Raw genomic sequence first — 67360 nt, 5'->3', positions numbered from 1 at the left:
CCCCACAGCATGGCGGGGCCCACGGCGCAACAGGAGCAGAGATCCAGCAGCACCAAGTGGCTGAAAAAGTAGTACATGGGGGTGTGGAGGGAGCGCTCGGCCTGGATCAGAACCGCCAGGCCCAGGTTCCCTGCCAGGCCCAGCAGGACGACGGGCAATGCCAGCGAGAAGAGCAGCAGACTTAGGTCTCGGCGGGAGGGGAAGCCCACGAGGAGGAAGTCAGTCACCACTGTCCGGTTTGGCCCAGCCATGGGGGGGCACAGATCTGTGGGGAGGGAGCGTGGGTGAGAGCCTGCCCCTCTGCCAGTGCCCTCAGCCCAGGGTGGGGATGGCACTGCTCCTAGCGTCAAGGGTCTGGTGTTCGGGGAGGGCTGGCCTGGCACAGAGATGCAGCCACCTCTGGGGCGGAGCAGTTGGGGAACAGCCACACATAACGCCACACAACAGTTTAGGCTACGAAGCAAAGAATAAGCCAACATCCAAACACTCTTTAGGGACGTTGGCAGGCGAAGGGCGTTGGTGAGGAAAGCGGGGTTCACGGCGTTCCCTTTGGAAAGAGGGGGCGGTGATTTAAACCTGCAGGCGCTACTGAGCTGCAGGGAGCTGCAAAGATGCCTGGGGCAGGGAGATGAGATAGAGGGACCTGGAGGCAGCGTGGGAATGTGGCGTGGGCCGACAGCAGGATGGGCACTCAGGACTCCTGGGTTCTATTCGCAGCTCCGCTACTGACCGGCTGGGTTACGCTGGGCAAGTTACTTCACAACTCTAGGGCTCTGCTTCCCCTGGTGCATTTAGACTGGGAGCTCTCCAGGGCAGAGCCGGTCTCTCAGTGTGGGTCTGGGCAGCACCCGGCACGATGGTGCCCTGATCTCTGTCGGGGTCTGGGCAGCACCCGGCACAACAGGGTGCCCTGCTCTTGGTTGGGGTCTGGACAGTGCCCGGCCCGACGGGGTGCCCTGATCTCTGTCAGGGTCTGGATAGTGCCTGGCACAATGGGGGGCCCTGATCTTGGTTGGGGTCTGGGCAACACCCGGTACAAGGGAGGCTCTGATCTGCAGCACTCAGTGTCACCCCCCAACCCTGATTTCATGTGCAGCCTCCAATCGGTACCATAATACACATCCCCATAAAGTGTGGAGGGACACAGTCCCCAGCCTGGCCCCTCGAAGGGATGGGGACACCTGGTGGGGGTTGGTGGCTGAGAGCCCCAAGGGCCAGGTGCAATGATTGGGGGTGCACAGTCGGAGCAGATAAGAGAGGGGGATGGTCCAGACAGCTTGGGGGGGCCCCCTGATCCTGAACACTGATCCCTCCATCCCAGACTGAGCTGGACACACACGGCCTGGGGAGGGGGGCTCGGGGAGGAGCCCCAGGCCTGGGAGAGGAGGGAAGAACTAGCAGAAGGGGCCGGGGCTGAGAGGTACCGAGGGGGACAGGGTAACAGGATGGGGGGATCCTCCGAGCAGGGCAGGGATTAGAAAGGGGGACAGCTGAAGAGAAGGAAGGAAAATTGCCTCCGGCTGAGAGAGAGAGAGAAGGACTGGGATGGGCTGGGAGCCCTTTATGGGCAAAGCATGGAGGGATTCGCCCCTGAGAACCCAGGAGTCCTGGCTCCCAGCCCCCGCTGCTCCAACCCACTAGATCCCACTCCCCTCCTGGAGCCAGGGAGAGAACCCAGGAGTCCTGGCTCCCAGTGACTGGCTGGCCAGCCCCCCAAGCAGAGATGGGCTCAGCAAGCGAGGAGGTGATGGGGGTCAGTGCGGAGAGGGCGTCTGTAAGGGACTGCGGAAGACTTTGTTACGGCCTCGCTAGGGAACTTCCGCTTTCTCGAGGCCGCCCGGTCACTGTAGGACACGAAGAACCAGCGTTAGGCCGGTTCTGTCTGCCCTGCATGGCCCTTTCCCAGTTTGCGAAAAGCCCCTGTTGGGAAGTACCTTATATATTCATGAGCTGCTTTTGTGCACTGCTTATTGGGGCTCGCTGTGTACCCCGTGGTCGGAGTCCGTCCCAGGCAAAGCTCCGGTGCGCTCGCTTGGCGTCCCCTAACCTTCGACAAAGCCAGTAACTCGCTGCTTAGCTGCGTGTGGGTCTCGTTTTCCAGAGTACCTCCGCCGGCCTGCGGTGCTTCGAACACCTTGGCCCAAAACAGTGTCCCTACCCGGGAAAGGCCCCGTGTCCGGTTCCTGCCCCAGGGCACCCGGCCTACCTGGTGAAGGGCAGGGTCTGCGTCTCTCTCGCTGCCGGTGCCCACTGCTTTCCACCCAGGCAGTGCTGGGGCTTTTATGGCCCCTTTCCCTGGCATCCACGAGTCCTCCCCTGGCACCGACTCCCAGGGCTCCTGCCTGAGCCAATCCCCACCGTGCCAGCCAGGCCCCGCAGACAGAGGGGCTGGGCAAGCGCGTCACCCCCAGCTCCTGTCTGCAGGGATTCAGACGCAGGTGGCTACTTGCATGGGAAATTGGAGGCCTGCAGAGCAGGGAGATGCTGGGCCACAGATCCCCGAGTCCAAGAGCTTCCAGTCACCCGTGTTAGAGCAGAGCCAGCCTCGGATCTTCTGCCCTGCTGCCAAGAGAGGCCGGCCCCCGGCCGGCACCAGGGGCTGGGCTCTTTGCACAGCACAGTGTGAGGGAGTCACCATCCCTGGCCCTTCCGAGGCTGGGCGCCTGTGTTTTGTTCGACCCCACTCCCCTCAGAGGAAAGAACCCAGGAGTCCTGGCTCCCAGCTCCCCTGTTCTAACCACCAGACCCCACTGCCCTCCCGGAGAACATAAGAAGATAGGAACGGCCCGACTGGGTCAGACCAAAGGTCCATCAAGCCCAGTTATCCTGCCTTCCGACAGTTGAAGGGTTCCTGTTTAGTTATTCCACCTGGAAACAGGCAGGGCACACCCTGACTGTTTTGTAGAAGCAATGCACACATTGCTCTATCCAAGGACAAGGACTAGATATGAACCATGAGAAGTTGATTAAAAGACAGTGACCGTGGGAAGCTTTCTTAGCCTGGGCTCAAGGCCTGAGAACCAGGATTGTAGTAGATAAAAGTTGCTAAACAAGTATATTAATCAACGTCATACATTCCTTTGTGTGTCTTTTTGCGGTAGAAGTATGTAATGCATAGGGGGGAGAAATATAATAAAAGGGGAAGGTGGAAAGCTGGGGGCAGCAGCCCATTTCAGCTGACCAGCCTGCTTGCTTGCATAAAGCTGTGTTCTGTCTCATCATTGAACCGCCACAGACAGTGGCCAATGGCAGGTGCCCCAGAGGGAATGAACAGAACAGGGAATCGTCAAGTGATCCATCCCCTGCGCCCATTCCCAGCTTCTGGCAAACAGAGGCTCAGGACACCATCCCTGCCCAGCCTGGCTAATAGCCATTGATGGACCTATCCTCCTTGAATCTATCTAGCTCCCTTTTGAACCCCGTTATAGTATTGGCCTTCACAACAGCCTCTGGCAAGGAGTTCCACAGGTTGACAATGTGTTGCATGAAAAAATACTTTTGTGTGTTTGTTTTAAACCTGCTACCTATTCATTTCATTTGGTGGTCACTTGTTCTTGTGTTATGAGAAGGAGTAAATAACACTTCCTTCTTCACTTTCTCCACACCCGTCATGATTTTATAGACCTCTCTCATATTCCTCCTTCGTCGCCTCTTTTCCAAGCTCAAAAGTCCCAGTCTCATTAATCTCTCCTCATACGGACGCCGTTCTATACCCCTCATCATTTTTGTTGCCCTTTTCTGAACCCTTTCTCATTTCTGTATATCTTGTTCGATCTGGGGCGGCCACATCTGCATGCAGTGTTCAAGGTGGGGGCGTCCCATGGATGTACATAGAGGTGATAGGATATTTTCTGTCTTATTCTCTCTCCCTTTCTTGATGATTCCCAACATTCTGGTCACCTTTTTGACGCCGCGGCACATGGAGTGGATGATTAAGAGAACTCTCCACAAGGACTCCCAGATCTTTCTTGAGTGGTGACAGCTAATTCAGACCCCATTATTGTATATGTAGAGTTAGGGTTACGTTTTTATGTTCTTATGTCTCATATGTAATCCGGTGCCACGCCGGTCCTGAAAATCCCTGCATGGGGCATGTCCGGGTTGGGTTCAGTGAGTGCTAGATGTGGGCTGGAAACAGGGTCTCACACTGGGTTGGGGAGGCCGAGCGGAAACCCAGCCTGCCCTAGACACCGGAGTGTGGATTTACCCGGCTGACTGGCTGCATGCCCAGCGGAGAGAAAGAAATGTACATTTACAGCCCTTGAGCTAAATGGGGAGCAGGTGGGGGGGACAATGTCCAGCCCCCAGGAATCCTTCCCGACTCTTGAGGCAAAGACAATGGACTTTGGGGGATACACAAGGCGTAAAATGACCCTGTAGGTGTCCCCTCCTTGATGGATGTAGGGGCCGGCACCCTCTGGGCCTGTCCAGTCCCCCGGCCCGGAGTGCGGGAGATGCCAGGAACTGGACGTAAGGCCGAACACTGCTTGGGCAAAGATAGAGAGACAAGGTGGGAAGGACGCGGCTCCAACAACACCGCGTACAACAACTGGCAAAGACAGGCAAGGTGGGACTGACACGGCTCCAACAATGCCATGTACAATCGGCAAAGATAGACACGGTGGGACCGACGTGATTCCAACAACACCGCGTACAACAATCGGCAAAGATAGACAGGGTGGGATGGACACAGCTCCAACAACTCTGCCGTAAACACTCGGCAAAATAGCCCCGTGCGACAATGCCGTGTCCGTCACTAGAAAAGTGCAGTTTGATGCCTTTTCCTCTGGCTCAGCATCACTTAAATCTCGGCTCTTCGTTGCCACGCTCCGCGTTGGATTTGCGAGAACCCGGTGTCATGGAGTCCCCGGGCGATGCTCTGGAACTGCTCCCCACGAAGCCAGGCAGGACTCTGGGGAAATCTCCTCTCTGGGAGCAGCCTGTCTTCAGGACACACAGCTCACCCGGCTCCACCTTCCTGGGTCTGACCTCGGAGCATTCAGCATCCTCTGCCCCTCCGGGCGCTTCCCCCCAGCGAGTCCGCCCAGGCGGGGTCTTGGGGAAGCCAGAGGGTCCTGCCCCCTAACTCCGCAGTCAGATGGGACTCTCAGCCAGCCAGGAAAACAGAAGGTTTATTTGACGACAGGAACAGGGTCTAACCCAGAGCTTGTAGGTACAGAGAACTGGACCCCTCAGCTGGGTCCATTTTGGGGGGCAGTGAGCCGGACAACCACATCTGCACTTCACTCCTCGTCCCCAGCCAGCCCCAAACTGAAACTCCCTCCAGCCCCCCAACCCCCTCCTCTGGGCTTTGTCCCTTTCCCGGGCCAGGAAGCCACCGGATTCCTTTGTTCTCCAACCCTTTAGCTCTCACCTTGCAGGGGGGAAGGGCCCAGGCCATCAGTGGCCAGGAAACAGGGTGTCGGCCATTCTCTGTGTCCAGACCCCTGCACACACCTGCCCTCTAGGGCTCTGCAACGATCATACACCCTTACCCCACCACCTAGAGACTTAAGAACTGCCTAGGGGAAACTGAGGCACCCCCACAATATGCAGAGAAAACATTAAGGACAGTCCCACTTCGTCACCCCCGGCTCTGCACTGGGACGCTGGAGTCGGGCGCAAGGCTCAGCTGAGCAAACAGGCTGTGGTGGCGCAGGACGCAGCCCGGGGACAGCTCTGGGGGTGCCGGGGGAGTGGGGGGTCACCCGCAAGGCCAGGGAAAGGCCGGCAGTGTCTCAGGGATGGGTTGCCAGGGAGGCGGACAGGCCGGCATGGCAGGGGACTGATTTCCAGCCACGCTCGCTCTTGCGGAGGCAGAAGGGTGAGGCAGTGGGTTACGGCCCTGAGCACCCTGAAGAGAACGTCCCGGCGCTGGAAGTGGTTGGAACGGAAGTGGGGGGCTCCCATCACCCCCACAGCAGCTCGTCCTCCTACCCAGCAATTTGCTCTGCCTCCCAGCCCCAAAATGAAGCTTGGCCCCCACTAGTTCTGCCCCCTCCAGCAGCCCATCAATTCTGCTCCCCAACAATTCTGCTGTTTCAAGCCCCCCACCAATTCTTCCCCCAGCAGCCCCACTGGGGGTGGAGGAGGAGCAGCTGATGGGTTGCGGTGGGAGTTTGGAGGTAATTAACAGGACGTTTGTCCCACGATCTCTCCAAGCCGGGCATTGTCCAGGGGACGGAGTTCAGAGATTCGCTCTGGGGTGCGGGCCCAGAGCTCTGCGAGATGCTTGGAGCCGTTAAGTGACTCCCAATTATGGTGCACAGAGGTTGGGATGTAACTCCAGATCAGTGTCCAATTCTAGGGGGACCGCCCCCCCAGCAATGTGTGGAGGAGACCATCCCATTCCAAAGGGATAGGAGAAGGTGCGGATGGGCCATGTCCCATCCAGAGCCCGCCTCAGAGGAGCCGAGTGTTTAAGGAGCCGTGAAGTGCAGAGACAGGACGGGGCCACTGGCCGTTAGCGTCTTACATTGTCGGTGACGGACTGAGAACAACCCTTGTGTCACACGGGGTCCAGGAACAGCTGTTGGATTTTGGACTGGATGGGAGCTGGTGCCCCCTATGGGAGGAAGGCCCCCCCATCCCAAGAGCGAGACATCTAGACAGAGGATTCTCTGGACCAGCTCCAAGCCCCAACCAGCAGCGGCTGATCTCCAGTGCTTCACAGGAAGGCAGGGGGGAAAAAGAGATTAGAAATATAGAATCATAGAAATGTTGGGCTGGAAAGGACCTTGAGATGTCATCAAATCCAGCCCCTGGCACCGTGGCAGGACCGAGTAAACCTAGACCACCCCTGACAGGTGTTTGTCCGGCCTCTTCTTAGAAACCCCCAATGACTAGAGCTCCCACAACTTCCCTTGGAAGCTGTCACGGGGTCCCCAGGCGATGCTGTGGAAATGCTCCCTGCAAAGCCAGGCAGGACTCTGGGGAAGTCTCCTCTCTGGGAGCAGCCTGTCTGCAGGGCACACAGCTCACCCGGCTCCACCTTCCTGGGTCTGACCTCGGAGCCTTCAGCCTCCTCTGCCCCTCCGTGCGCTTCCCCCAGCAAGTCCGCCCAGGCGGGGCTCATGGGGAAGCCAGAGGGTCCTGCCCCCCAACTCCGCAGTCAGACGGGACTCTCAGCCAGCCAGTAACACAGAGGTTTATTAGACGACAGGAACATGGTCTAACACAGAGCTTGTAGGTGCAGAGAATGGGACCCCTCAGCTAGGTCCATTTTGGGGGGCAGTGAGCCAGACAACCACGTCTGCCCTTCACTCCACGTCCCAGCCAGCCCCAAAGGGAAACTCCCTCCAGCCCCTCCTCTGGGCTTTGTCCCTTTCCCGGCCAGGAGGTCACCTGATTCCTTTGTTCTCCAACCCTTTAGCTCTCACCTCGCAGGGGGAAGGGCCCAGGCCATCAGTGGCCAGGAAACAGGGTGTCGGCCATTCTCTGTGTCCAGACCCCTGCACACACCTGCCCTCTAGGGCTCTGCAACCATCATACACCCTTATCCCACCACCTAGATACTTAAGAACTGCCTAGGGGAAACTGAGGCACTCCCACACTCTTCAGAGGAAACATTAAGAACAGTCCCACTTCATCACAGAAGCTGGTTCCGGAATTTAAATACCCTCAGCGTTAGAAAGCTTTTCCTAACCTCTAACCTAAACCTCCCTGGCTGCAGATTAAGCCCTTTATATCTTGTCCTGCCTTCAGCAACCATGGAGAACAACTGATTCCCCAGCCTCGTTATAACAGCCGGAACAAATGTGCCCTGTGCTTTTAACCATTCCTCCTAGGTCAGGTTTTCTAAACCTTTCCTCATTCCTGTTGCTCTCCTCTGGACTCTCTCCAGTTTGATCACGTCTGTCTTGAAGTGCAGTGCCCAGAACTGGACACAGGACTCCAGCTGAGACCTCACCAGTGCTCGCAACCCCTCCCAGCGTGGGGTCAGCTGTACTTTTCATAAGTGCATCCTTCACTCCATTATCCAAGTCATTAATGAAAATATTGACTAGTCCCAGACCCAGGGCTGACCCCTGCAGGACCCCACTAGATACAACCTCCCGGTTTGACCATGAACCGTGATAGCTACTCCTTGACTATGATCTTTTGACCAGTTGTACACCCACCTTTTAGCAATTTCATCTAGACGAAAGTATTCCTTCCTGACCACTGCAGGTGACCGACTGAAGCCCTGAGGCATGAGGTTGGATTCTAGTCACTGTTATAATACCGAGCTCCAAGTGTTACAGGCTTGCCGAGGGAAATGCAGGTAATTCTCTTCTCTGCAAGGCCCAGGAAGGGGTGAAGAGGGGATTCATAGAGTCCGAGGCGAGACAGGAGGGAGGTTCTGAAATAACCTTCCACTTGGAAAACAGCCTAACTGGTGTTAACGGGGCCTGTAATTTATGAAGGAGATTGATCACCTGGAGAAGGTTCAGAGAAGAGCCATGGAAATGACTGAAGGATTGGAAAACCTGCCTGATAGTGAGAGATTTAAGGAGCACAAGCTATTTAGTTTAACAATGAGAAGGTTAAAGGGCGATTTGATCCCAGTCGAGAAGTACCGCCATGGGGAACAAACATTTAATAACGGGCTCCAGCAGAGGACGGTCTAACCTGATCCAGTGGCTGGGAGTTGAAGCCAGACATGGCGGCCGCGATAGCAGGGACTGGAGTCTGTGACTCAGGAGGGGGCCTGTAGGAAAGCCCCAGAGACCACAAGATTGGGGGTGAAGTTCATGAGAGTCACAACGCAGTGAGTGCACTGAGTATTTCCCAGGGACCCTCTCATGCCCTGCTGCTACACAGGAGGTCCGGAAAACCTCCCTTAGAGGATTCCAGTCTGCTTAGTTCATCCAAGAGCCAGCGAAGAGGGGACTTGGTACCAGTTTGGAAACATGCTCGCAGCCCTTTGCCTGCATCTGGAGACTGCCTGCACCCCTGGGCCCCCCCAGCAGCACAGGGGAAAGGCAGAGTGAGCAGGGGCTTGGGGAAAGGTCAGGCGATGGGAAAACTCTCCTGTGAAGAGAGAAGGGAAAGATCAGGGTTGTTTAAAGCGTAAGAGGGAGCATAACACGACAACAATGGGACAGAGAAAAGAGGTTGGGGGATTCTGTTTTCCCTGTCGCATGGCATAGGAACAAGGGGACAGCCCATGAAATTACAGTGGGAAATTCACACACAGGAACTGTGGAACTCATAGCCACAGGATGGTGTTGAGGCTAAAACCTAGCAAGTTTCAAAAAGGGACTGGACATTTCATAGGGAAAAGGAGCCTCCAGAGTTAGATTCACTCAGACTAATTAAACATTGTGGAAGGGATATTAAACCTCATGCTTCAGGGTTGTAAGAAACTTCTCACTATGAGCGGTCAGGAGGGAATTTTCATGGAGGCAGATCCCCACCTGCTCCTGCAGGTTCTTATATCTGCCTCCGCAGCATGCGGCACCGGCCTGGGTCGGGGATGGATTCTGAACCAGATGGAGTTTGCTCTGACCCAGTCTGACCATTTCTATACCCGGCCCCTTCTGTCAACTCACAGAGAAGCAACATCGGTCATGAGAAATTTTCAATGGCCAACAAAGGGCCCTGATTTGCCTCCTCCAACCCAACCTGTCCCTCAAAAAATTTCCTCCAGCACAAATCAGAAATTTCCCACCCGATGGAATACCCCCACGCTCCCCAGGTGGAAAACTATTTATTTTTTCAACAAAATGGGAACTGTCCCATCTTTACGGAAAATCCCGGGCTTTCCCTCAGAAAAAAACAACATATTTCTCAGTTTGGGGCCGGCAAAACCCTAAACTTTTAGGCCAAAATCATAAAAAAGCACCTTTGGATTCTCAGGGGTTCGTGCTTTCTTTGCAGAGGCTAATAATTGTGGAGTTGCCCAGATGAGCACACAGCTCCTTTATTGAATTGCAGGAAGGGAGGTTTAGGTTAGACACTTTCGAACTGTCAGGGTGACGAAGCATGGGAAGAAATGACCAAGGGAGATGGTGGAACAGGTGAGAGAAACCCCTGTCAGGGATGGTCTAGCTAATATTTCGTCCTCCCTCAGGAGACTGGATAGATCGAGGGCCCTTCCAGTCCTACAGTTCAGTGATTCTAATCGTAAGGTGAAAGCAGGACAGAGAAAACACCTTAAAACCACAAAACACGTTCAAAGCAGCTTCCCAGAGATCGCCCCAGGGCCCTGCTCGGAGGCTGTCCTGCAACCGTTTCAAGCTCACCACAGACGCGGAGCACAAATACGACTCGAGCAGCAGGGCGGAGCTTCAAAAGGCCGGGGCTGGTTTTATTTTGCAGAACCGGAATTTGCACTCCTGTCCCCTTTGAGCGGGGTGGCCCGCCTGAGCCTGAGAAGGAGCCAGAACTTACCAATGGACATTGCCAAAGAGCCACCGTAACACGTCAGCAGCCCCCCGTCAGCTCCCCCACCCCGTTCCCAGCGCGGCCTGCCCACCGCCAGCCCCGCCGATCAGCGCCTTCCCCTCCCTCCCCGCACCTCCCGATCAGCTGTTTCGTGGCGTGCAGGAGGCTCTGCGGGGGAGGGGGAGGAGCGAGGGCACGGCAGGCTCAGGGGAGGGGGCAGGAAGGGGTGGAGTGGGGGCAGGGCCTGGGGCAGAGCCAGGGGTTGAGCAGTGAGCCCCCCCCTGCCCCCCGGAGTCGGTGCCTAGACAAGGAGCCGCGTATTAACCTCTGAAGAGCCGCACGTGGCTCCGGAGCGACAGGTTGGCCACCCCTGCCTCAGAGAGTCCCCAAGACACTGCTTGGCCATAAGGCTGGTCTTGTCTGGTGCACTGGTGACCCTCTTGTCCATCTGGTTCATGGTGACCCTCGAGGGCAGTAGTTCTCAACCAGGGGGACATGTGCCCCGGTATACGCCGAGGTCTTCCAGGGGGTCCATCAACTCATCTACATAGTCGCCTAATTTACAACAGGCTACATAGAAAGCACAAGCGAAGTCATCACAGTCTAAAATTTCATACAGGCAATGACTTGTGTACACAGCTCGATCTGCTACCCACTGAAATGTGAGTACAATCTTTCTGTTCCGATCGGTTTATTTTATCCTTCCACGGTCCAAAGGAGGAAGTCAGCCATTTCCCAGTAACCGCGCGCTGGGACGCTTTTGGTTTGTCTGATTTCGGAAGCAAGTCAGGTGAAAGGTGGCGGTGGGCAAGACAAATCAGGCCGCTGAAAGGGGTACCGTTGTCTGGAAAGGCTGAGAGCCAAATCTAGAGCTCTTCCCTCATTTAATGTCCAGCGCGGATCTTTTAGAAGAACATGCCGTCTCGGCTGAAAAATTGTCCATGGTGGCGAATCCACCACGCCCGTCGGTAGATTGTGCCCGTCGTTAACTACGCTCCCCGGTACAAATTTATGCCTTTGTTTCCAGGCTGATTTTGTCGAGCTTCAGCTTCCGGCCGAACGTATCATATCCCCTTACAAAGGTGTCACGTCATCCCGGGTCCCGGTAACGCAGAACCTTGGCGATGAAGGCAAAGGACCCCAAAGAGAATTCAACTTCATTCAATGCAGTCACCCAAGGGTATAGCAGGAAATAGCCCCCCTCTGTCGATGGAAAGCCTGGGGAATAATGCTCCGTTTTTCATGGCTATTTGTCAGGGGCTATTTTGTCAGTAGGAAATGCTCTTGGTTGGAGCCCGTCACACCGTGGAGACGCGGCCTCCCCAGGAAATCAGTGCTCCTGGGGAAGGGGGCGAGACAAACAGAGCTCCGGGTGCCAGGAGAGCTCCCATCCCGGCATGCGTGGGGAAGGACGCAGAGCGGAGACGGCGCTCCATGCTGGACACAGGGGTGTGCTGAGCGGGGACCCACCGGCACGCGGAGTCCTGCCCCAGGCACCGTCAAAGTACCTGACTAGACGGGACGATGCAGGAGGGTGGAGATGGAGGGGCCAGAGCTGGGTGAGGGACTGACAGCAGCTATTACGGGTGGGGAACGTCTTTCTGTTCAGGGGCCAGAGCCCAGGGGGAGGGAGGGAGGGGCAGGCGGATGCAGAGGACATGGGGGGGTTTCCGGCTGTCCTGCTCCCCCATCTGTCCCGGTCCCCACTCCCCAGCTCCCCCGCCTGCCCCGCATCCAGCCTGCACTGCAATCCCAGACTCTCCCCTGCAGGTCCCCCCACGCGTATACACTGATACGCAGCCTCACCTCAGACAAGGACGCCTGGCGCCCGCCTTCCCCCGGCGTCTGCAGGGGAACAGCTGCCCCTCCATGATAATGAACCCCAGAACCCGGGGGCGGCAGAGCTGCCCTTAATTAGTCCCCGGGAGACCGCGACTGGGAAAACAGTCATTAATGCCCAACCAGCCTCCCCAAGGTCCACGGGACTTCTGTCATCTGAGGGGGTCTCCCCACGGACCATCTCACGGCAGCCAGTCACCAAGTCCGCTGAATCACTCCCCTCTCTCTGCTATCCAGTCCCTGGATGCTGGCAACTCACAGAAATTCCACTTCCCCCAGAAAGGTGCAGCATGCCTCAGTTTACCAGTTTTCCCATAACTCCCCCAGCTCCTGGACACCACCCGTGAGCACTTCTAATAAGACCAACGATGGCTCATTGAAGACGAAACAAGGATTCCACGAGCAAGAAGAGGGAACAGATACAAAACAAAACGAGAATCCTAGAACACGAGTCCATCCTTCTCAATAGTTACTGCCCTAGCTAATACAGTCGATTTCCCCCTTTCCCCTGAAGGTCAAGCAGTTAGATTCTGGTTCTTGTGGACCCGGCCGGCCCGTTCACCAAAGCTCCCTCGCCAGGGGGTTTTCCTCAGGGACTGGAGCCTTTTCCGACACTCTGTGACACTGACCACAAACTTTTGTTGTTATTCGTAGCCAGGACTAGCTCCCACCCGCGGTGATGTCCCTTGTCCCTGCAGTTTTGACTGTGTGGATGCAGTTAACCTGTGGAACTCACCGCCAAGGGATGTTGTGGAAGCCAAGAGAAGAACCGGGCTTGAAGCAGAACAAAAGACGTCCATGCAAGATAGGTCCAGTGATGGCTATTAGCCAAGATGGTCAGGGATGCGACTGTCAATATTAATCCATTACGCTCTAGATATAACCTGCACGTATGTCTCACAGTGCTTATGTGTCTTAACCACGTCAGAGCTTCCTGCCAGGATCAGGACCAGCTTTGGAACAGTCTCTCGGGGGAAGCCCTTCCATGTCCCAGACCACAAAGGAGGAGGGTCTCACTCTTCCTTTAGGGCAGGCCCATGGCTCCACCGCCTCACACCTTCCAGCCCCATGTCCTCATGCTGGGGGTCTTGGCTTAGCTCTCCCACAGAGAGCACCAATCCATGAGTCGCTGGAGCAGGCATTGTCTGTCTAGCCCAGGGGTTCTTCAACCTTTTTTAATATGCAGACACCTACAAAATTTCAAATGGAGGTGTGGACCCATTTGGAAATCTTAGACATGGCCTGCGAACCACCAGAGGTCTGCAGACCACCGGTTGAAAACCACTATTCTAGGCGCCTCGTTGGACCAAGTTGGTTTCAACCAGTTCCTTAGGGAATGTCTACACTGCAGGGAAAGCCCAGGGCTCAAAGTCAAGAGCAAACCTCACCCCTTTCTGTCTACACACAAATGGCGCTAACCCAGCGTGACAGTCTGTACTCTGATGTTCATTCTTTTTTCAAGACTATGATAAATTTTGTACCAAGTATGCTTTGTGCCGGTATCATTCAAAAACTCATAATCTAGTGAACATTATTGTCCTGGTAAAATATGCATGGCAACATTGTATGTAAAGTTGTACGATTCCACTATATGCCATGCTGAGCTGTGTTCCAAGTTTAGAAAAGCAGGCGCAAACCGGATCCTCAGAAACAAAAGGCAGACTGACGTCTCAGCCAGGTGTCAACGTAATCAAATGGACTATCGCCTGGTTAAGCGGCTATTCTTTGGCGGGAAGAAAGGCATGAGTGAGAAATTTAAAAGAACTGCTGGAAGTTCCTATCCCAGAGACAGGCTGTCCGCTTAATCCCAGCTGGAGATGATCCTCAAAGAGGAAAAGGATAAAATTAAGGAACGGAGGCCAAAAATTCTCTTGCCCTTCATCTCTACTCACGGCATTGAGTTAAAAGACACTGGACTGGGGCGTGATCCTGGCTGAAAGATGCAGCCAGGAAGCCTGCAAAAGATCACGTGGTGAGAGAGACCCTTTCGCTTTAAGTTCACGTCGCTTGTTAAGTTCGGGATTTCTTTGCGTTTTTACCTTTTATTTTTTTGTAACCAATACTGATTTTTATGCCTCATTACTTGTAATCAGCTTAAAATCCATCATTCTGGAGTTAATAAACATTTTTTCTCTAGACCTGTGTGTGTTTGGGTGGAAGTGTCTGGGGGACTCCTCGTGCAGCTCGTTTTCTGTTAATGAAATGACGGTCTTTCGATGTGCTGGTGTTCTCCAAGAGGGGGCTGGGCAGTGAAAGACATACAGTGTTAGGGACTAGGAATTTGCCGGCGTCGCTCTGCAGCGTAATTCCCTGGTGGCTGGCAGTATCGCTGGGGAGGGGGATTTACACATTGGAGGCTGCGTGTGAGCAGACCAGGAGCGGTGGCTCTCACAGGGAAGCGGTGTGAAAGGCACCGCAGGGTGGAGAACTGAGGGGACACCGCTGTCCATCAGCCCAGAGTCCCAGGATTCCACGGGAGGTGAGTCAAGCCGGGAGACAGGGTTCAAGCCCCATTGATGTGTGGTGTAGATGCAGCCCTGCTGGGAAATCCGCCAAAAGCAGCCCACGATCCCAACTTCCTTTGTTGGCCTGTTGAGTCTGGGGGATGGTCAAGTGTCCCCACCCTGCACCATGAACACAGGGCGAACGCAGCTACATTTGGGGAGGGGGCTGGGATAAGGGTGGTTGGACGCAGGCCGGCATAAGGTAGTGTGAACACTGGAACTGCAGCCTGGGACCCGGGATTCCACAACTCCTGGGCTTACCACTGAGTGTAGACGCTCAAGCCCTGGGTTAACAAACCCAGCATCTGCTCACTCCAGTTCTACTACCCTAGGCTAACCCTGCCGGGTAGACAGACCCGTCAGAGCTCTGATCAGTCCACCCACGCAGCCCGGCAACATGAACACACCAGACTGGCTCTTCGTCTGTCCTGAAAGCAAACTGGATCCTGTCTCCACACACACACACAGGGTAGCATTGCACAGAACAGGGGAAACTGAGGCACACATAAGCATCCTACAAAAAAATTACAAAAATTCCCACTTCGTCACAATCTCATATGTCTTCCCCCACCCCCACCCCAAACCCCACAGCCTTGGTGAGCACTCCCTTGCTCAGCTCTGGCTCGCCCCAGGTCAGGGAGGCGGCCATGGAGGGTTTTTCACCATCCCCTGGAGCCTGCTGAGACGATTGGGGCATATCTCTGCTGGCCAATTGCCTTCCATCCTCGAACCTTGTTGGCCACACCAGCTCTCTGTTTCTCAACAGTTCAGTCTCCTAAGTTGGTCTAACAAGGAGTAGGTGATTTCTCAACTTCTCCCCGTGATGCCACGGCATTTCTGCCCTTCAGTACGGAGCAAATCAGCCATTTCACGCCCCTGTACCTGGTGAACGAATGCACCTCGTACAGAAGCACCCAGGGCTGCCAGTTTGGGTTGTTGGACACTCCTGGAAGTTTCAGTCCACGGCGTAATCTTAATTCTTGGAGACACCAGGACAATCCTAGAGGGGAAGCCCCTAGCCCCTGGATGTGCAGCTCGCCTCCCTTAGTGGCGACAGGTGGCATCCATCACTGATTTAAGTGCGGCCTATAAACCAGCTCGGAAGAATTCGATTTTTAATGGGTCAGTGTGTCGAAATCGCCGCCCTCGCCCAAAGTGCTAGTAACAATTTATCGTTCCCGAGCGAAAGTCACAGCTCAGCAACGCAAGAAACAAACGCTGCCGGGGAACGTCCCAGCGGGTGGTTGACGGACAGTTATATGTTGTGACATGGAGCCTGTGTGGTTGCATGAGTCTTTATGGATCTCAATGTCTACGCGAATTAAATACTTATTCCCTGAGCCCCTCGAGTGGCTGGCACACGCCTCCCCGCCACCCCCCCGAAGTTGCCGTAACTGAAAATTTGAAAATCAGTCAAAAAAGTTTTAAATGCTTTAAACGCCCTAATTTTGTGCAACTGGGGAAATGCAACTTGATAAAAATAAACATCAAGCGAAACTATGGAACAGACGCTGGTTTCTCTCCCTCACTCAACGGGGGACGAAGTGAATCCTCCGACAAAATCCACTCACAGAAGTCAGAGGAACGGCTCACAAATCTCAGCATGGGCTGCTGCGCGGGCTTTCCGGATGTTAATTCCACTCAAACCGCTGCAAGTCACCTGTTTTCCCCGTCCCTCCGCGGCAAATCAGGCCCTCGCCGAGCCGGGAGGGTCCAGTTGCCACTTTGCTGCACACCGCAGAGCACGGCAACGCCGCTTGCTTCCAGCCGGGGGCATCTGCCTCGTTGGAATCATTTTTAATCAACGTCACCGCTTGGGAAAGGAGCCGGGGCTGGGTTTGGCCCAGCCACCGGGGAAATTTCCGAACTGATCTTCGCTGCCTTTTCCGGATGCTGGCTGGCAACAAACGAAGCTGAATTCTGGATTAACAGCTTCCCACGCCAGCACAGACCCTTGTGAGCATCGCCTGATCCCCTGTACTACCCGGGCCAGGGACCTGCCCCCAAGTCATTGCTAGAGCCGATCTCTGAGGGAAAAAACTTCCCAGCTTGATTTAAAAATGGTCAGGGCTGGAGAATCCATCGCGTCCCTTGGGAATTTGGCCTGATGGTTAATTCCTCTCACTGGTAAAGATTTACATCTTAGTTCCAGCCGGAATTTGTCTAGCTTCGGTTTCAAGCCATCGGATCGCGTTAGACTTTCTAGGGAGCCCGTTATTAAATATTTGTCCCCCACGTGGGGTATGTACAGCTGAGATCCAGTCACCCCTTCGCCGTCTTTGTTCAGCTCAATAGCTGGAGCTGCTGGTGTCTCTCGCGCTCAGGCAGGGTTTCTAGCCCTTCAAATCATTCGCGTGGCTCTTCTCTGACCCCTCCCGGATTGATCTTGAATTGCAGGCACGCAGCGGGGACAGAGGGCGGATTCCCCTGGCAGTGGCAACAGGAAAGGAACATTCCCACCCTCACAGACCGGCCTGTCTCCCCCCAGCTTGGTGTGGGGGTGGCATGGGGCGGGTGCCCATTGCCAGCTCATGCCCCAGGCGTGGCAGGTGGGAGGGCAAGGGTGGGGAACGACAATCCAGGGACATCTCCCCATTTCGCAGTGGAGACAGGTGGAAGACTTACCCAAGGTCACCCAGAGCCAGGGAGAGAACCCAGGAGTCCTGGCTCCCAGCCCTCTCTCCCTGCTCTAACCCACCAGACCCCACTCCCTTCCCAGAGCTGGGGAGAGAACCCAGGAGTCCTGGCTCCCTGCCCCGTCCTGCTCTAACCCCCTAGCCCCCACTCCCTTCCCAAACCCTGGTCATGTCTACGTGGCTACACTAACGCAGGTGAGGTTGCTTGGAGGTATGTCATCCCCTTGCAGAACAGGGAGTTGAGCAAAATCCAAACAGCTGACAACCAGGCAATGCAAACAGATTGTAAAAGGAGGTGAGCGTGTACGTTTCAGCCACTGTGACGCTGGCAGACTTAAGGCACACGTGTTAACAGGGTGTGCCGAAAGAGGGCAGAGTTAAGGTGACAGGGGCAACCTTTAACTGTGCATTTCCCAGCTTGCAGAGATTTGTGTTATGCTCCACGCAGCTGTCCTGCAAGGGCATGACCAACCCCCAACCAACCCTGACTCTGTGCTAACATCGGGGTTTTGCCATCGGCTCTCCTGCCTTGTGGAACAGGGAAAGACACGCTGCTGGTCGGAATTAGTGGTGTAGCCCAACCTATTACCTTTGGGGAACTTTTTCATTCCCCTTACGTGATTTATTACAACTACAGCTTCTTTCGCTTCTGGGCCGCTGATCCTTGGTGGTTGGTCACACACGAGAGAGAGAGACCGGCTTTTTTTAGCGCTCGTCAGTATCATTAACCGTACAGCACCGCAGCGAGAGCTCTTCGGCCCCGACTAGCGGCACAAGCACCTGCCCCTACGATCCGTGAAAACAAAGCTCGCCTGTGGAGCACGAGCCAGTCGAGCCCGCTACAGGAAAGCGGCCGGCCCCAAAGCCCAGGGCACGTTGCCAGCTCTTTTCTACCCTGCCGTCACACACCCGGCGCTTGGCTTCAGGACCCTTTGGGGACTCTTTATATTCTCACCCTCGCCCTCCTGCGGGTTCCAAGCTAAGAAGCGTCTCAAACCCGCCAGCACCATACTCCGCAGCGTCCCCACAAAGCCATGATTGGGCAGATCCCACAGAAGCCCCAGTAAAGGAAGTTATTGATGCATTGGTCGCCGTCGACAGACCGGATACTGGGGTAAATGGGCCTTTGGCCTGACCCAGTCTGGCCGTTCTTGTATCTCGCACCCACGCGCCTGCATCAACCTCAGTCTGAAGGGGAGACAAGGCCTCGGCCCCCAAACACCTTTATCTTGGTTGGGGCCTTGTGCTTAACTTACCCATAAGTTAATTGAAGGATGAGCTCCCGGCTCTCCATCTCAATGAGGGCCACAATTCACCCAGGCATGACGCCCTCTCAGTTTAACAGCACCTGGCAGCAGATGGAAACCAGTTTTGGGTTGGGGGGGGGGCTGTAACTCAAGAACCCCTGAGTCTAACGACCCCAAATTTGGCTCTCCAACACCCCTGTGAGCCACACCAAATTTCAAGTCAAGCCGAGTAATCATTTGGCTTCTAGAGGGTGTGGAAACCCGCTAGCCCCTTTCCGGCCCGGGCCCAGCCACCGTGTTAAAAACGAGCACAAAACCAATGCACCAAGAAACTTTGGGGGAAACGGCTCTTTCGGGGCAGGCGAGATCACCGGCGCCCGGCGCGCAACCGCTCCCAAACCAGGGTCACTGGCCCGGCCCCGGGCCCTCCTGAGGGGCCCCACATTTCAAAGGGCTCCGCCGAAAATGGCAGATTTCGGCGGCCTTGGGAACAGGCGGCCTTTAACCAGGAGTCCCTGACGCAACCTGAATTACCGCGGGGGGGGGGGGGGGGCAGCGGCTGATGGGAACAGACACACCTGGGCAGCTGCAGGGTGTGTGGGGGGAAGGAGGCCTGGACTCCCTGCCCCAGAGCAGGGATGAAAGGGGGGGCCCCGCAGCAGCTGCTCTGACCCCCTCGGACTCCCACTTCTCCTGGTCCTGCTGGCCGCGGCGCCCCCCCAGCTGCCGGGGTGTCGTCGTTCCCCGGTGCCAGCTGGTGTGGATCCTCTGGCAGTACGGGCTGGAGGGCTTCGCCAGGAGATGGGGGGCCGATTATTAGTGGAGAGTCCCAGCCCCCTCACCATCCCATGACCCCCCCCTTCCCCTCATCTACCCACGGCTGGCGGGGCCGGTTCCCCAAAGGGCTCCCACGCAGAGAATTAAAGGGCCGACTCACTCCCAGCCAGCTGCTTGGGGGGGACCCAGAGCCCTCTCCCCCTGCCCCGTGGCCCCCTCTGCTATACAAGAGACGGAGGCCACCCCACCTGGCTCAGCGGCCAGGGTGGCTCCCCCGTTTGAAATCCCTTCTCTGCAGCAGGCGTGGGGGGAACGACCCTGGATTTCCTGCATGCCAGCCGCGTACTCTAACCACTAGGCACAAGGCTGCCCCCAGCGCACGCGCTCCCGGCTCAATCTAGACCTGGGGAGGTGGAGTGAAGGGCGGGGGCCCAGGGGAGTTAGGCGCCTCCAGGATTAGGCAGCTGCTGAGCAGGGGTGCAGTGGATCTAGCCCGTAGTGGGGGTCGGCTGGGAAGGGGCCTCACCCTCCCCGCCCGCCGGGGTCTGCCTGGTGCAGCACGGCCTATGGGCTCTTCCAGATCAACAGCGTGTCCTGGGGGCAGGACGGGCAGGCGCCAGGGGCCACCAAGGGCTGTGGAATCCCCTGCAGCAGTAAGAGGGGCAGAGGGGTGGGGGCCCGGGTGGGGGCCCACCCAGCACGGCCATGCCACCCCTTCCAGCCCTTGCTTCTAGCCAGCCGCTCATCTGTCCTGGCTCCCAACCCCCCCTGTTCTAACCACTAGACCCCACTCCCCTTCCAGAGCAGGGAGAACCCAGGAGTCCTGTCTCCCAGCCCACCGCCCCAAACCAATACACCCCTCCCAGTCGCCCCAACATTGGTCCCATGCCACCCCCCCCTCTCTGCCATGCCTGCCCTCTCCACCAGGGCCAGCCGCAACCATCCAGCTGGCCACAGGCAGGGCCAGGGCACTGGCCCGCTGGCCCCTTCTTCCCCCAACTCGCTCTCTGCTCTTCTCCGGGAGGGTCGAGTGGCTGATTCACTGCAGGGGGAAGCACTGGAGGTTGCATGGCAGGGGATGCTAGTGTCCAGAGCCAGCCACAGGGGCAGCTGGGCGGGGGAGATATGGGATGGAGGGATAGACGGGGGCGGCAGCTGAGGGTAGATATTGGGGTGCACCAGGATAGGAGGATAGATAAGTACAGGAAGGGATGGCAGATGGAGGGGGTAGGGCCAGGAAGCAGGAAAAGGGGTGGGGCTGGCAGAGGGGCAGTGGCCGGGGGGGGCTGGCAGAGGGGCAGGGCATGGCAGGTGGGCTGGGAGACTCGCATGGGGATGGGATATTGGCTCAAGGGGGCTAGACAGCAAAGGCCCTGAAGGATCCCAAGGCCCCACCGCAAAAGCCACCCTGGGGGCCGGATGATCCCAGCCCCATCTTGGCCTCACAGGGGCTGTGCCACCCCCCCCCCAAATAAACACTGAACCCCTGAACCAAGAGTGCCGGCCAAACAAGGACACGGCCGGGGCACCACATCCAGGGAAAGGGGCATTTGAATCAGAGGGGGGCTGGGAGCCAGGTCTCCTGGGTTCTCTCCCCGGTTCTGGGAAGGGAGTGGGGTCTGGTGGTTAGAGTTGGGGAGGAGGGGGGAAGGAAGAAGAGACTGGGAGCCAGGATGCCTGGGTTCTCTCCTGGGCTGTCACTGGCTGCCTGATCATGGGGCAGTCCCATCCACGCACCTGCCTCAGTTTCCCCATAGGGCTTGTACTCCTCCTACCCTGCCCCTCGCCCAACCTATAGCCGCTATGCTCAGTTTTAGGACCCCTCTGATGGGTGCCAGGAAGGACACCAGGGTAGATGGCCCCCCTCCCCACCCAGGGGTAATGCTTTCGTGCCCCCGGAGGGGGTGCCGTTGCCCCCCCCCCCCCAAGGGAAGCAGAGGCAGGACCCAGCCCTCATCTACTCATTAAAACTTTTAATACATAAAAAAAATAGAGACAAGTTTCTGGGGGGGGGGTGAATTTTTTTTCGCATTTTTTCTTTCTGTGCGGGGGGGCGGGAAGAGGAGGAACAGAACTAACCCTGACAGGGGGTGGGGGGCGGGGATCTGTGCTTCACACCCTGCCCCCCCGGCCACTGGGGGGGGAGGGGGAGACGTCCCCCACCAAGGATGCAGCTATGGCTTCGGCAGAAACTCCCTGAAATTAGCACTAGCCTCGGACTGCCAGGGGGGAAGGGGGGGGGGGGAGCATGGGGCCAGCTCTACCCCCCCCTCAGAGCAACCAATGTCCTCTAACCTCCCCCCCCCCCGGGGGCTGTCCCCTCTCACCTGCAGCAGAAAAATCGCCACCAACAAAGAATTCAAGTTTTAAAACAGGAACCTAAACTGGGGACGGGGAAGAAAGAAAGGGGATCGACCCCCCCCATGCTGGAGATGAAGCAATCACTTGGGGGGAGAGAAGCCAGCATGCGTCTGCCCCCCACAAAGGGTGGGGGAAGACCCAGGCCAATGGGGGGCGGGGGGCGGTTTTAAAGCAATTAAGATGACATCTGAAATCCATGCCCCCCAAGTCACTGCAGAAGGGGTCGGGGGGCTCAGGAGGAAGGAGCCCTCTGCCCCGTCTGGGGGGGGCACAGAAGAAATCGACGTAGGGGACAGAGCTCCTCATTGGCTAGAGCCGCTCATGTGACCACAGTGGGGGGGGGGGAAGGAGGGAAATGTCCCTTCAGCCCTCCCCCGGCTGGGGTGGGCGGGGGGAGACCGGACAAACAAACAACGAAAAGAAACTGGTGCTGAGCCCCCCCCCACCCCCCCCGGCCGTGCCCACCTCTGACCCTCTCCCCCCCACCCGGCAGGGTCCAGCCGATTCCAGTGTCAAAAATAGAAGCTCTGGGGGCGCGGGGGCGCCTAGGGGCCGGCGCTGCCCGAGGGCCAGGGGTTCAGGCGGCACTGGGGGCAGGAGCCCGAGTAGACCAGCACGTCGCAGGCCTGGGAGCGCTGCCCGGCGTGCCAGCCGGCCGGCCAGCCGGGGCAGAGGCGATAGGCCTCCAGGTCGCAGATCAGCTCCACCACCTCGTCCACCGTGGTGAGGCGGGCGGGGTGGCTGGCGTAGACCTCGTGCTCGGGGGGCACGGGCAGCTGGCGCGCCACCACCTGGAAGAAGAGGCCGGGGCGGATGTGGATGACGGTGGCGGCCATGGTGGAGCGGGCCGAGCGCTGGACCAGCCGCAGGTCGGGCCCCCCCAGGGGCGGCTGCACCTCCCAGTGGGCCGGCAGCGGGATCTCCTGCAGCTCGGCCAGGAACTCCCGCAGCACCGGGTCCAGGGGCGCCCGCCCCGCCAGCGCCCCCAGGCTGTAGATCTCCATGATCTGCGGGCACAGGGGGGACGGAGGGGTGAGGGGGGGCTGCCGGGTGCCACCCCGGGGCCCCCAGCGCCAGACACCCCCAGAACTGCCCCCATGCACCCCTCAACACTGCCCCCTGTCCCCCAGGGCCAGAAACTCCCAGAACTGCCCCCATGCCCCCCACAACACTGCCCCCTGCCCTCCAGCGCCACACCCCCCCAGAACTGCCCCCATGCATCCCTCAACACTGCCCCCTGCCCCCAAGGCCAGAAACCCCCAGAACTGCCCCCATGCACCCAACAACACTGCCCCCTGCCCTCCAGCGCCACACACCCCCAGAACTGCCCCCATGCACCCCTCAACACTGCCCCCTGTCCCCCAGGGCCAGAAACTCCCAGAACTGCCCCCTCCCCCAATACTGCTTGTCTCCCCAGCACCAGCCCCCCAACACTGCCAACATGCCCCCAATACCGCCCCTGCCCCCCAATGCCAGCCCCCCCACCCCCAACAACCCCAGCACAGGCCCCCACTCACCCACTCTCTCATGGCCCTCAGGGAACAGGCCCCCACCCAGCACCCTTCCTTCCCATCACATGCCTGCACCCAGCACCCCCACTCACCACCGGGGTGCGCTCCTCCTCCTCCTCGTCCTTCTCAGCTGGGTCCAGAACCACCACTTCCCTGGCCAGCCCCCGGCCCTCCATCCGCAGGGGCACCCCTGCTTGCACCTGCAAGGAAGATGGGTGAGCATTGGGGGCACCCCAAATCCTGCCCAGGGCAGCTCCCAGGGAAACATGGGCTGGGAGCTAGGACTGGGTTCTCTCTCCGGCTCTGGGAGGGGAGTGGGGGCTAGTGGCTAGAGCGGGGGAGTCCTGGCTCCTCTCTCTGGGTCTGGGAGGGGAGTGGGGGCTAGTGGTCAGAGCAGGGGGGGGGCTGGGAGCCCAGACTCCTGGGTTCTATCCTCAGCACTGGGAGGGAAGAGGGCTCTCGGGAGCTGGGGTGGCTCTTACCGGTGCAAGGTCCCATCCAGGCTCCTGCTTCACCAGGGGCGGGGCGGAGATGAGCAGGGTGGGGGCCGGCTCCTGCTGGGGGAAGAGAGGACTGAGCCCACAGATTCAGCGGGGGGCGCCGGGGGGATGCAGGCCCAGGTTCCAGCCCTCACCACCCCAGCATGGGGCAGGCCACCAGGACCCCTGGGTCACCCCAAGGGGAGGGACTGGCCCCAAGCTGGGCGCCACTTGAAGGGGACACCCAGGCCCCCGGGGGAATGGGGGACGGCCCGGCTGCCCCCTCTCACCTCCAGGCGGCCAGGGGGCGGGGGTGTGGCCGGCTCCTCCTTCACGTGCTGCAGCAGGAGGGGGAAGCTCTGGGGGGCGTCGCGGAGCAGGACAAAGTCCCTGCCCGGCCGGTCCTTCAGCAGCACCAGCTGCCCGGGCGCCTCAGTGACCCCTTTCTCCGCCAGGAACCGCAGCTCCCCGCCCGGCGGGCGCTCCTTCTCCTGCGGGACAGAGCACAGCGTCAGGGGGCAGCACAGAGCCCCCCACGGACAGCCACCCCCCACGCCACTGCAGAGCCAGGGAGAGAACCCAGGAGTCCTGACTCCCAGCCTTCCCCGCTCTAACATTAGATGCCACTCCCCTCCCAGAGCCAGGGAGAGAAGCCAGGAGTCCTGACTCCCAGCCCCCGCACTACCCCCCTGCTCTAACCACCAGACCCCCCACTCCTCTCCAAGAGCCAGGGAGAGAACCCAGGAGTCCCAGCTCCCAGCCCCTCTGCTCTAACCACTAGACCCCACTCCACTCCCAGAGCCGGGGAGAGAACCCAGGAGTCCTGGTTCCCAGCCCACCCACCCCTCCCAAACCCACTGGACCCCACTCCCTTTCCCAAGTCAGGGAGAGAACCCAGGAGTCCTGGGTTCCCCTCCCGCAAGGCTGAGCGGTAACCGGGCCGGAAAGACGAGCGGGAAAGGCGGAGCGGAGGAAGAAAGAGAGAAGCGCGAGTCTCTTTGCCCCAGAGGGAGCGCCGCGCGGGGGGCTCCCACAGCCAGGGCGGGCAGGGCAGGGCAGGGGGGCGGGCCGCCAGGGGGGCGGGGCAGGGGGAGGTAGTTACCTGCGGCAGGGCACTGCCCCGAACCCAGCGCTGCTGGCCGCTCCCCTTGACCCGCCGCCCCACCTGCTTGATCCGGGCCGGCTGGCGGCTGCGGCCGATCCTGCGCCTCCAGGCCTTCCGGGGGGCCAGCGCCCCCGCCCCCTCCTCCGCCTGCCCGCGGCTCCACACCGCCGGCAGCAGCCGCTTCTGGGGAAGGGAAAGAGAGGGAGAGACAGAGCCGGAGCCGGGCAGGCAGCGAGCGGGAGAGAGAGAGAGAGAGAGAGAGAGAGAAAAGAAAGAGAGAGAGAGAGAGAGACAGGGAGAGCGAGAGTCGGCCCGGTCCTGCCCATTGCCACGGCCTCTGGGCCCCTGCACTCCTGCCCCTCCCCCGGAGCCCGCTGCCTCCTCCCCAGCCAGCGACAAAGGCCACGCACCCCGGCCTGCACACGCGCACACACCTCTCCCCCGGCTGGGAGGGCCCCTCCCCCCTGCCCTGGAAAGCGGGGTGCAGGGGGGGAGTTCGGCTGCACAGGGAGGGTGCAGAAGGTGCGGCGGGACGCAGACACCTGGTCATGATGTTGGCATCAAGGGTCCAGATTTACAGAAAGGCAGAGAAAAAGAACCCAGGAGTCCTGGCTCCCAGCCCTCCTGCTCTAACCACTAGACCCCGCTCCCCTCCCAGAGCTGGGGAGAGAACCCAGGCGTCCAGTTTCACAAGCCCCTTCTGGACAGTGGCTCTGACTTCGACTCCGTCCCAGGCCCAGACGAACGGCCCTGACAACGGCAGGTGAAGAACCCACCGGCCGCTAAGACCCGCACCCAACTCCCATTGACATCCCAGGGAGCTCGGCGCCTAAGCCCCCGGCAACTCTGGGTCCCAAGCACCCTCCCGGGAGGCAAACGAATCCACCAGGGACAAAGCCACGCTCTGCCGGGCCCAGAACCCGCTCCCCGCCGGTGGGGCGGCTGCCGAACTCCGCGCCACAAGACGAGAGGGCTGGAGGCGGGCAGCACGAAGTGCCGGGGACCTCAGGGCCGGGAGGGCAGCCGCTGCCCTGATGTGGGGCACAGAGCCTGGGCGAGGGGAGGGGCGTGCCCCACATCAACGGGCTCTGGCTCCCCTCCCCGGGGCCTGCTCCAACGCCCACAGCCGGACAGGACGGGAGCCCAGCCCAGAGCCCACAAGAGCCACGCCAGCCGGGGCGAGCCCCCTCAGGTCCCTTCCAGCTCAGCGCTCGCCCCGCGGCCCTGCCCCCCGGAGCAGCCAGGCCCCGCAAGCCGGGCGGGCGGGGCACCCACCATTGCGAAGAGTAGGCACTGTCTCCAGCGGCACTTCTGGCGCTTGAGGTTCTCCCCGCCAAACTTGGGCTTGTCCCGGCAGAAGTCGCAGCGGCCGCAGTCGGCTTTCAGCAGACAGGCCTCGCACTCGCCGCACTTGCGATTCCGCCGGCTCTTGGAGCAGAGCTGCCGGGCGGGGAGAGAGGCGCCGGGTCAGAGCGCGGGGGGGGCTGGCCGCGCACAGGCCCCCTCCCCGCCCCCGGGACACCGCCGGCCTGCCAAAGGGGGCGCACGGCGTGGGTTGGGGGGCACTGAGGGGGCCCTGGGCATGCAGAGCGAGGACCGGCCGATCCCCAGGCGGGGGGCCCGGCCCGGCCCCCCGGACTCAGAGCGAGGGCCGGCCGATCCCCAGGCGGGGGGCCCGGTGCGGCCCCCCGGACTCAGAGCGAGGGCCGGCCGATCCCCAGGCGGGGGGCCCGGCTCGGCCCCCCGGACTCAGAGCGAGGGCCGGCCGATCCCCAGGCGGGGGGCCCGGCCCGGCCCCCCGGACTCAGAGCGACGGCCGGCCGGCCCCAGGCGCCTGGCCCGGCCCGGCCCCCCGGACTCAGAGCGAGGGCCGGCCCGGCCCCCCGGACTCAGAGCGAGGGCCGGCCGACCCCAGGCGAGGGGCCCGGCCCGGCCCCCCGGACTCAGAGCGAGGGCCGGCCGACCCCAGGCGAGGGGCCCGGCCCGGCCCGGCCCCCCGGACTCAGAGCGAGGGCCGGCCGACCCCAGGCGAGGGGCCCGGCCCGGCCCGGCCCCCCGGACTCAGAGCGAGGGCCGGCCGACCCCAGGCGAGGGGCCCGGCCCGGCCCGGCCCCCCGGACTCAGAGCGAGGGCCGGCCGACCCCAGGCGAGGGGCCCGGCCCGGCCCCCCGGACTCAGAGCGAGGGCCGGCCGACCCCAGGCGAGGGGCCCGGCCCGGCCCCCCGGACTCAGAGCGAGGGCCGGCCGATCCCCAGGCGGGGGGCCCGGCCCCCCGGACTCAGAGCGAGGGCCGGCCGATCCCCAGGCGGGGGGCCCGGCTCGGCCCCCCGGACTCAGAGCGAGGGCCGGCCGACCCCAGGCGAGGGGCCCGGCCCCCCGGACTCAGAGCGAGGGCCGGCCGACCCCAGGCGAGGGGCCCGGCCCGGCCCGGCCCCCCGGACTCAGAGCGAGGGCCGGCCGACCCCAGGCGAGGGGCCCGGCCCCCCGGACTCAGAGCGAGGGCCGGCCGACCCCAGGCGAGGGGCCCGGCCCCCCGGACTCAGAGCGAGGGCCGGCCGACCCCAGGCGAGGGGCCCGGCCCCCCGGACTCAGAGCGAGGGCCGGCCGACCCCAGGCGAGGGGCCCGGCCCCCCGGACTCAGAGCGAGGGCCGGCCGACCCCAGGCGAGGGGCCCGGCCCCCCGGACTCAGAGCGAGGGCCGGCCGACCCCAGGCGAGGGGCCCGGCCCCCCGGACTCAGAGCGAGGGCCGGCCGACCCCAGGCGAGGGGCCCGGCCCCCCGGACTCAGAGCGAGGGCCGGCCGACCCCAGGCGAGGGGCCCGGCCCCCCGGACTCAGAGCGAGGGCCGGCCGACCCCAGGCGAGGGGCCCGGCCCCCCGGACTTAGACAGCGTGACCTCGTGGGTCTCGCTTCTGCCTTCGGGTATCTAGCGCCTCCTTCCCACGCAAGGCACACGTTAGAGACGACTCATCTCCCGCTTCCAACTCCGCTCCCCGAATCCAGCCCCGACCCGTCACCGGGGGCTGGGGCGCCGACTCCCCGGCAGAGCCTCGCGGGGTGGAGACGTGCTGACTCAGCGAGCCAGCCCCTCACTTCTTTTGTTCAGCTCAACAGCTGGTGCTCCAGGCCTCCCTCCCTGTGACCCCTCCCCGATCGACCCCCTTCCTCCTCGAACAGGCCACAGGATCGCAGCAGGGGCTGCCCCATGGCCGGATCCAGAGGCAAAATCCCTCTCCGCTCCTACCCGAGCTTGGCTCCCGGGACCCAGCGTCGCCAGGAGCTCCCCGTCAGCTGAGCAGAGCCCCAGGACAGCCCCCGCCGGACCGAGGGATCCGCGCCCGCGCAGGAGTTTAAGAAGAGGCCGCACGAGCCCCTGACACGGAGAATCTAGGTCCATTTGGTCCCATCTCAGCGCCGGGGCTGGACCCGCCGACGTCCCTTCCCGCCCTAGTATTCGAGGCGGCCTGGGACATCGGGACAGACCCGCCCAGCTCTCCCAGGAGGCCCAAGGGAACCGGAGTCGGGGTGGCCCAGGAAGCGAGCGAGGCGGGGCCCTGGCAGGTGGACAAGGGGCGCTGTGCCCGGCGTCAGGGAAACGCAAGCAGATCCAGCCCAGCAGGCCTGCCTCCCCGGGACAGCGGGGCACCAGGGCAGGGCCGGGTGACAACAGGGCGGCGCTCCGCGGCCCACGGCCAAGCCCCACGGAGAGGGAGGGGCACGGTGGGCATGAGACGCAGGCGAGACACTCCCTGAAACAGAGCAGTGCGCGGGCTGGGTGGGGAGCCCTGGGGGAAGTGTCAGCCACAGAACCACCAGCCAGGCTTTTCCTAGCCAGGGATGGAACCCAGGAGTCCTGGCTCCCAGCTCTAACCACTACACCCCACTGCCCACCCGGAGACATGGAGAGAACCCACGAGTTCTGACTCCCAGAGCCCCCCGTGCAGTCACCCCGCTAGGTATCTCTACAGCTCTGGCCTGGCCGTGCCGCAGCGCCCCCTGCTGGACCCCACCCCACGCCACAGAGAGTATCACTCACCACACTGCTCCGGGCCCTGACACTCGGGTGTTTCGGCGGCCGGCCCGGCTTCTTCTTCTCCTTCACTTTACCCAGCTGTTTCTGGGGTGGCGGAGAGAGGAGAGGGGTTACCCCCGGCCCCAGAGCCGATGCAGCCCTGCCCCACTCCAATCCCTCCTCCCCAAGCGCCGCCCTGCTGCCCAGCCCCCTGCCCCACAGAGCCCTGCAACACAGGCTGGGTGAACCCAGATTTACAGCTTAGGGGGCAACTGACACCGGCTTATGGGAATGAGGGGGCTCGGGGCCAGCCAGACTCTACAGTTCTATGCAGTAGGCCCAGCTCTAACCACTGGACTCCACTCCCCTCGGAGCTGGGGAGAACCCAGGAGTCCTGGCTCCCAGCCCCCTGCTCTAACCCACCAGTCCCCACTCCCCTCCCAGAGCTGGGGAGAGAACCCAGGAGTCCTGGCTCCCAGCCCCCCAGCTCTAATCCCTCAACCACACTCCCCTCACTGTCTCAGCCCCGGCCTTTGCCCCACCCCAGCCCATGGGGCTCCCACTGTGCCGGGCAGTTCTGAGCTGGTTCCGGCCCCGTCTCTCACTCACCCTGCGCCGGGAGCCCGAAAGGCCACCGGGGTCTCGCTCCAGCGACGGCTTCCATTTCTGGAGGGAGCAAAGGGAAGACAGGGTGAGGGGCCGGGGGAGGGGTGGAAGGATCACCCGGACGCCGGAGTCCCGTCTGCAGAACACATGCAAGGCCTGGAAGGAGAGGAGGGGAACAGCGGCCAGGATGTCTGGGGCCCTCCTCCTCTGGAGTCTGGTCTGTGGAGGACCACCCGGACACCTGGGTCACTCCTCCTCTCCCAGAATTCAGGGTGGGGGAGGGTGACCCGGACACCTGGGTCCATCACCCAACCTGAGCTGGGTGGGTACTAGAGGATGGGGCTGGATCGCCGCTCCCTGGCTTGTCACCCATCCGGCTGCACTGGCTGCCAGGAGTCCCCTGTGTCACCACCACGGCCCAGCTCAGGCCCCCTTGGCAGGACAGGAAGGGGCACACAGCTACCCCACGGCGGAGAGGGGCCAGCTGGCAGCTCCAGGGGCCACAGAGCTCGCCCAGCCCCTGGCCCTGCCCAGCCCCTATGGGGCCCAGATGAGCTCAGGCCCCATAGTGCTAGGACGGGGGACAAGGCTGGACACTGAACATTGGGGTTCCTGTTCCCCCCTTTCCCTCCCCCGATGGAATGCAGAGTGCCCCCAGCACGGCAGACACAGCCTGGGTCACCCCTACTGCCAAGGGGAAAGGACCAGCCAGAGACCTCACAGCGAGGAGAGAACCCAGGAGTCCTGGCTCCCTGCCCCCCTTGCTCTAACCACTAGACCCTCTCCCCTCACAGAGCTGGGGAGAGAACCCAGGAGTCCTGGCATGGCGGGGGAGGAGTGCCAAAGTCCCTGCCCAGAGCAGGACCTGTGTCCCCCCTTCCTCCATCTCTAGGGTTAACTCTGCGTGCACCAGGCCCTTCCAAAGCAGACTCTAGGAGTGGGGAACATTGTGGGGCTGGGAGCCAGGACTCCTGGGTTCTCTGCCTGGCTCTGGGGGGCAGGGGCTGGGAACAAGGACACCGGGGTTCTCTTGGGAGGGGGAGGGGGGTTGGCACCGCACTCACTGTGGCTGCGGCAGCAGGGGTTAACCTCTTACGGCACCGAGGTTTAGGGGCCAGGCCGTCCTGGCGGAGACAGAGAAGGAAGAGAAGAGACGCTCGCAGGACGCGGCAGCGCGGACAGGCTGGCAGGAGGACAGAGCCAGAGCAGAGCCGCCACGGGCCCCCCGCTCCATGGGGGCCCCGCAGGCCGAGGCAAGCGGAGAACCAGATACCCAATCCCGCCCCGTCCCCTGCTCTAACCACTAGCCCCCTCTCCCCTCCCAGAGCTGGGAGAGAACCCAGGAGTCCTGGCTCCCAGCCCTTGCTGCTCTAACCACTAGCCCCCGCTCCCCTCCCAGAGCCGGGAGAGAACCCAGGAGTCCTGGCTCCCAGCCCTTGCTGCTCTAACCACTAGCCCCCGCTCCCCTCCCAGAGCCGGGAGAGAACCCAGGAGTCCTGGCTCCCAGCCCTTGCTGCTCTAACCACTAGCCCCCGCTCCCCTCCCAGAGCTGGGAGAGAACCCAGGAGTCCTGGCTCCCAGCCCTTGCTGCTCTAACCATTAGACCCCGCTCCCCTCCCAGAGCCAGGAGAGAACCCAGGGGTCCTGACTCCCAGCCCCGCCCCCAACCCCTGCGGGGGCGGCTCAGTCTCCCAGAAGCGCTCCCTGCCGCTCGCACCCACTCACAGCGCTGGGCCCAGCCGCTGGCAGCCTCCTGCGGCGCCTCCCTTGGGCGAGCTGGGGCTTGGCGGGGGGCCCGTCCTGAGGGCAGGGAAGCGACAAGGAAAGAAAGAACGAAGAAGGGACAGGAAGGAGTGAGAGAGAGATGCACAGTCACCCAGACCACGGCGCTGCCATTACATTCCACCCCCGGCCACAGCCAGGAGAGAACCCAGGAGTCCTGGCTCCCAGCCCGCCCTGCTCTAATCACTGGACTGGGGCAGCGAGCTCCCCAGGGGGCAGGGATCCCCATGCAGACGGAGGGGGGTTTGAGCCCCGCACTGCAGCAGCGGCCGACTGCCCCTGCCAGCGTCAGGCGGGGCCAAGGGGCGGTTTCGGGAGGGCCCGTCCTGCCGCCCGCCGGGCAGACAGAGGGTGAGAGGCCGTTAGCTGCGACAGGGCGGGGCGGCGTGGCCAGGCCAGACCCCACAACCAGGCCCCAGCCGCGCCTCCCCTCACCACACATGGCCCACAGGGCACGTTGGGAAATGATGCCTCCACCCCAATGGGAAACAAGGGGACCTGCCCCATCATGCCACTGGCAGGGCATGCTGGGAAACCATGCCTCCCCCGCATCACAGGTGGCAGGGCATGCTGGGAAACCATGCCCGCCCCCCACCACCGCCCAGGCCACAGGGGATGCTGGGAAGCTGTGCAGCGGGGTCTCCAAAGAGCAGGGTGGGTACTTACGACGGTCAGTTTCCGGGGGCCGTACCCTGCCTTCTTCGCCACCACCGATTTCTGTTCCACACCAGAAGATCATTAGCCCCAGCTGCGGTACTAGGGGGTGCCACGCTGCGGGCGCTCTCCCCTGGGAGTTGGGGCCGGGCACTGGGGGGCGCCGTGCTGGGGGGAAGGGGGGCTGGGCGGGGGACGATCTCCCCTGGGAGTCGGGGCCGGGCACTGGGGGGCTGTGCTGGGGGGGGGGGGGGGCTGGGCAGGGTACAATCTGCCCTGGGATTCGGTGCCGAGCGCTGGGGGTATGAGGGGCTGTGCTGGGGGAGGGGGGCTGGGCAGGGGATGATCTCCCCTGGCAGTCGGGGCCGGGCGCTGAGGGGCGCCGTGCTGGGGGGACAGGGGGGTGGGCGGGGGACGATCTCCCCTGGCAGTCGGGGCCGGGCGCTGGGGGGCGCTGTGCTGGGGGAGGGGGGGCTGGGCAGGGGACAATCTCCCCTGCAGTCGGGGACGGGCGCTGGGGGGACGGGGGGCTGGGCGGGGGACGATCTCCCCTGGCAGTCGGGGCCGGGCGCTGGGGGGTGCCGTGCTGGGCGGACGGGGGGGTGGGCGGGGGACAATCTCCCCTGGCAGTCGGGGCCGGGCGCTGGGGGGGGCGCCGTGCTGGGGGGAGGGGGGGCTGGGCAGGGGACAATCTCCCCTGCAGTCGGGGCCGGGCGCTGGGGGGGGCGCCGTGCTGGGGGGACGGGGGGCTGGGCAGGGGACAATCTCCCCTGCAGTCGGGGCCGGGCGCTGGGGGGATGGGGGGCTGTGCTGGGGGAGGGGGGGCTGGGCAGGGTACAACCTCCCCTGGCAGTCGGGGCCGGGCGCTGAGGGGCGCCGTGCTGGGGGGACGGGGGGGTGGGCGGGGGACGATCTCCCCTGGCAGTCGGGGCCGGGCGCTGGGGGGCGCTGTGCTGGGGGAGGGGGGGCTGGGCAGGGGACAATCTCCCCTGCAGTCGGGGACGGGCGCTGGGGGGACGGGGGGCTGGGCGGGGGACGATCTCCCCTGGCAGTCGGGGCCGGGCGCTGGGGGGTGCCGTGCTGGGCGGACGGGGGGGTGGGCGGGGGACAATCTCCCCTGGCAGTCGGGGCCGGGCGCTGGGGGGGGCGCCGTGCTGGGGGGAGGGGGGGCTGGGCAGGGGACAATCTCCCCTGCAGTCGGGGCCGGGCGCTGGGGGGGGCGCCGTGCTGGGGGGACGGGGGGCTGGGCAGGGGACAATCTCCCCTGCAGTCGGGGCCGGGCGCTGGGGGGATGGGGGGCTGTGCTGGGGGAGGGGGGGCTGGGCAGGGTACAACCTCCCCTGGCAGTCGGGGCCGGGCGCTGAGGGGCACCGTGCTGGGGGGACGGGGGGGTGGGCGGGGGACGATCTCCCCTGGCAGTCGGGGCCGGGCGCTGGGGGGCGCTGTGCTGGGGGAGGGGGGGCTGGGCAGGGGACAATCTCCCCTGCAGTCGGGGACGGGCGCTGGGGGGATGGGGGGCTGGGTGGGGGACGATCTCCCCTGGCAGTCGGGGCCGGGCGCTGGGGGGTGCCGTGCTGGGCGGACGGGGGGGTGGGCGGGGGACAATCTCCCCTGGCAGTCGGGGCCGGGCGCTGGGGGGATGGGGGGCTGTGCTGGGGGAGGGGGGGCTGGGCAGGGGACAATCTCCCCTGCAGTCGGGGCCGGGCGCTGGGGGGGGCGCCGTGCTGGGGGGACGGGGGGCTGGGCAGGGGACAATCTCCCCTGCAGTCGGGGCCGGGCGCTGGGGGGCGCTGTGCTGGGGGAAGGGGGTCTGGGCAGGGGACAACCTCCCCTGGCAGTCGGGGCCGGGCGCTGGGGGGTGTCGTGCTGGGGGGACGGGGGGCTGGGCAGGGGACAATCTCCCCTGCAGTCGGGGCCGGGCGCTGGGGGGGGCGCCGTGCTGGGGGGACGGGGGGCTGGGCAGGGGACAATCTCCCCTGCAGTCGGGGCCGGGCGCTGGGGGGATGGGGGGCTGTGCTGGGGGAGGGGGGGCTGGGCAGGGTACAACCTCCCCTGGCAGTCGGGGCCGGGCGCTGAGGGGCGCCGTGCTGGGGGGACGGGGGGGTGGGCGGGGGACGATCTCCCCTGGCAGTCGGGGCCGGGCGCTGGGGGGCGCTGTGCTGGGGGAGGGGGGGCTGGGCAGGGGACAATCTCCCCTGCAGTCGGGGACGGGCGCTGGGGGGATGGGGGGCTGGGTGGGGGACGATCTCCCCTGGCAGTCGGGGCCGGGCGCTGGGGGGTGCCGTGCTGGGCGGACGGGGGGGTGGGCGGGGGACAATCTCCCCTGGCAGTCGGGGCCGGGCGCTGGGGGGATGGGGGGCTGTGCTGGGGGAGGGGGGGCTGGGCAGGGGACAATCTCCCCTGCAGTCGGGGCCGGGCGCTGGGGGGGGCGCCGTGCTGGGGGGACGGGGGGCTGGGCAGGGGACAATCTCCCCTGCAGTCGGGGCCGGGCGCTGGGGGGCGCTGTGCTGGGGGAAGGGGGTCTGGGCAGGGGACAACCTCCCCTGGCAGTCGGGGCCGGGCGCTGGGGGGTGTCGTGCTGGGGGGACGGGGGGCTGGGCAGGGGACAATCTCCCCTGCAGTCGGGGCCGGGCGCTGGGGGGGGCGCCGTGCTGGGGGGACGGGGGGCTGGGCAGGGGACAATCTCCCCTGCAGTCGGGGCCGGGCGCTGGGGGGGGTGCCGTGCTGGGGGGACGGGGGGCTGGGCGGGGGACGATCTCCCCTGGCAGTCGGGGCCGGGCGCTGGGGGGCTGGGTGCTGGGGGGCGCTCTCCCCCTCACCGTGGCACCCCTTGAAAGGGGCAGCAGAGCCTTCCCAAACATGCGGGGGTCAGGGGCCCCACCCCGCCCCTCCTCTTCCCCCAAAACCCTGGGGAGGGGGAGTCGGGAGCAGCCCCCCAGGCTGGGGCCCCGCCCCACGCGGGGGGAGGGTTCCGCAGCCCCCCCCCGCCCAGCTGCCCCCCACCTTCTTCTTGAGGCAGCGGCGTTTCAGGCATTTCCATTGCCGCTTCAGGCCGGGCTTCAGCCTCCGCAGGCAGATGTAGCAGCTGCCGCAGTCCTCGGTGGCCTGGCAGCCCTGGCAGGTGCCACAGCCGAAGCCCTGCACGGGGAGAGGGGAGAGGGCGGGAGTGAGGGGCGCCGACCGGGGCTGCGGGGCGGGAGTGAGGGGCGCCGGCTGGCCGGGGGAGGGGGGCGGGGGGGCGCCGGCCGGTACCTTCTTGACGATTTTCAGGCAGCGGCGCAGGAGGCATTTCCTGCCGATCCGGAGCTGGGGGTCCTCGGCCCGCACGGCGCACACGGTGCAGATGCCGCAGTCCTCGGGGATCTGGCAGGCCTGGCAGGCCCCGCAGCCCACCCGCTGCAAGAGGGGCAGGGCCTTCAGCCGGCGCAGCCACGGCCCCTCGCCCGCCCCCGCAAGGAGGGGACCAGGGAAACAGCCCCAGCCCACCCTGCTCTAGCCACTGGACCCCACTCCCCTCCCAGAGCCGGGGAGAGAACCCAGGAGTCCTGGCTCCCAGCCCACCCTGCTCTAACCACTGGACCCCACTCCCCTCCCAGAGCCGGGGAGAGAACCCAGGAGTCCTGGCTCCCAGCTCCCCTTGCTCTAACCACTAGACCCCCACTCCCCTCCCAGAGCCGGGGAGAGAACCCAGGAGTCCTGGCTCCCAGCCCACCCTGCTCTACCCCACCAGACCCCACTCCCCTCCCAGAACAGGAGAGAACCCAGGAGTCCTGGCCCTCAACCCACCCCCAACCCCTGCACATAGTGACCCAGAAGTCCCTGGCCCCAGGCCTGGCTCTTACCTTGAAGTACCGCTGCTCCCTGTTGAAGTCTCTCCTCTGGGCTGAAAGAAACAACCAGCGTTGGCACCAGTGGCTGACGCGCCATACAACAGGTCACGGCCCCAGGGCAGCTGGGCCCGAGACAGGTTAGTCTCCCGGGGATGCAGCCACCTCTGGGGGGGGGGGGGGGCGCCAACTGGGCCACAGAGACCACGCCACACGGGGACAGCTCGCCCGGCGCTGAGATGCAGCTGCCTCTGGGGCGGAGTCTGGACAGGACACCTGGGTTCGCAGCCCGGCTCCTTCTCGGCGGGACTAGGGAGCTGGGCAAAGGAGCAGCAGGGCCCCGAGCAGGAGGGGATCTAGCCATCAGCCCCAGCCGCCAGGTGCTACCCACCCCGCTCACCCACCTCGGCAGTCCGGGCACAGCCAGCGGCAGCGTCTCTGGCTGGGCAGCATCACCCCGGGGAAGCAGTTCTGGCAGCTGGCGCAGCATCTGGAAGGCAGAGTGGGGGCTGCTGAGGACCCACGCCTGGGGCACCCCAGGTTGGTGGGGAGCTCACAGCCACCCACGGGGGGGCAGGGACCCGGCTAGGCTGGGATGGAGGACAGGGGGCCTGCCAGGCAGCTCCTCTGCCGGGGAGAGAGACCGGGGGCGCTGGGACGTCTCCATGGACGAACAGAACCCAGGAGTCCTGGCTCACAGCCCCAGCGCTGCTCCAAACACTAGGCTCCACTGCCCTCCCAGAGCTAGGGACAGAACCCAGGCGTCTAGCTGGGCTCTCTGCACCTCCCCATAGCGTTTGCATTGTGACCCAAGGGCTCAGGGGACGGGGCACCCCAGGGGGCTGGGAGAAACTCACGCCACTACGCCATCCTGTGCAGATTCCTGCGGTTCCAGCGGGGGCGCCGGACGCTTCCGGGGGCGTCGCTCTGGGAGGGGCTGAGGCCGCTGCTCCGGGGGCGGCTGCTCCGGGGGCTCCGGCTTCACGGGTCGCTGTTTGGGGGGCAGCTGCTCAGGGGGGTTTGGGAGTTCTGGCTCCGACAGTGAGAGGCGCCTCTTCTGGGCCTTCTTCACCTGCATGGGGTGCAAGATGAGTGGGGCTGCAGGTGGGGTCCCGGCCCCCGGCAACGTGGCATGCGGAGGTTGGCCAGGCCTTCCCCAACAGGCCCCATGTGATGCCCCCCCTCCACTCCCCAGTTCTTCTCTCTGAGGGAAACGGAGCACGGCCCTGCGATCCCGGACCCAACCATGCATTATGTGCTGGACCCCACTCCCCTCCCGGAGCCGGGGAGAGAACCCAGGCATCCTGGCTCCCAGCCCCCCTGCTCTAACCACTAGCCCCCGGGGAAACGTTTTCACTAGCAGGAATGGCAGCCACGCCGGCACGGAACCCGAGGAGGCCCCGACGCTCCCAGCAGGCCGTGCAGCACGTCCTCCGGCCGGCCAGCACTGGGAGCAGCTGGCCCAAGGGTGGACGCTTGCACAATCAGCAGCTTGCGACACGTGAGCCAACCGCATGAGCGCGAAAGGCCTGGTTACCGTTGCCGCTTTGGAGGGAGTTTTGGTGCAAGAAGCCAACGGCGTGGCCGGAGCCGATCCACGGGACATGCAGTGTGGCACGCAGGGGACCTTAATGACAACTCACTCGCTGGGTGAGACGTAATGAACCCCGGCCGCAGGTGGGAGGGAAAACGGGTCTAAAAGAGGTGTTGCCGGACGCCAGCGGGCACATGGGGACTGGCGGGGTGAGGTACACGCCGCACCCCGCCTCCTGGCTTGGCTTTCCGTGGGTGCCAGGTGCCGGGGACTGCAAAATTAGTGTGTGGGGCGCGTTTGGGTGCCACCGCGGCCCCACTCAGGCCGATCTGGGTTTCCAATCAGTCCTTCGTGTCCCTTTCCGGGTCTGAGAGTCACCGGCTGCCTGTGAGTCTCACCCAGATGGACCAAAGGCGACCTGTGTTTCTGCCGGAGCCCCGGGCACAGCTACAATCACCAACCCTCAGTGCCGGCTAAGCACGAGGGGACGGTAATTCATCACCTCAGGGCGTTCCTAAGGGGCAGGAACGCACAGGCCCTCGGAAGAGGAGAGGGGAGCAACAGGATCATGGATGGGGAGGTCTCGGGCCAACTAGGAACTGCTGGACTTGTTTTGGGCATCGATTTAAAAAGGGGACGCAGCTCCGGGTCAGCCGAGGGGGCACCTGCGTTGGCAAGAAACCCAGCCGAGTTTCGTGGTCAGGCCTGGCACAGGGATTCCGACCCTCCTGTGTGCGCTCCAGTCCCCACCGCCCCGGTACCTTGGGGGGCGGGTCACGGAGCACACCGTTCTTGAAGTCGAAGTTGGTCAGGTCCTGCGACGGCCCCAGGAACCTGGTGAGCTCGATCTTGCTGCGGAATTTCTCGCCGTTGGGGCTGCAGGAGGGGAGGCAGAGACAGAGCTGGCGTCAGGGAGGGCACCCCAGCCCTGCGAAGTGATGCTCCTGCCGGGAGCCAAAGGGAGCCGGGAGAACAGGCTCGCTCGCGAATGCCGTTTTTTCAGGCAGTGCAGGGTTAGCTGTGGAACTCACGGCCACAAGGTAATAATCCAGGGGGCACTGGCAGGGATGAAATAACTCAGCACCCGAGACGCAATCTCAACTCTGCTTTAGAGCAGGAGCCAATCGCTACAGGGGAGGAGGGAGACGCTGCCCCCTACAGGAAGGGAAGGGCTCAGACAGGAGACTGGGAATTTCACAGCAGAAGAATTCTCTTTTAAGGTGAAAGGGACAGGAGGTTAAAAGGGGTTGGGAGGTGGGGCATGGGGGACTCATGGCTACTGAATCCGACTCCCCCGTCACAGCGGAAGAGCAGGCCAGGGTGCGGCCAGCCGTCTGACAAACCAGGGGGATAAATGAAGTGCCAGCCAGCCATTTGGAGCCATCTGTCCCTCTCTGACCCCCGCAGGAGGGGAGGGTGTGAGGGCGCTACAAAAACCAGCTCGGAGGATCACTCCCTGGATAATCTTCCCCTCCAGGGATCTGGGGGGCCAGGCTCCTAAGGAGACAACCACGAGCAGGGGGAGTTAAGAGGGAAGGACCGGCCGGCGGAAGGAAACAGCGGCCAGCGAGCAGTTACAGCTGCCCCACGCACGGCAAAACATGCCCCCTACGCAGCTAATTCGGCCTCCGAGACCGCCTAAGATCTCGGCTGGCTGCTCCCACATTCACGACAGTCTGTCGGCAACCTTCTCCTTCCCAGCCTGCACTGCCCCTCGGGCCGACGACGGGCTTTCGTTTCACTAACTCGTTTCCCTCCTGACGCAACCAGACCCCCCACTTGTGTTTCCCCTTGGAGCTGGAAGCGTGACTCAAGAGGCCTGAATATTTCTCCATTGCGCCTGATCTGTCCGAGGCTCGCCCATGCCCCCTGCGACCGACCGCTCCACCCAGCCCTGTCGCCTCCGCCATCACTCCCAGCTGAGCCATGCCGGCTCAGAGCAGAAAATCTCATTCCTAACCCCACCGGCGGCACGGCCTTGCACTTTGGACTAGTCAGTTTATAACCCGGATTGGCCACGCCTCAGCTCCCAGCCCCTGGTTCTCGGCAGAGCCGGGATGATTTCGCCACCGGGCTGGCAGGGAGCGGGAAGCGGTTCCGGCGCGGATTTCCCGGACGCGCCGTGCATGGCCCAAGCCGCAAGGAAGCCAGGCCGGCGAGGGCCCCGGCTGGGCTGCCCTGGAAGGCTCTAGCCAGCTGAGAGCCTCACGGATGCCGGGGCGGGAGGCAGAGAGACGCCCTGGACCATGGTCACGGCCAGGCAGCGTGCAGGGACGGGGGAGGGCCCTAAGCCAAGGCTGCAGCCGCTGGGGGTCTATCCTTCAGCAAACTCCTGCCCTCCTAGGGCTGTTTAGATTAGACATGCTGTGGGGATACAGGGAGCCCCCCCCCCAGTTTCTAGATACTACTGTGACCCGGCTAACAATGCAACACAAGAGCAGACCCGGAGGGGCGGGGAGAAGAGACTCACTCCACCGGGGTGGGCAGCGCTACGTTGCCTTTCGGCCCAGCCAGGGTGGCTACGCCGAGGCTCTGGTGGCTGGAGGGAGAACCGCACAAGGAACGAGATGCCTCGAGGGCCGCGGGGGAGGGGACAGAGGGGGGACGGTTTCATTTCCTAACATGCGGGTTTTAACTGAAAAAGGACACATGTCAGCAACGGACTCGGGGGCTGGGAGGGAAGATGCACACCCTGATCCACACGCAGACAACTCAGGGGGGGAGACTGAGGAGAGAACCCAGGTCTCCTGGCTCCCAGCCCCCCTGCTCTGAGCCACCATACCCCACTCTCCTCCCGGAGCTAGGAATAGACCCAGGTGTCTTGGCTCCCAGCCCCCCCTGCTCTAACCCACTCGACACCCACTCCCCTCCCAGAACCAGGGAGAGAACCCAGGAGTCCTGGCCCACAGCAGAAGCTGCTCTTTATAACCCAGCTGGCTTTGGAGAAGGTAAATAGACTCCATCCAGCGGAGCCGGTTTCCTGTGGGGGCGGGCAGAGCAGAGTTATCTCCAGCTGCAGACAGACGCACCCTGTCTTCGGAGGGGGCTGCATGGCTGGAACAGGCAGCTCCTCTCCCACAGAGCACCAGGGCCGGCAGGGGTCAGGGCCAGCACCCTTGCGTGACGAGGCTGGAGGCCCCTGAATCCCAGATGCCAGGCCAGGGAAGGGGGGTGGGGAGAGATCCAGGGAGTGAGGGGGCTGCAGGGGCAGTGCCTGAACCCCAGGGGAGCCCAGAGTTCTGGCTCTGACCAGCTAAGGCTGAGGCCCTCCTGTGCCTCAGTGTCCCCTCCCATGCCACATCCACACGGGCTGTCACTGTGGCTCTGCAGAACACGATCCTCGTCCCGACCCTCTGCGGCGGGGGCTGCCCAGCCCCTCCCCCTGCCCCCAAGGGAGGAGCAGCATCCGTACCCCTGATAGTAGGTGTCCGTCCGTCCACAGGTGGCCCCGGATCGGCGGTAGGCCTCGCGGCGCTTCCATCCGGGCCCCAGGGTGGGGCAGTCCACCCAGCCCTCCGACATGGCGCTGAGCTGGGGGAGCGGTGGCAGAGCGGCTACTGCGGGGACAGAGACGGGGGAGTCAGCGCAGCTGGATGGGGGTCAGGTTTCCCCACTGGGCTTGTGCCCCCACCCCTCCGCCCAGGGCTTGGGCGGACAACGCTCTGTGTCCAGGAACAGCTTCTACATTTCAGGCCAAGCCTGTTTACCAGTACTAACACCCCGCTCCCAGAGCTTGGGCTAGCTCTGACCACTAGCCCCCACTGCCCTCCCAGAGCCAGGGAGAGAACCCAGGAGTCCTGATTCCCAGCCCCCCCCATTCTAATCAGAGACCCCACTCCCACAGTTTGAATAGACTCTAGGAGTCCAGCTACTGGACACTTAATTCACGTGACCCTCCTTGGAAAGGGTTATCATCCCAGAATAAAGGTTGGGAGTAATGAGGCTCCAGCTTAAGAAATCACATCACCCTGAACAACTGGACACACAAACAACAGTACCGACCGTCGGCAGTGATAACTTGCCCAGCACTGAAATGCAGCCACCTCTGGGGCAGGCACCTGGGGAACAACCGCACATAACGCCACCTGGGGATGACTCTCCCAGCACCAAGATGCAACCACCTCTTGGGTGGCACAGCCAGGAACAGCCGCACATAACACCTCGCCAGGCGCCGAGTTGTGAGCAAAGCGCTAGGGCCATTGGGAGGGCTCCGGCTTCAGGCTCAGGGCGCCCAGACTGAAGGCCTGTCCTTCCACCACCCCCTCCTTTCTGGGCACAGGGAGCGGCCGGGAGCCAGCACCCACGGGGAGCATGACTCACGCTGCTCAGGCTTTGATCCTGGATCCTTCCGCAGGCCCCGGGGCCCAGCATGCCTTGCTCCTCGGCGGAGGGGCGAGCGGCGTGGGCGTCTCCAACCAGGCTGGATCCTGCCAGCCCCAGGACCCTGCCAGGGCTCTCGGGAAGGGAGGAGGAGATAAGGCCCAATACGGCGGCTCAGCTTTCAGGCCCGCAAGGTCAGTGGGAAGCCCGGCCCCGCGCTCCTGCTCCAACGCCTGGCCGCATTCCAGCGTGAGCAGTTACAGCCCGTCTCTGGCACGCCCAACACTGCCCCCATCAGATAAGGGAGCACTCTCCGAAGTCAGCACTCGGCAGCACAGTGGTTCCCAGCCGCCCCACGCCCCAGAGGTGGCCGCATCTCAGCACCGGGAGAGCTGGCGTTATGCGACGTTACAGGCAGCTGTTCCCCAGCCATCCCACGCCCCAGAGCTGGCCGCATCTCAGCACTGGGAGAGCAGGCATTATCGGCGTTACGTGCGGCTGTTCCCCAGCTGCCCCCTGCCCCAGAGCTGGCCACATCTCAGCACCGGGAGAGCAGGCATTATGCGGCGTTATGTGCAGCTGTTCCCCAGCTGTCCCCTGCCCCAGAGCTGGCCGCATTGCAGCACCGGGAGAGCTGTCGCTATGCGGCATCATGTTTGGCTGTTCTGCAGCTGCCCCTCCCCAGAAGCGGTTGCATCTCAGCACAGGTCAAGCCCTACCCAATGCAGCCGCACGTGCGCTGTTCCCCAACAGGCCTGCGCTCCAGACCTGGCCGCCTCTCAGCACCACGCAAGCCACCCACACATGGCGTCACTGCGTGGCTCTTCCCCAGCTGGCCCTCCCCAGAGGTGGCTGCACCGCATCACCCGGCAAGCCAGCAGGGCGCGGGTCGCGGTGCGGCTCTTCCCCAGCTGCGGCTCTGTGCCAGGCGAGCCGTGCCTGTGGGGCTGCTGAACTGCCACCAACCGGGAAGCCAGCCAATTCTGCGTGTCCGTTTAACGCCATTTCAGATGGCGGCGGCCCAGGCCCGGAGACATCCTGCCAGCTCACGCGTTTCAGCCCCCTTGTTTTCCCTTTCCGACAGGGGGGCCTCCCCCCCCACCCCGCACCACGTGAGACCTAAACAACAGGCAAACTGGCAGCTCCAGCCCCAGCTGCGACAGCCTCTCCCAGCCGAGAGGAGAACGCACAGAGCGTGTCGGGCACAAAAACCAGCCCAACGTCACGAGCCGAGTTACAGCTGAAAACCACCGAGCTCCGGCCGTGGACACCTGCCAGGGGCGGGCTCTTCCGCACAGCGGGGGCCCTTCGGCAGCCCGAGGGGCTCACGGGAAACGGGCCGGCAGCAAGCGTGCGGGCAGCTCGTGTCGCCGGACGGCATTTCACGGCCGAGGAATCCGAGCGTTAAGGAGTGAGGAGCAAGATTATTTTGAACTCTGGAGGCTTCCCCAGGTCTCCGTGTCCCGCCTCTCCTGCCCCACCCCCCGCTCTGCTCCTCTCTCTAGATTGAGTCTTTCCAGCCCCCCCCAAGAACGGGGAACCCCCAATTTCAGTCGGGCCATGCACAGCCCTGACAAACAGGCTGTCTGGCCCCAGCCAGGGACCCGGAGCGCTGCCATAAGCCAGGCGACGATGGGTTTTTTTTAGGGCAACGGGCAAACCCCCGAAACAAGGCCTGAATCATGTGGCCGGCACCCCAGCGCTGCGATATCGCGGCTCTGAGCTGCCTGGGCAGAGCCAGGAATGTCGGGGTCACTGCCAGCCTTGTGGGGGACCCACCCAGCGACGGGCAAGTATGGGGCACCCCCGATCTCCCCTCAGGAGCGGCAGATGCTAGATTGCGGCAGGAACCCAGCAAGTCGCTGCGACATCACGGTTTGGCACAGAGACACCATACGATGGTCGGGCGCCTGGGTGCTGCATGGCCCCAGTTGCGCCAAGCTAACGGGGGAGAGGTGAAGCGCCCATGTTTTGGGGCCCTTCGGAGCTCAGTTTGGGAGCGATTCAGCTGAAGTCGGGGGAACAGACGCCATCAGGGCACGGGACAACACCTACCGACTGCGTCGGGGAGTTTTCCCTGCCCTAAGGCTAGGTAGCCCGGGTTGGCACTTCCTGCCCCCCAGCCCCGGCCTTGCTCCGCTCAGGAGGAAGATAAACACGGCACCATGTCGGGCAGCAACGCCAAGGCCCGGCTGGGGGAGGGCAGCAGACGCCAGCCCGGAGCCGGGTTCGGGGCCAAGCGCCGCCGAGCCGGTGCCCACATGCCATCCCCGGAGCCGGGTTGAGCCCAGATCCCCCGGCCCGACCCAGATCACCCTGCGTGCCCACCCGCCCGCGTCCCTGACATGGCTTCCCGCCGGCCCGAGCCCTCCGGGCATCGGTGCCACTCCCACACCTTTCCCCCTGAGCTGTCCCCATCGCCGCCCCACGCCCCCCCCACTCCCTGTTTGCCCACAAAGACCCGGGCCCCGATCCAACATCACGTCTGGAGAGAGATTCATGCCTAGGGGCAGGGACCCCCAGCTGCCCCCCACAAACCTGGCCACAGGGCTCCCTGCCCAGCCCCCCCACACATTCCCCTTCAGCCCCACTTCCGTCCCACTCCTCCCCTTCGCTCCCCCAGGGCCTTTCCACTTCCCTCCGTCCCCAAACCCCTCCCTTTCCAGTGCACTCCACTCCCACCCCAATGCCTCCCCCAGAAGGCACAGCCTCTACCCCCAATCCTCTGCCACCCCCTCACCCTTCACATCCACCTCCATTTCCCCAGCCCCCCAGCTGCCTGGTGCCCCTACTCCCCTCTCCAAGTCCTCTCCCTCTGCAGCACCCCAAACCCCAGTGACCCTCCCAGCCAACAGCCCCATCACCCCAGAGCTCCCCCAATGCCTGCCCCCTTGACACTCCCTACTCCTCTCCCTCCCGGCACCCCCGCAGCGTCTCTGCAGACACCACCTCCCACTGCCCCCCACTCCCTCAGACCTGCCCCCACCAGCCAGTGCCCTCACCCAGTGCCCCCAATTGCTCCCGGGTTTCTCACACACCCAGCTCCTCGGCCCCACCCCCCACCACCAGCCAACTCCCTCAACCCCTCCCCTATTAGACACCCCACTTACCAACTCCCCCCGCCCCCCGGTCATCTGGGCTCCACCCCACCTCATCCTAGGGCCTCACGGAGCCAGCCCCCAAAGCCCTTCTGCCCTCCAACCCTTCCCCCAGGCATCCCACTTTCCCAACCCCCCCTTCCTTGGGCCTGGCCCCCCAGTTAGTCTCCCCACATCCTCAGGCCTGGGCCCCCTTTCCCAGCACCCCCCAAGACCCTTCCACTGCAATTAACCTCCCACACTGCTCCTGCCCCCCCAACTCCCCTCCCAGCCCCCCCCAGTCTCCTGGTACCCCTCCCCCAGTCACGCCCCTGCCCAGCTCCCCCAACCCCTCTTGCACCCCCCACACCACAGCCCCCCAACTCCCTCCTCCCTGCCACAGGCCTCCAGCCGCCATCCACATTCCCCTGGGGCCCCCCTCACCCCAGACCCCCAACTCCCTCTGTGCCCCGCCCCCGCCACCTAGGCCCCCCAACTCCCTGCTCAGGACTCCTCCCCCTGCCCATGCTATAGTCCCCCAATTCGCTCTTCACCCCCATTGCCTACAACCCCCTCCCCCCAGGACACCCCGCCCCAGGGCCCCCCACTCCTTCCTCACCCCACAGCCCCCAACTCCCTCCTCACCCCCTGCAGCCCCCTCCCCTCAGCCCCCCAACTCCTGAAGCCCCCTCCCCCGGGACACCCCGTCCCAGGGCCCCCCACTCCCTCCTCACCCCACAGCCCCCGACTCCCTCCTCACCCCCTGAAGCCCCCTCCCCCCAGCCCACCAACTCCTGCAGCCCCCTCCCCCGGGACACCCCGTCCCAAGGCCCCCCGAGTCCCTCCTCACCCCCTGCAATCCTCCCCCCCCAGCCCCCTCCGCCAGGACACCCCGTCCCACGGTGTCCCCACTCCCTCCTCACCCCACAGCACCCCCACAGCGCCCCGAGTCTCTCCTCACCCCCTGCAGTCCTCCCCCCAGCCCCCTCCGCCAGGACACCCCGTCCCATGGTGTCCCCACTCCCTCCTCACCCCACAGCCCCCCGAGTCTCTCCTCACCCCCTGCAGTCCTCCCCCCCAGCCCCCTCCGCCAGGACGCCCCGTCCCACGGTGTCCCCACTCCCTCCTCACCCCACAGCACCCCCACAGCCCCCCGAGTCTCTCCTCACCCCCTGCAGTCCTCCCCGCCTCAGCCCCCAGCCCCCTCCGCCAGGACACCCCGTCCCACGGTGTCCCCACTCCCTCCTCACCCCACAGCCCCCCGAGTCTCTCCTCACCCCCTGCAGTCCTCCCCCCAGCCCCCTCCGCCAGGACACCCCGTCCCATGGTGTCCCCACTCCCTCCTCACCCCACAGCCCCCCCACAGCCGCCCGAGTCTCTCCTCCCCCCCAGCCCCCTCCGCCAGGACACCCCGTCCCATGGTGTCCCCACTCCCTCCTCACCCCACAGCCGCCCGAGTCTCTCCTCCCCCCCAGCCGAAAGCCCCCTCCCCCGGGACACCCCGTCCCACGGTGTCCCCACTCCCTCCTCACCCCACAGCCCCCCCACAGCCCCCCGAGTCTCTCCTCCCCCCCAGCCGAAAGCCCCCTCCCCCGGGACACCCCGTCCCAAGGCCCCCCCACTCCCTCCTCACCCCACAGCCCCCCGAGTCTCTCCTCCCCCCCCACAGCCCCCTCTCCCCGGCCCCCCAACTCCTGCAGCCCCTCCCCCGGGACACCCCCCCGGCCGCGCCCCCCCTCACCGCTGGGCGGCTCCCGGGCCCCCCCCGGGCCGGCGGCTCCATCCCGCGGGCCCCGCTCGTGGCGCAGCAGCAGCGGCCGCAGCCCGGGCGGCGCGCGGGGCTCGAACCGGAACCGGAAACCGGGCGGGGGGGGGCCGGGAACGGCCAGTCACGTGGCCACGGGGGCGGCACCGTGCGGCGGGGGCGGGGCCTGGACTGGGGGCAGGAAGAGGAGGGAGTCGGGGGTTGGGGGGGGCGGGGAAAGGAGGGAACGGGGGGTTGGGGGGGGGAGGAGGGAGTTGGGGGGCGGGGAAAGGAGGGAACGGGGGGTTGGGGGGGGGAGTGGGGGGGCGGGGGAAAGGAGGGAACGGGGGGTTGGGGGGGAGGAGGGAGTTGGGGGGCGGGGAAAGGAGGGAACGGGGGGTTTGGGGGGGGAGTGGGGGGGCGGGGGAAAGGAGGGAACCGGGGGTTGGGGGGAGGGAGTGGGGGGGCGGGGAAAGGAGGGAACGGGGGGTTTGGGGGGGAGGAGGGAGTGGGGGGGCGGGGAAAGGAGGGAACCGGGGGTTGGGGGGGAGGAGGGAGTGGGGGGGCGGGGAAAGGAGGGAACGGGGGGTTTGGGGGGGAGGAGGGAGTGGGGGGGCGGGGAAAGGAGGGAACGGGGGGTTTGGGGGGGGAGGAGGGAGTTGGGGGGCGGGGAAAGGAGGGAACGGGGGGTTTGGGGGGGAGGGAGTGGGGGGGCGGGGAAAGGAGGGAACGGGGGGTTTGGGGGGGAGGAGGGAGTGGGGGGGCGGGGAAAGGAGGGAACGGGGGGTTGGGGGGGAGGGAGTTGGGGGGCGGGGGAAAGGAGGGAACGGGGGGCTTGGGGGGGAGGAGGGAGTGGGGGGGCGGGGAAAGGAGGGAACGGGGGGTTTGGGGGGGAGGGAGTGGGGGGGCGGGGGAAAGGAGGGAACCGGGGGTTGGGGGGGAGGAGGGAGTTGGGGGGCGGGGAAAGGAGGGAACGGGGGGGTTTGGGGGGGGAGGGAGTGGGGGGGCGGGGGAAAGGAGGGAACCGGGGGTTGGGGGGGAGGAGGGAGTTGGGGGGCGGGGAAAGGAGGGAACGGGGGGTTTGGGGGGGAGGGAGTGGGGGGGCGGGGGAAAGGAGGGAACCGGGGGTTGGGGGGGAGGAGGGAGTTGGGGGGCGGGGAAGGAGGGAACGGGGGGTTTGGGGGGGAGGAGGGAGTTGGGGGGCGGGGAAAGGAGGGAACCGGGGGTTGGGGGACCCCCAAGGAAGCAGTGTGTGGGGCAGACACACAAGCGGCCCAGGGGCTCCCCGCAGCCCACCCCAGCCATATCCCACCTGCTCCATTCTGCCGCCCGCGCGGGGGGGGGGGGGGAGAAAGCCGAAGGGGGCGGGCTGATATAGGCTAAGCCACGCCCTGTGGGCGGATCGTATGCAAATGAGAGCCGGAAAGGGGCGCTGGAACACCCTTCATAGGGCGATGAAGAACGGGGGCGGGGCCGTTAGCCCGTGGGACTCCCCGCTGCGGTGGGAGATGGGCGGGTGAGCGATACCTCAGCCAGGGCATTAACCCACGGGACTCCCCGCTGCAGGATCTGATGGGGGAAGCTTAGCCTGGGCTGTAACCCATGGGAATCCCCACTGCAGGGTCTGATGGGGGGTGGGGGGAAGCTCAGACAGGGCAGTAACCCACGGGCCTCCCTGCTGCAGGGTCAGATGGGGGGGGGGAGAAATAGCTCAGCCAGGAAATCCGCTGAAGAGCAGCCGCTGTCCCACCCCCCCCCAGCAAAAAGTAAAAGTAAGCTTCACTTTAAAACTTCTTTATTAATGCCAGCTTCATCCTGTGCCCCCCAACCCGGCCTCTGCCCCCCTGCTGCCCTCGCCCCCACTGCCCTAACCTGGCAAGTGTCCGTGTCTCTGCAGGGTAGCCCCCACACCCTGCAGCGCCCCGAGAAGCACCCATGGGGGGGGGAAGGGAGAGGGACAAGCCAAACTCCCAGCAGGAGGGCTGGAGTGGGGTAGGAGAGCTGGGGGGAGCGGGGTGCCAGAAGCCCCAAGCTAGCGGGGGGGGGGGGAGAGTGGGGGCCTGGGCAGGATCGAATTCCCCCACCCCTGACAGAGCTGTGCTACATTTTTCCTCCTTTTGGTTTTTGGGGTTTTTTTTGTAAAGAAAAAAAAAGTTTTTTTTTAAAAAAATTATTAAAAAAAAAAACGAGCGTCGGCAGAATCCACCGAGTCTGGCGCCGGCCCTGGGAGAGAGAGAAAGAGCAGTTAGGGGGGCCCCGGAACCCAGCCCCCCCGAGCGAGCCTGGAGGGGAGCCAGCTCCCCCGAGAGGCAAGGCCCCGGGCCCCCGCGGCTCACCGGGCTCAGCGGTCCGTGGTGGTGCGCAGGTCTGTGGTCAGCGGGTCGTGCTGGATGGTCTGGTGCAGCATCAGCGCCAGCAGCCCGGCCCGGTTGGTCATGGCCATGCGCACATTGCGCTCCTGCTCAAACAGCTCGTCCAGCTTGTACCACTGCCAAGAGCAGGAGGTGCCGTTACACGCAGCCACCTCTGGGGCAGGGCAGCTGGGGAACAGCCACACATAACGCCGATGGGGACAGCTCGGCCGGCGCTGAGATGCAGCTAGCTCTGGGGCAGGGCAGCTGGGGAACAGCCACACATAACGCCGATGGGGACAGCTCGGCCGGCGCTGAGATGCAGCTAGCTCTGGGGCAGGGCAGCTGGGGAACAGCCACACATAACGCCGATGGGGACAGCTCGGCTGGCGCTGAGATGCAGCTAGCTCTGGGGCAGGGCAGCTGGGGAACAGCCACACATAACGCCGATGGGGACAGCTCGGCCGGCCCTGAGATGCAGCTAGCTCTGGGGCAGGGCAGCTGGGGAACAGCCACACATAACGCCGATGGGGACAGCTCGGCTGGCGCTGAGATGCAGCTAGCTCTGGGGCAGGGCAGCTGGGGAACAGCCACACATAACGCCGATGGGGACAGCTCGGCCGGCCCTGAGATGCAGCTAGCTCTGGGGCAGGGCAGCTGGGGAACAGCCACACATAACGCCGATGGGGACAGCTCGGCCGGCGCTGAGATGCAGCTAGCTCTGGGGCAGGGCAGCTGGGGAACAGCCACACATAACGCCGATGGGGACAGCTCGGCCGGCCCTGAGATGCAGCTAGCTCTGGGGCAGGGCAGCTGGGGAACAGCCGCGCATAACGCCGATGGGGACAGCTCGGCCGGCGACAACAGACAGAGACTGGGTCAGGAAAAGGGGAGCTCCCTACTCAAAAGTGTGGAAGGGCTGTGGGTGGGGGGAATTTCTTCAGTCAGAAGGAATCAAACGAGTTGAGATCATGCCTAGATTTTAGTGCCTGGGCCTCACTGCCAGGGGAGAGTGCCCCCTGCCCAGCCTCCCAATCCCCAGCGCCTGGCCCTGCCCGCCAGGGGAGGGTGCCCCCTGCCCGGCCCCCCAGCGCCCTGCCCTGACCACCAGGGGAGAGAGCCCCCTGCCCGGCCCCCCGGCCCTGACCACCAGGGGAGAGCGCCCCCTGCCCGGCCCCCCGGCCCTGACCACCAGGGGAGGGCGCCCCCTGCCCGGCCCCCCGGCGCCGGCCCTGCTCCGTACCACGCGCACTCTCTCCAGGTCCACCTCGGCCCGGCGCAGTTTCTCCCAGCAGTAGTGCCGGTTGCATTTCCTCTTGGGCACGCGGCAGAAATCGCCGGTGAGCTCAGACACGTCCTTGACCAGAGGGCAGCCGCACACCTCGTCCACCGACACCTGGAGGGGGCACCACAGGGTTCGCACCCACGCTGCCCCTCACGGCCGACCCGCAGCCCCCCGCTAGCCCAGCCCTGCCCCCCGGCCACAGCCAGGGCCCCTCACCTTGGGGTCGCGGGAGTGCTCGGGGCACAGCACCTGCAGTCGCTTGCAGTACGTCTTGCTCTGAGGGTTGTAGACGTCACAGAAGAGGCGGGTGGCCCTGGGGAGGGGAGACATGGTGCCCGGGTGAGAGGTGGCAGCTGCTACCAGCTGCCTGTGGGGCGGGAGGAACGACTCCATACGCCTAGGAAGACCTAGGCAGCACTGCCCCATTGTTCAGAGAGGGAAACTGAGGCACATGCATGTGCATTCAATCCTGCCTGTCAGAGCCAGAGCGAGAACCCAAGTGTCCTGGCTCCCAGCTCCCCCTGCTCTTACCACTAGACCCCACCCTTTCCCCAGAGCCAGGGAGAAAACCCAGGAGTCCTCTGGAAATTGTCTGAATGTCTTATGTGGGGTTCCACAGGGAATCTGGTGGTGTTTTACATCTTTATTAACTACCAGGATGTAGGGAGAGACCGATCCAGCGTAGAGATGGCACAAAGCGAGGGGGGCTTGCCAACCCGGAGGACAGAGCTAAAATTCAGAGGGATCTCGATAAATCGGAGAACGTGGCTATCGCCAACACAATGAATTTCAATGAAGGCCCCGTGGAGGATGGAAAAACCCACCACACAATAACAGACTGGAGGAGAAGGGGAGTCCCTAGCCGCAGACCCACACGCCGGCGGGGACCGCGAGACGGTCGTCGTGTTGTAGGACTAGGATTTTATGTTTGTACTTGGTATAACTTCGAATGAAGAATAAAGAATAATAATGTAACAAAGGGGCGGGCAAACTTTTTGGCCCAAGGGCCCCATGGGGTTTCTGAAATTGTATGGAGGGCCGGGTAGGGGAGGCTGCACCTCCCCAAACAGCCAGGCATAGCCTGGCCCCCAACCCCTATCTGTTAGGGGAAATCAACCTAGTTAGCATATGTGACTCCATTTTGGGTTTCCTGTCGGCCATTAACTAGAAGCGAGCACATCAGTACCAAGGAAGGAAGGATCCTTCAGGGTGGACAGCTGGACGGTTTCAAGATAAGGGAAATGAAGGAGACAGGAACCAGCCAACATGCCTGACGTTTTTCGCATGGGGAAGGTAGCTGCAGGGGATCGGCCATAGAGAAGGAGAAGGCCTGTTTATTGGTTTAGGCCCCCCGAGCCACACAGGTAGGATGTTTTGCCCACAGTATATAATCTTTGTGTAACCTGTAATCGGGGTCCCGTTCTGCTTAACAGAGCAGTACCACGCTCGAGCGTAATAAACCTACAAACTTTGAGACACTCTGCAGTCTGTCTTCATTTGGTTGCCTCAGCCTAGAAACGAACTGTACGTGTCCTACTGGAATCATTCGTAACAATGGGACCGTCCCCAGGGACTCCTGCCCCATCCGCCCCGCTCCCTGTCCCCCCACCGGGACTCCCACCCCATCCATCCACACCCCTCCCTGTCCCCTGACCACCCCCCCGGGACTCCCACCCCATCCATGCCCCCCTGCTCCCTGTCCCCTGACCACCCACCCCCCCCGGGACTCCCACCCCATCCATGCCCCCCTGCTTCCTGACCCCGCACGGGGACTCCTGACCCCGCACGGGGACTCCTGACCCCGCACGGGGACTCCTGACCCATCCATGCTCCCCTGCTCCGTGTCCCCTGACTGCCCCCCAGGACTCCTGCCCCATCCACTGCCCCCCCACGGGGACTCCTGCCCCATCCATCCACACCCCTCCCACCCGCTCCCTGTCCCCTGACCACCCCCCCAGGACTCCTGCCTCATCCATGCCCCCCTGTTTGCCCCCCGAGGACTCCTGCCCCATCCACTCCCCCCTGCTCCCTGACCGCCCCAGGACCTCCCGCCCCTGACTGCCCCTGTCCCCATTCGACCGCGCTGACCCCTATCCACAGCCCCATCCCCTGACCACCGCCCCAAACTCTCCTGCCCTCTATCCAACCCCCCTGCTCCCTGCCCCCTCACCGCGCTGCCTGGAGCACCGGTGGCCGGCAGCGCTAGAGCCAGCCACGTCACCGCACAGCACAGAGCACCGGGTCAGGCCGGGCTCTGCAGCCGCACTGCCCGGCAAGAGCTCGCAGCCCCGCTGGCCAGAGCATTGCATCAGCAGCACAGTGAGCTGAGGCTGCCGGGGAGGGGCTGGGGGCTCGCCCCCCAGGCCAGGAGCCCAGGGGCCGGGCAGGAGGGTCCCGCAGGCTGGATGTGGCCCACGGGCCGTAGTTTGCCCACCTCTGATGTGGGATGTATTAAGGGTATTGATGTATGATATGATGTGACCATATTCTGCCAGCCACCCTGTCTGAAAGCAGGAAGTGTGCCCTTGGTAGAGATGCATCAGCCCGAATCTTGTGTCTGAAGCCGATTTCAAGGCAGTAATAGACCTTTAGGGTTACCACTTCGTTGGAGGTTTAAAATTAGCGTTTCGAAATAAGTAAAAGAATGTGACAATTGTTTTCTCCTGCCTTGCCAGTTGATGTTCCTGTTCAAATGCTCTGGGTAAATCAGTCCTGTGTTGAGTGTGAATGAGGAATGTGTGGGTTAAGAGATAAGTCTGAAGGCCATTACCAGACCAGATGTTCTAGGGAGGAACCAAGAACAGACGTAAAGGTGCCAGGAGTCTGCAACATGCCCCTGTTGAGAGGTCAGAGGAAGGCAGATTGACAACTCTAAAGATGCGGCAGGCACCTATCAATGGGGACAAGATAGCTGTGATCAAAACTAGCCTGGGGTAACTCCCCAAGTGACAGATGATGGAACAAGATAAAGGATGAGAAGGACAATTTAAGAAAACAAACGGCGACTGATCACAGCACAAAGGTGCAAAACTCATTGGTCCCAAGGAAGGAAAATCACGATAGAAACAGGGGGCCTGGCCATGAACCTTTGGGTTCGTCCTGCCAAGACTTCCCCGGAGCACTGTGTCGTGACCGACGGAACCCAGTTCCTCCCTACCCGTGATCAACCTAGCTGGCCACTAGATTGATCCAGACTGGTACTCATGACATCAACACATGGGACAAGGAGTATGTGTGTGAGAGATTAAATGCATATGCTAATTGCTGTGTTTCCAATAAACGCGGCATATTGCCTTTTCCCCTGAAAAAGATCCCATGTGCTTATCAACATAACAGCGTGCCCCTGGAGTGGGACAGGGGGACATTTTTGGCAGCAGCGGGCATGACTGAGCAGGCCTTTTTAGGAACCCCTCTGCTCACCCCGGATGGGGAAGGGGTGCCCCAAACACAAGCAATCCCACCATACCTGACTGGAGAACTGGCTCCAGGGGGATCGCACCCTACGGTCGAAAACCAAAAAAATGTTTCTTGCAACTCGGCCTGTCCGTGCCCTGCTAGACGGATCAAAAAGCGAAAGACCCCAAGGCAGAGCAGCAATTGTCACCTGAGGTACAACAGTGACATCACTGCTCTTGGCAAGACACGATGTGCCCATCAGAGTATAACCACCGCCCTCCAGTGGCCTTCTTCTGGAAAGGAAAACCAGCACACAACAGACCAATACCCGGCGTTGGCTTTGCCCTCAAGAACTTTCTAGTCAACTGCCTGATGGAGCTCCCCAGCACCATCAATGAGCATCTTATGCATCCATTCCCAAAACAGAGAACATAATCCTCTTAGGGGACTTTAACGCAAGAGTTGGCCGAGATTTTAACGTATGGAGTAGCACCACTGGGAAGGAAGGAAGGACGGACGGACTGAGTCGGCAAGACCACTTCCAATGGGATCCTTCTGCTCAACCAATGTGCAAAGTGTGACCTTGTGATCACAAACACAGTCTTCAGACAAAGCAACAAGTACAAAACAACTGGACAACACCCCTGCTCAAAAGAGTGGCACCTCCTCAACTCGGTCATTGGAAAAACACAGGATCGAAGAGATGTCCAAATCACCTGTGTCGTGAGAGGAGCCGATGCTTGCCGGACTGACTCCCGCCTGGGGAGGTCAGTCATGTCCCTCAGGATTGCACCGAAACATAGAAAGCAATCCAAATCACACAGACAGCAACACAACAGCCAAAGACTTCAATCCTCAGTGCACCGAGAGACCTTCAAACACTCCTCAGTGAAAAACTGGCCATATGCACACCTGGAAACAACAACACAAGCATCAAGGAAGACTGGGAAGCCATAAAACGGCCTACCCACAAGGCTTGCGAGGAATCCATCGGCCTCGCTGCTGGCTGCCATCAGGACTGGTTTGACAACAACGACGTTGCGATTACAGCCCTTTTGGGCCAGAAGAGAAAAAGCTTTTTGCGATTGGCAAAACCAACCCCTGTCCAGTCAGAAGCAGGGCTCTCTCCAACAGCTCAAAGGAGCATCCGAGAAATCAAAACCAAATGGCGGGAGGACAAAACAAAAGAAAGCCAAACGTTCGCTGACAGACACCATATGTGGAGGTTTTTTGGTGAGACAAAGACCCTGTACGGACGAAGCTCACGGGGCCTCATGCCACTGAGCTCTGAAGATGATAGTGCCCTTCTTAAAGGGAACGGATCCATCAAAGAGCGCTGGAAAGAACATGGCCAAAAGCTTCTAAATCGAGAATCGACTGTGACTGACGACACGAGCGACTCCATCCCTCGGCACCCAATCTGGGAAACTCTTGCCAACCCACCGACGCCTGAAGGGATCTGCAAAGCAATTAATCAAATGTAGACCAGTCAAGCACCAGGTCCTGATGGCGAACCAGCTGAAGTACTGAAAGCCGGGGGAGAAACACTGACTAACAAGATTCATTTGCTGCTCCTCAAAATCTGGCGCACCGAAGAAATCCCCACTGACTTACGTAACGCTAACAATGTCACCATTTTCAAAAATAGGGGACAGTGCCGACTGTGGCAAGTACCGAGGCACTGCCCTGCTCTCCATCGCTGGGAAGATTCTTGCTAGAATCTCACTGAATCGCCTGTTTCCTCTTGCAGAGGAAGTATTGCCAGCATCCCAGTGTGGCTTCAGACCATCACGAGGCACCACCGACGTGATTTCCGCAGCCAGGCAGATCCAGAAAAAAGGCCAAGACCACCAGCAGGAGCTGTATATGGCCTTTATCAATCTGACCAAAGCTTTCAACTCCGTCAACCGTGAGGCTCTGTGGAAAATCATGTCAACGTTTGGCGGCCCAAACAAATTTATAACCACGGTAAGACTCCTCCACGACTGGATGACTGGCTCCATCTTCCGCAGTGGCTCTGCCTCCAAGCCCTTTGCCGTCCAAACTGGCGTAAAACAAGGCTGTGTACCGGCACCCACCCTTTTCTCCGTTTTCTTAGTAGCTACGAAAACACTAACCCAAGATTGACTCCCACAGGGCGTTGGCTTCCAATATTGGACTGACGGCCACCTCTCCAACCTCTCTCGTCTCCCTGCCAGAACGAATATCGGCAACAATAACCAGGCTCCGGCACGCAGATGATTGGGCGGTAGTTGCAGACTCGAAGGAGGACCTACAAACAGCCCTTAATTGCTCCTCTTGGCCCTGGTCTACACTAGGACTTTAGGTCAAATTTAGCAGCGTTAAATCGATGTAAACCTGCACCCGACCACATATGAAGCCCTTTATATCGACTTAAAGGGCTCTTAAAATCGATTTCCTTACTCCACCCCGACAAGTGGATTAGCGCTTAAATCGGCCTTGCCGGGTCGAATTCGGGGTACTGTGGACACAATTCAACGGTATTGGCCTCTGGGAGCTATCCCAGAGTGCTCCATTGTGACCGCTCTGGGCAGCACTCTCAACTCAGATGCACCATTGTCTGCCGTTGCTCTGATGCAGGGAGGGGCGACTGACGACAGGGCTCACAGGGTTGGCTTACAGGGAGTTAAAATCAACAAAGGGGGTGGCTTTACATCAAGGAGTATTTCAGGCAGGACTTCACGGGGGGTTCCAATAAGAAATGGTGCACCCAAGTTATTGTTCTTATTGGAACAAGGAGGTTAGTCTGGCCTCTGACTGATACATGGCTAGATTTACCTCGCTGCACCTTCTCTGTGAGTGACTGCAGTGTGACCTAGAGGAATGAGTCCCCTAGACGGGGGGCGGAGGTTGCAAATGAGTACAAAACAAATCTGGTCTATTTCTTGTTTTGATACACTCCATCTATCTTTTACATCTTTGGCTGGCAGCAGACGGTGCAGAAGGACTGCATGCCATCCACATCTCGTGGCTGCTCGGCAGAAGATGGTACAATAGGACTGCCAGCCATCCTCATCTCTTGCCTGCCCGGCAGAAGATGGTACAAGAGGACTGCTAGCAATCCGTATCGCCTGCCTGCTCACCGTAAGATGGTTCAATAGGACTGACTGCAGGACTAAAGAGAATGACCTGATCAAGTCACTCCAAATTTAGTCCTTGCACCCATGTCTGCCCAGGCGCTCCTGATCGACCTCACAGAGGCAACCAGGAGCACCTCAGACATGACGATGACGGCTACCAGTCCTACTGTACCGTCTGCTGCCACAAGGCAAGGGGTTGCTGCTGCTGTGTAGCAATGCAGTACGGCGTCTGTCAGCACCCAGGAGACATATGGTGACCGTGAGCTGAGCGGGCTCCATGCTTGCCGTGGTATGGCGTCTGCACGGGTAACCCAGGAAAAAAGGCGCAAAACAATTGTCTGCCCTTGCTTTCACAGAGGGAGGGAGGGAAGGGGGGCCTGATGACATGTACCCAGATCCACCCGCGACAATGTTTTAGCCCCATCAGGCATTGGGATCTCAACCCAGAATTCCAGTGGGCAGCGGAGACTGCGGGAACTGTGGGATAGCTACCCACAGTTCAAAACTCCGGAAGTCGACGCTTGCCTCGGTACTGTGGAAGCGCTCCGCCGAGTTAATGCACTTAATACACTTAGAGCATTTTCTGTGGGGACACACACACTCAAATATATAAAACCGATTTCTAAAAAACCGACTTCTATAAATTCGACCTAATTTCGTAGTGTAGACAGACCCTGAAACTTACAAAAGCCTAGAGCTAATGCTGAACATCGACCAAAAAAAAAAAGTCCCCGCCAGCCAGTCCCCGGTCAATCATCGGACCCAGCAAGGAAGATCTAGATCAACAAAGAAGAACTGGAAAACGTAGAAGACTTTGCCTATCTTGGCAGCCGTCTCTCACAGAGGGCAGACATAGAAGTCGAGATCCAGCCCAGAATTCGCCATGCCAGCCTTGCCTTTGGCGACTGTCTCGCCGGGTTTTCAACACTCACAACATGAGAACGCACACGACACTTGCAGTTTATAAAGCGGTGGTAATCCCAGCTCTCCTCTACGGCTGTGAGACGTTGGTGACCTACAGGAAAAACCTGAAAAACCTGGAATGCCAGCACCGAGGCTTTCTCTGGAAGATCCTCAACATAAAGTGGGAGGATCGTCGCACTAATCTCAGTGTCCTCACGAAGGCCAACACCCTTAAGATGAACGTCAAGAGATCTGGCACGGACACCACACGCCGGGGGAGAGCAGCCCAGGATAGGGGTAACTGGCGAAGACTTGTCAGAGAGGCAGCGTCCACTTTTGAGGAAAATCGCCTTGCCCTGGTCGCAGAAAAACGCCAGAAAAGAAAGGACACAAGACTGTCCTGCTGCAATCACGGGCCAGCCCCGTCTTCTAACCCCACCTGCAACGTCTGCCAACGAGCCTGCAGCTCAAGGATCCGACTCCTCAGTCACCAAAGGACCCATGAAAAACAAAGCCTGTGGAAGAGATCATGCTCGACCTCGAGGGGTCGCTCAGGCTATTGCAAAAAAAGCACATGCAATTTTAGGTTGCATTAACAGAGGCATAGCCAGCAAGTCGCAGGAGGGGAGAGGACCGCTCAGCTCGGCTCTGGCTAGGCCTCAGCTGGAGGACGGTGTCCGGTTTTGGTCACCAACGCATAGAAAGGATGTGGAGACAATGGGTAGGATCCAGAGGCGAGCACCAAAGATGATCAAAAGGGAGGGACGCCAGCCATGTGAGCCAAGGCAGCAGGAACTGGGTACACTCAATTTGGAAAAGAGATTGAGGGGGGACATGACAGCGCTCTTCGAATACTCAAAAGGCTGCCATAGAAAAGATGGAGACAGGTCGTTCTCTCAGAGGGCAGGACGAGAGGCCGTGGGTTCAAACTACAGCACAGCAGATTGAGATTAAATCTCAGGGAAAACTTCTGGCCGGGAAGAGCAGCAGGACGATGGAACCGAGGCCTCGGGAGGTCGTAGAAGCTCCTTCGAGGAGGGTTTCAGGCGAAGGCCAGAGCCATCTGTCTTGGATGGTTTAAATCCTGCAGCGTGGTCAGGGGTCCGCCTAGGTGCCCCTTGTGGTCCCCTCTAACACTATAGGTCGAGGAGTCTATGAAGGTACATGCAAGTGGGGCAGAGAGGAGGACTGTAGCAATCAAAGACAACGGGTGAAATCCCTCACGGGAATTACAGTGACGTGGGAACCAAAAGCAGTGGAACGGTGAAGAGAGGGGACAACAGGCAGAGGGAGTCAGTGGGAGAACCATATGTGGGGGGGAACCAGGGGGTCAGGTTGATGGGGGAAGGTTTAGAAGATGGACAATGTCAGCCCATATGGGCTGGGACTCACCCCTCTATGCGGGTTGGGTACATGGATCCGAACGACGTCTGGCTCTCGTACTGCGGGGAAGGGAGAACACAGGGCTCGTCAGTGCACCGGGAGGGGGAGGGGGACAAGACAGGGGAACAGCCACACGTAACGCCGCATGGCTGTCAGATGCGGCCATCTCTGGGGCGGAGCAGAGGGGGGAACAAGGGGAGAGTCTGTGTTTCCGGGGCCCCGCAAGGCAGGGCAGCGTACCTTGGCGTAGCAACGTTCCATGTGGCGCAGAGCCACCTTGGGGTTGATGGGGTGCCCGCAGGAGACGCAGAAGATCTGTAGGTCGGTGTCGTCGCTATCTCCCTCGTTGGTCTGTGGGGAGAGAGCAGGGAGGGCCCTCTTAGTGCTGCCCCATCAGGGGGATCCCTGAGCTCGGGACAGCTGGGGAGAGAACCCAGGAGTCCTGGCTCCCAGCTCCCCCACCCTGCTGTAACCCGCCAGACCCCACTCCCCTCCCAGAGCCAGAGCTCAGGCGTCCGGCCCCGCCCACCTCCTCATCCTCCTTGATGGCCTGCTGCTTGGCCTTGCCGATGATGGCCTCCAGCTCGTGGAAGCGACGCTCCATCTCCTGCAGCCGCAGCCGCGCCTGCTGCTGCTCCCGCCGGATCCGCTCCAGCAGCTTCTTGCCGTGCTCCTCCGCCACGCATGGGCTCTGCTGCCACTGCTGGATGCGCTGCGGAAGGATCTCGTAGATCCGGCTGGAGGGGGAGAGACAGACAGACTGACCTGCGGGCAGGGATACTGGTCTGGGGGCCCCATGGGCCTGAGCCAAGGTTGGCGGGATACGGGTCTGGGGGGCCCCCATGGGTCTAATCCAAGAGGGAGGATATGGGGCTGGGAGGTACCCTGTGGGTCTGATCTGGAGTGGGGATAGTGGGGTTGGGGGGGGGCCCTGTGGGTCTGATCGGGGTGGGGGTGATACTGGGCTGCAGGGCTCCTGTGGGTCTAATCTGGGGCAGGAGGAGATACCGGGCTGGGGGACCCATGGTTCTGATCTGGGATGGGGGGGTGTCTCATTCGGGGGTATATGGGGCTGGGGGGAGGGGTCCCGTGGGTCTGATGCAGGTGATTGGGATGGTACCAATGCCATGGAGCACCCCTGCTGGGGCCCGGGGATTCCCAGGCTTGGAGGTTCCAGGGCTCGGGGCTGCGCCCCCCAGGCAGGGGTGGGTCCGGGGCCCTTACTTGGCGGCCAGCTTCATGCCGCACTCCTCGGAGCAGTACTTGGAGGCGGCGCGGGCTGGCTGGACGCAGCCGGGGCCCAGGCACTGATGCAGCGAGGCCGGGTCCTTGGCGTCCGGCCGCTCGGCGTGCCGCGACCGGTCCCGGTGCTTCTGCTTCTGCTTGTGACGCTTGTACTTCTCCTCCTTCTTCAAGGGCGGAGAGACCGCATCAGCGCCCTGCAGCCCCCACAGGGCCATCGCCCCCTTTCCACCCGCAGCCAGGGGCCCCTCCGTGACCAGCCCCTGTGCTCTAACCCCTAGCCCCCGCTCCCGTCTCAGAACTGGGGAGAGAACCCAGGAGTCCTGGCTCCCAGTGCCCCCTGCTCTAACCCCTAGCCCCCGCTCCCGTCTCAGAACTGGGGAGAGAACCCAGGAGTCCTGGCTCCCAGTGCCCCCTGCTCTAACCCTAGCCCCCACTCCCGTCTCAGAACTGGGGAGAGAACCCAGGAGTCCTGGCTCCCAGTGCCCCCTGCTCTAACCCCTAGCCCCCACTCCCGTCTCAGAACTGGGGAGAGAACCCAGGAGTCCTGGCTTCCCGGATATACCCCACGACTGGGGAAAGTCTCCGTGGTGGCTGCAATTGGCTCCTACCTTCTTCTCCGATTTCTTCTCCCGCCTCTTGACGTGCTTGACCTTCACGGCGCGTTTGCGGAGCACGGGGTCCAGGAATGGGGCATCCTCCGGGTCGCTGAGCCACGGCTGGGGGTGGGGTGGGGGGAGTGGCAGGAGAGGAGACAAGGATGAGACCAGCACCCTCTGAGTGAGCGAGAGAGGCCACAGACCCTAGATACCCCCCTGCTCCTACCAAGCGGGCTACAGAGGCTTTCTGAGCCCCCAATGACGCTCTACCCAGGCTCCTGTCCAGGGAGCCCCCCACATGTACTCAGAAAAACAGAGCCAAGAGGCTGAACATTCAGGGATGGGACTCCCTGCATGGAGATGCAGCCACCTCTGGGGCGGGGCAGCTGAGGAACGGCCACAGAGTAAAACGATTTGGAGACTGCTCTATCTGGACACATGGCGCCTGGGTTCTCCTGGGGCCCTGCCACGCGTGGGATCCCGCAGGTTGGGTGGGGCCCTCACCAGGTTCTGGTCGTCGAAGGCTCCAGCACAGAACTCTTGGTATAAGTCAGGGTCAATCGGGAGGTCATCATCTGACAGCGGCTCAGGGGTGGCGGACGATTCCAACTGCTCTTTCAGCATCTGCAGGTCTTCGTCCCGCCCCCGCAGCATCTGCCAGGAGGGGATTAGACACTTGCTGCCTGACACCTCAGACCTACCCCCTCCCCTGTGGCTGCCCCACACACAGACAGGGAAACTGAGGCACAAAGAGGGGAAGAGACCATGATCAAACTGCAAAAGTCCATGATCAAACTGCAAAAGCTGGGAATAGGACCTGACTCCCTTTCCCCACTAGACCCCACTCTCCTCCCAGAGCTGGGGAGAGAACCCAGGAGTCGTGGCTCCCAGGCACCTCCCTGCTCTACCCACTAGCCCCTTCGCCTCTCCCGGACCTAGGAAGAGAACCCAGGAATCCTGCAGGGAAATGGGCACAGAAAGGATGGAGACAACTTACCGAGGCTGGGAAATACTTATATGATTCCTAGAAAGAAAAGAAATACTCTGGTAAGCAGCTCGGATGACATGCAGCCATCTCTGGAGCGGGGCAGCTGGGTAATAGCCTCCAAACGGAGCACACAGGTGTTTAGGACAGGAAGTGAATGCTCCAGTACTCACCCGTGCCCGGACCTGGCACTGCCGCAGACGGCACTTCTGACGGATTTTATTGGGCCCTCCAAATTTCTTCATGTCACGGCAGAAGTCACACTGCCCACAGTCCTCTGTCCGCCGGCACGCCTCGCACTCCCCACACATCCGTGCCGAGCGCTTGATTTGCTGTTGCGGATGAGAGAACTGTAAGAATGACAAGTTTGCACATTGTAGAAAGATGGAAGTCATCCTTAACCAGGGGCGTCCTTAACTGGGGGCAGGAGAAAGAGAGACCATTTTTACTCTCACATCTTTGAAATTATCACTCCATCCACTGCCTTCAAATCTCACTTGCTCTTGCCTCTTGGTGAGATCTATCAAACAAGCCAGGTTTGAGATTTCTACCTTCCTCTCAGTCTCTCTCCTAAAACATCCCCAGCCCCTTTAGAGTCTTCCTTGCAAAGAGACAATTTAGCATGTGCCCCTCAGTCCAAAGCTGAAGTTGGCTGGTAAAGGGAAACACCCCTGTAATCTGGAAACAGATCTTTGTACCCTTTAAGAATTTTAATCAGTTTGGCATCACAACCATCACTTTAAATATTTCTAACTAAGGACTGCAACAACCTACCCTCCACACGCAAAAATCGTGGATACTTTTTAACCAAGTCTAGCTGTTTGCATCCACAAATCCAAAATTTGGAGCTCTGCATTTTATCTGGCATACCCAGAAACAACCGTGGGCGTAAAGGGAGAGTCTAAGCCAAGCCCCCATTTAAAATGCTCATGCTTCTGTTTAGAGGGAAATATTCCTAGCAAGTTTCATTCAATTTCTTTGCAATGGAATCTGTTGCTTAACGGGCCCGGTTCCCTTCTGTTCCTCATGCCATCTGCTAGATTTCAGCTGCCGCAGCAGAAGAAAATCATGGTGCATTTCATGGATTAATTCCAGTTCCCGCTAGTAACAAAGTCCCCATAGCTGCATCCAATTTTGGGGCCCTAATAAGCCAGAGAAGGGACTAGGTGTTTTGTTTGGTTTTCTAAACGCAACGCATTTCCTGCTGTTGCGGCTCGTCAATCGCAGCATTTTGCTTTCCCAACAACACTGAGATTTTAGCGCAAGAGGGGCGCCCGAACTGACGCCGGCCCACGCGTCAAAGAGCACTCCCAGCGGAAGAGGCTCAGGATTCATCCCAATCGAGAAACACTTCCATGGAAACCAAACCGAGCCTGCTCTCCTGCAGGGCTGACTCCGCACCAAGCTTATGGCTTAGAGACGGGGCTAGACTCTTCCCAGCTGGCGCGTCCTTAAAGCAGCACCTATCCCGTGCTCAGCCACCCTCCCACAAAAAAAACCCCTCAGGGCTACCTCCCCTTTCCTCCCCAAAGACCATACTCCAGAAATATGGAGTAAGAATGGAAAAGAAACGGTCAGGTCGCTTTCAAAATCTCCTGGCACAACTCACTGGAGGGGAGTGCTGCCACTCAAAATGGGATGGCTCGCCTGGTGCCAAGATGCAGCCACCTCTAGGGAGGGGCGGCTGGGAAATGGCTGCACATAAGACCACATAGCAACTCAGTCAGAACTATCTGCTTGGGGAATCAGGGGTATCAGACTAGATTGCAGGGTGTTTACCCTCAACTCTGACCACGGGGAAGGGCAGGGATGAGAGGGAGGATCAAGAGCGCACCCCCCATGGGCAGGAACAGGGAAGGGCAGCGACTGGAACTCGCCAGGACCCGGCTGGCTCTTGGAGCCGCTCTTGGAACCCTGCGGCTTAGCTCCCTGGCAACGCAGCCCACTGGCTCATGGGATAGAATCCCGTCCCCCAGAACGTCCTCACCTGGCCACCTACTTTTGACCCACGGCTCTGGTCCAGGGCCAGCTCCTGGGCCTTCTTCCTCAGCTCGTCCTTCTCAAACCGATCCCGCTCGCCCTCCCGCTCCTTCTCTTTGGATTTTTTGTGCCGGTATCGGATCTCCAAGGCCGGGTTCTTATCTGCGGTGGGGAAATGAAAACACATCACAGACAGAAATACTAAGGGGATAGCCCCACACCCCTCCCAGAGCCAGGGAGGGGACCCAGGAGTCTGGGCTCCCCGCCCCGTTCCTCACCTCGGCACTGCAGACAGTACCATTCCCGAATGGCCTTTGCCATCTTCTCTGTGATGTTGATACAATTGCCATGGAACCACTCATTGCAGTTATCACAGCCTCTGAAGGGGTAGGAGAGATGGAAGAGTCAGAGCGCCCCTGACTGAGCCCCCTGCCCTGCACCCCCAGTGCCCGGCCCGCCAGAGGAGAGCCCCCCACACCGAGCCCCATGCCCCTGAGTGTCCAGCACAGACTGCCAGGGGACAGCACCCCCTGCCCAGCCCCCTATAACAGCAGGAATTTCCCAGGGGGAGTCTCACTTGGCCTGGCTCAGTGAGCAGGATGGCTGGACTGAGTCTCCCCTCGGGTCTCCCACCCCCCTTCCAGCAGCCTGAATCCAGGACAGAGGCAGCCCCTCGCAAGCTCAGTGCTGGAGACCCAGGCGCCCTAGCAGCCCCCCCACCCCGCCCAGTCTCCGTACATCATGAAGCAGTTGATGTCCGGCTTGCGGCAGATGCAGTACACAGGCGCGTTCTCGCCATTCTCCGACTTGGACTCCTCACCCACCGCGGCCAGCTCCGGGTCCGAGAACTCGCTGTCCTGGGGGGCGTGGGAGGGGAAGACAAAGGGCATCAGAGAACCAGGAGTCCTGGTTCCCAGCCCCCTCCTGCTCTCAGCCACCAGACCCCTCCCAGGGAACCCAGGAGTCCGGGCTCCCAGCCCCCTCCTGCTCTCAGCCACCAGACCCCTCCCCTCCCGAGAACCCAGGAGTCCGGGCTCCCAGCCCCCCCCCTGCTCTCAGCCACCAGCCCCCTCCCCTCCCGAGAACCCAGGAGTCCGGGCTCCCAGCCCCCCCTGCTCTCAGCCACCAGCCCCCTCCCCTCCCGAGAACCCAGGAGTCCGGGCTCCCAGCCCCCCCTGCTCTCAGCCACCAGACCCCTCCCCTCCCGAGAACCCAGGAGTCCGGGCTCCCAGCCCCCCCTGCTCTCAGCCACCAGCCCCCTCCCCTCCCGAGAACCCAGGAGTCCGGGCTCCCAGCCCCGCCCCTGCTCTCAGCCACCAGCCCCCTCCCCTCCCCTCCCGAGAACCCAGGAGTCCGGGCTCCCAGCCCCCCCCTGCTCTCAGCCACCAGCCCCCTCCCCTCCCGAGAACCCAGGAGTCCGGGCTCCCAGCCCCCCCTGCTCTCAGCCACCAGCCCCCTCCCCTCCCGAGAACCCAGGAGTCCGGGCTCCCAGCCCCCCTCTGCTCTCAGCCACCAGACCCCTCCCCTCCCGAGAACCCAGGAGTCCGGGCTCCCAGCCCCCCTCTGCTCTCAGCCACCAGACCCCTCCCCTCCCGAGAACCCAGGAGTCCGGGCTCCCAGCACCCCCCTGCTCTCAGCCACCAGACCCCTCCCCTCCCGAGAACCCAGGAGTCCGGGCTCCCAGCCCCCCCTGCTCTCAGCCACCAGCCCCCTCCCCTCCCGAGAACCCAGGAGTCCGGGGTCCCCCCTTACCATGGTCCCTCCCAGCCCCTTGGTGTGGATGGAATCAAGACAACAAGGGCTCTGGGGCAGGAAGTTCCGACAGCCCCGCCCCCAGGCAGCTACTTCCACTTCCGGGGTCATCCGGCCACCCTGGCCAGAGGCGCCGCCACCACCCCCAGCCAGCTCAGCTGCCCGCTTCCAAGATGGCCACCGTCAGGGCTATGACGTTTCTCCCAGTTGGCCTCTGCCCGCTTCCAAGATGGCCTCCCCCAAGCCCCTCTGAGAGTGACGAGCGCCTCAGGCAAGAAGGCCACGCCCCTAAGGATCTGCGCTGCCTGAGCGGCAGGATCAAATATGTCTGCTTCAGCGCTACTTAACGCACCATTGAGCGGGAGCGGCCATCTTTGATACTGGCAACTGCAAGACACGTTGACTCAGACAAGTCGTCTAAATAACCAGATAGATACGGTGCATGAGGATAGATAGATAGATAGAGGGGGTGGATGGGGATAGATAGATAGATAGATAGATAGATAGATAGATAGATAGATAGATAGATAGATAGATGGGGTGCATGGGCATAGATAGATAGAGGGGGTGGATGGGGATAGATAGATAGATAGATAGATTAGATGATAGATAGAGTGGCTGTATGGGGATAGATAGATAGATGGGGTGCATGGGCATAGATAGATAGAGGGGGTGCATGCAGACAGATAGATGGGGGGTGTATGGGGATAGATAGATAGATAGATAGATAGATAGATAGACAGATGGGGTGCATGGGGATAGATAGATAGGGGGGTGTATGGGAATAGATAGATAGATAGATAGATTAGATAGAGGGGGTGTATGGGGATAGATAGAAGGGGTGCATGGAGACAGATAGAGGAGGTGTATGGGGATAGATAGATAGATAGATAGATAGAGGGGATGCATGGGGATAGATAGATAGATAGAGGGGGTGCATGGAGACAGATAGATAGAGGGGGTGCATGGAGACAGATAGATAGGGGGGTGTATGGGGATAGATAGATAGAGGGGGTGCATGGAGACAGATAGATAGATATGGGGGAGTATATGGATAGATAGATAAATAGATATTTAATCTTAGGGGCTAGAGATCTAGAGGTGTAGGTATATGGTTAGATAGCTCAGGAACCCCTTGGTCAAATGACCCAAAATTTGGGTCACTGCCCGGGGAAGGGAAGACAAAGGGCAACCGAGAACCCAGGAGTCCTGGCTCCCAGCCCACCCCCCCGTTCTCCACTGTCAGCCGTCAGACCCTTCCCTGCCCAGAAAACCCAGGCCTAGCCAGGTTCGCAGCACTCGGAATAACCGTGCGGATTCCAGAGCGCTCAGGAGCCTCGGTGGTGTGTGGCCCAGCCCCGCACCCAAAGTGTTGCGGTAGACGTGGCCCCACTACAATGCAGCCGCACACGCTGCCCTTTCCCCATAGCGATCTCTGGGGTCATGCCCTCTCTCCCGCGACTTTCCGTTGGGTGCCATAGGCCCCTTTGGGGCCCCCAGCCTCCACGAAGCCATGAGCATGCAGGGAAAGGTCTCCCCCTGCCGCATATCATAATCGTCCCGCCCTCTAGGGATCAGGAGGGCATGGGAGGGGCCGAGCAATGATCCAACTACTCTGGGGCCCCATCTCTGTAGGAAATCTCTTCCTGACACCCCCAGGCTCAGAGCCCAAAGCCTGGGGGCCAGTAGTGCATGTCCCAGCTGGGAGACGCTTCTGTTCATGGTCATGTGAAATCCACTCATTTCAATTCACCTCTTTGCCTCTCTGATATCCTGCAGCAGGGAGTTCCACAGGCTACTCCTCTCAGGCATGCATGGAGGAACGCAGCCATATCCCATCTGTTATCCACTGCTCCCTCCCCTGAGCTGGGAGCCGAGGCAGCATGGGTCCCAGCGCCGCCTCCTGAGCCTCCCACCCCACTCCCGACAGCACAGGCCCCCGGGGGCTGCACTGGGACCCGGGTGTCAGTGCACCACTGACCACATGGAGAGGGCCCCTA

General features: G+C 62.0%; 4 protein-coding genes across 21 annotated transcripts in view; 1 reads left to right on the top strand and 3 right to left on the bottom strand.

The window, feature by feature from the left end:
* Positions 1-251, bottom strand: part of LOC144929773 (olfactory receptor 5C1-like) — a 933-nt gene extending 682 nt beyond the window's left edge. The window contains exon 1 of the mRNA XM_078850306.1: positions 1-251. This exon is cut by the window's left edge and continues 682 nt beyond it. Coding sequence (XP_078706432.1) covers positions 1-251 — 251 coding nt within the window.
* Positions 252-21475: 21224 nt separating this feature from the next.
* LOC140901950 (methyl-CpG-binding domain protein 1) lies at positions 21476-46508 on the bottom strand. 15 transcript variants are annotated; one of them, XM_078849989.1, is made up of 19 exons: positions 46381-46508; positions 40655-40799; positions 37908-38118; positions 36566-36780; positions 36113-36198; positions 35724-35764; positions 35134-35277; positions 34885-35019; positions 31894-31944; positions 31171-31245; positions 30510-30569; positions 29449-29505; positions 28864-28944; positions 26103-26267; positions 24825-25010; positions 24013-24213; positions 23726-23800; positions 23336-23443; positions 21476-22739 (listed from the first exon to the last, which is right to left on the bottom strand). In XM_078849989.1, the coding sequence occupies exons 2-19, from the start codon at positions 40762-40764 to the stop codon at positions 22278-22280; spliced, it is 2463 nt and encodes an 820-aa protein (XP_078706115.1). In that variant the 5' UTR covers positions 40765-40799; positions 46381-46508; the 3' UTR covers positions 21476-22277. The 15 variants fall into 15 exon arrangements, with proteins under 15 accessions (XP_078706115.1, XP_078706103.1, XP_078706106.1 ...); XM_078849977.1 differs by having other exon boundaries at positions 38004-38118; positions 46381-46490; XM_078849980.1 differs by having other exon boundaries at positions 23726-23797; positions 38004-38118; positions 46381-46490.
* LOC144929657 (uncharacterized) lies at positions 42399-51491 on the top strand. Of its 2 annotated transcripts, none has more exons than XR_013634907.1 (2): positions 42399-42973; positions 50677-51491. XR_013634907.1 is itself a non-coding variant. In XM_078849992.1 (2 exons), exons 1-2 carry the CDS (start codon positions 48976-48978, stop codon positions 50970-50972), a joined length of 933 nt encoding a protein of 310 aa, XP_078706118.1. In that variant the 5' UTR covers positions 48427-48975; the 3' UTR covers positions 50973-51491. The 2 variants fall into 2 exon arrangements, 1 of the variants encoding a protein (XP_078706118.1); XM_078849992.1 differs by lacking the exon at positions 42399-42973 and adding an exon at positions 48427-49612.
* On the bottom strand, positions 48217-65471 carry CXXC1 (CXXC finger protein 1). Of its 3 annotated transcripts, none has more exons than XM_073321432.2 (16): positions 65361-65471; positions 64347-64465; positions 63887-63987; positions 63616-63770; positions 61802-61978; positions 61641-61667; positions 61148-61297; positions 60656-60763; positions 60027-60211; positions 59332-59539; positions 59043-59153; positions 58812-58861; positions 50236-50332; positions 49978-50130; positions 48720-48871; positions 48217-48606 (listed from the first exon to the last, which is right to left on the bottom strand). In XM_073321432.2, exons 1-15 carry the CDS (start codon positions 65469-65471, stop codon positions 48725-48727), a joined length of 1899 nt encoding a protein of 632 aa, XP_073177533.2. In that variant the 3' UTR covers positions 48217-48606; positions 48720-48724. The 3 variants fall into 3 exon arrangements, with proteins under 3 accessions (XP_073177533.2, XP_073177535.2, XP_073177536.2); XM_073321434.2 differs by having other exon boundaries at positions 63628-63770; positions 65361-65441; XM_073321435.2 differs by having other exon boundaries at positions 48218-48606; positions 61802-61960; positions 65361-65441.
* Positions 65472-67360: the final 1889 nt, after the last annotated feature.

Source organism: Lepidochelys kempii, chromosome 23 (assembly GCF_965140285.1).
Source record: "Lepidochelys kempii isolate rLepKem1 chromosome 23, rLepKem1.hap1, whole genome shotgun sequence".
In the NCBI taxonomy this organism is placed as follows: Eukaryota; Metazoa; Chordata; order Testudines; family Cheloniidae; genus Lepidochelys; species Lepidochelys kempii.
Note: the sequence above shows the minus strand (reverse complement) of the source record. Positions and strands in the feature narration are given on the sequence as shown.

Coding starts and splice junctions, on each gene's coding strand:
- LOC140901950 (XM_078849989.1), bottom strand. CDS start 40,764: ATGTCGGAGGGCTGGGTGGACTGCCCCACCCTGGGGCCCGGATGGAAG. Junction 36,781..37,907: donor TGGGTTTCTTGCCAACGCAG/GTGCCCCCTCGG, acceptor CACCCCATGCAG/GTGAAGAAGGCCCAGAAGAG. Junction 31,945..34,884: donor GCCGCTGCCTCAAGAAGAAG/GTGGGGGGCAGC, acceptor GGTGTGGAACAG/AAATCGGTGGTGGCGAAGAA.
- LOC144929657 (XM_078849992.1), top strand. CDS start 48,976: ATGCAGCTAGCTCTGGGGCAGGGCAGCTGGGGAACAGCCACACATAAC. Junction 49,613..50,676: donor CGACAACAGACAGAGACTGG/GTCAGGAAAAGG, acceptor ATTAACTACCAG/GATGTAGGGAGAGACCGATC.
- CXXC1 (XM_073321432.2), bottom strand. CDS start 65,471: ATGACCCCGGAAGTGGAAGTAGCTGCCTGGGGGCGGGGCTGTCGGAAC. Junction 64,466..65,360: donor AGGGGCTGGGAGGGACCATG/GTAAGGGGGGAC, acceptor CACGCCCCCCAG/GACAGCGAGTTCTCGGACCC. Junction 58,862..59,042: donor TGGAACGTTGCTACGCCAAG/GTACGCTGCCCT, acceptor CCTTCCCCGCAG/TACGAGAGCCAGACGTCGTT.